The following is a 68784-nucleotide window of genomic DNA, read 5'->3' on the forward strand; positions in this document are numbered from 1 at the left end:
ATGCTCCTCCGATTCGGAGTGAGTGACAGGAGTAGTCTTTTGGGTCCAGTCCTATGCTCTTGGCCGCGTTCTTGATGATGTTGGACACCTGAGTCTTCTTGATTGTTTCTCTCTGTGAAATAGAGGTAAGATATGGACCCAGGATCACATTCTCTGAACGCCAACTTGTCCTCACTCGTAAGCAATCCTGTGCTGCCAACACCGGGCACAAAAGTTGATCGTTCGAGTGATAGTGTATAACGGAAACGCCCTGAGCGACTTAAATAGTATTTCCACGGAGTGGGCGTTCGCGGCGTCGGCTCCGACCTGTTTACCTTGCTTGTCCCTTTCGATGACGTTGTGTGCCTTGACGCAATGAATCCTGTCCATCCCGGGTGATCTGTCGATGGTCACTGGACCCCAAAGCTCTGAGCATCTATCTAGGAAGAAGAAGCTCAAGATGATTGATCCCCAGAGAAGCCGTCCACGCGGGTCCAAAGGGCCTAGGATCTCCCGCATCTTGAGCAACATCGATGTAGTAACTGGCTGTTTCTGGTCCACCTGACTGTTCGTACGTTTGCACCCTTGAGCAATAAGCTCAAATTCCGGATCATGGTAATCAAGCTTGGCGCTCCGAACTTCCTGTGTGCGAATGCCACCGCTGTCATTTTTTCGTCGAATGTCTGGTAATTATTTCCTGTCCTTGCTTTGTTGTGTCCCTCTGAGGCACAGAGTCCAGCAAAACGTCCGACCATCCTTGCTTGATGTGCCGTGGGCAATTCATCGATCCACACGGGGAATCCAAAGTCGTCGCAGAACGACTCCCAGAGCTTGAAATTCCTGCTGTAACGGCCAAGTGTTCCTTCCGCCACGGATGCTCGTTTGAGCTGCTGGGTTCTCTCTTCGATTCGTTGGCGTCGCTTTGTGTCTGCGTCACATCACGCTGGTCAGTCTTAGTATGAACATCACAGTTCGATGTCCGCTCCATGCTCCTTCTGAAGTTGTGTGTCGTAAGATACAAACGATGCCGAGCCTGGCTCAAAGCGCACTGACGTAGCTCCTCCTGTCCAATTGCCGATGGACAATTCATCTTGTCAACGATCCGGGTAATCCATCGGCAGTCGCTGTGTATCGCAATGCTCTACCAGGCATGACGAACCTTCAGCGCTGGTCCCCACAGGTGTGTTACTCTCGCGAGGGCTATGCCAACAGCGTCGCCAGCTTCGAGCTGGTCGCTATGAGCAAGCACTAGCCGCTTTCCGAAAGTCGTGCTGGTCACCACGATGCTATGTTGATGTGCTTGCGCCAGCCATATATCGTTAACGTCGTCGTTGTAGTTGAGTAGCCGTAAGGGGATGCCTGCAAACTCGCGCTCGAAGGTCAGGTGTTTCCACCAAACCAAGTCCTTCTGAAGGAACTCCGTCATTGGGACACCTTCCCGGTGTCGTTTACGACAACGGTTCTGAGCCGCTACCAGTCGCTGTATGAATGGCTTTGTAGCTGGGGTGAAGCGGATCACGTGACGTAGAACTCCCACCAGACGGTCCAGTTGTTTTAGAGTGATAAACGTCTTGGTCATCTTCGATCACCCTAGCAACTTATCGATCTTCCTCTGAGGAATAGTAATGGTTTCGTTTGGAATGTTCCTGTCGATGCCCAGTGCGTGGAATACACACAACCAGGTCGTAAACTTGCCTTCGTGCCAGCCTTCACAACCGAATATGAGTTTAACCTCGTCACGTAATCGTTTCTCAGCCTTCTGAAGGCGATCGTCGATGTCGACCTCGATCAAGACAATGTCGTCCACCCATTGGAATATCCAAAAGGGTTTTTCGTATCCTTGAACCCTGGAAGAACCCGTTCTTTGGTAGTGTCGGACCGCCTTTCCGAAGACAGCGGCAACAAATTGGTGACGATGTCCAACCGAACACGGCCATGCCGGAAACAATGCCATGGGTAGAGCGGGGTAGCCCCCCCCCCCAAAAGCTGATGCATGACGAGCATGAACTGGTACATGATGGAAGGCATCAGCGATATCCGCAACCGTGGCATAGATGGCACATCTGGGTGTCGGCGACGGAGGTCACAAATACGAAGCGCGATTGAGACAAATGGGTCCCAAGTTGCATCTGGAGAAGCTGACGAATCGGTGTGGTCATTGAAGGAGCGGCCTAAGGGGGCGGATACTTCGTGGATGATCCGACCGTCCACGTGAAGGGGTTTGTCCTTCTTTGGTACTAGGGCAAAGGAGCTTGAGTGAAACCCAGGGTTAGTTTGGAGCATATCTAGAGACGCAATGAGGCAACGGCCTTTGTAGTAATCCGCAAGCAGTTTGTCGATCACGATGGATGCACCGGTTACTGCGCCAATGTAATTGTCCGGTACTGGGCAAACACCCCGGCGACCAACTGGGTCGATCCGTGGGGGGATCACGCCATGCTCAGCGATGTCACACAGGGGTGGGAGCTGGGGGTACGAGGCTAGCTGGGCCCGGTATAACCACGGTCTCAAAGCTTTGTTTGGTCGGCCATCATCGGCGGTCTGGGCGCAGAAAATTTCGAGCGTCCCTGCTATGCCAAGCTCTGGGACGGCAATAAGGGCGTCCAGGATGCTCGCATCCACCACTGGTACAGACAGCGGACCTGATCTGGCCGCGAGAAAGGCAACGTCGGTCGGGAAAGACACGTCAGGGCGTGCAGCCACCGCTTTGAGGCGCAGGAAGACGTCCTCTGGGACGCAGCGCAAAGCACCATCAACCATGCAAGGACGTGTGGCCCTTGTGGCAGACTCCGACGGAAGGTCACGCGCAGACGTGCTGACCCGAGCGGGATTTGGTCGGCTAGAAACAGGTGGATGACCCGGTAGGCTGGGTAAAGGTGGAGCAAAGCGCTTCTTGATAAGATGTGCCACAGTGGCGAACTCCTGGAAAACCAGTGACTAGGTGGCGACGGCATGAGCATGCAAATCAGCGACTGCTGGCTGGGTCGGAGGTATGAACGGTAATGAAAGTGCCGAACGGTTAGCAGGGGGATAACATGGAGGACACGACCACATATCACCACGAAGGACCTGGTCCGTAGCAGGTGGTACGATATCCATGGTCCAGTTGCACAGAGCATCCGCCGCGCCGTTGTGTCCCCGACGCACGTGTCTCAAATAAATGAGAAGCATGCCCGCCCCCAAGGATCGAATAGATGCAACCCATGGTCAAAGACGAGACGACGGGCAGGAGTACAAGCCCAGGGCCTGATGAACGATGAGACTCGAGCCGCCAAACACGTGAAATATTCCGATGGGGAAAGTAGACTTGAGCCATTGTAGACAGGCTAGAAGACCCTGGGCCTCCATGACATTGTTCGTTTGAGCCTCAGCGAACGCTCGCGCTTCTCACTGAAGAAGGCGAGACGACGTCGACCAAATGCACCACGCGTAGGCACTGCGACCCGAGGACCTCCATCGAAGGCGGCAACGAAGACTGGCCCCGCAAATCCGGTCCTTTGCATCGCGTTGGCATGATAATGGTTCGGAGCGGTGGTCGCAAAGGTCAAGGCGTGAGACGCATGTGGAGACGATAAGCACGCATACGACACCGCGTCAGACACTGGTGGCATTATGGCCTGTACACCAGGCGCAAGTCCCGATGGATACGCAGACGACGCATTGACAGACACTGATGGCGTCGCAGCTTGTGCGCCAGGCGCAAGAAGTGCCGATGGACACGCATACGACGCAGTGTCAGACACTGATGTCATTGCAGCTTGTGCGCCAGGCGCAAGAAGAGCCGATCGACACGCATACGACGCAGTGTCATACACCGATGGCATCGCAGGCTGTGCACCAGGTGCAAGAAGTGTCGATGGATACGTAGACGACGCAGTGTCAGACACCGATGGCATCGCAGCTTGTGCTTCATCCGTAAGAAGCTCCGACGGACATGCATATGACGCAGTGCTGGACATTGATGGCGAGGGTGCGTAGGGCGCATCGTTAACGTCTGACGCAGAGGATAACACGGAAGGTAAATCAAACACCATAGTCGTATTAGTACGGAAAATACGTTGTGATGTCTGGCATCCTTCCCAGCCCCTTCACTCGCGCTGTGGATGACCTTCTTTGAGAGCTCCATCGTGGGATGTAACCCACTGAAGAACGTCCGGCGGAAGCTGGCGGAGCACATGGGCATGGCGGCAATGCGGGAACGAGCAGTCCGATGCTGCCTGGAAACGGACACACACCTGTGTGCCATAAGCCTGTGAGATCTGTGCTCGCGTTGCCGGCGGGATCACTGTAGACTCGGTGGTGCTCCTGGCGCCTTGGGTCCGGGAATTTCCTGCGCGACGACGCCGTTGCTGATCAGTTCCAGCACGTTGAGTGTCGGAACGAGACGGACCTGGTCCTTCGAAGACGGAGCGAAAAACAGCGTTGTGAAGCACCTGGTGCACGTATCGCTGATGCTCAGGAGAGTCACGACTGAGTACTCTGAGTGCACGAGTGTTCAAGTCGCGACAGTCCACACCGGTAAAGGTATCCGTGAGAAGTTTACTAAGCACTACCTGGTAAAAGTTGCACCACGCGTGCACAACTTGCGCCCGGGGCATCACATCATGAGCAGCATCGCCGTGAACGGTACAGAATACCGCCGCCAGATCGACTGGATACCACAGCGTTGCCGTGGAGGACATGCTGGAGTTTATCCGCCCGGCGAATCTGAAGGGGAGGTCCAGGTTCGGCGCCACCCCATTGCGAGTCATCATGAACGACGATGCGGTCCTGCTGGAACGTCTCAGAGTCATCTGAGGATAGGAAGTGGTCGATGGGTCGATTGCCAAAATTAACAGCGAACAGCATCTTGGTAGTGACTTTCGACACTCGGTATCGGCTGCGAAAACGCTCGCGTTGGAGCATGGAGCCGACCTGGTCGTGCATCGACATGTCAAGAAACCGGTAGAACTCATCCGTACCTTGGGAGGACTGGTCGAAACGAGGCCCAACGCGTGCAATGTTATGCACTGTAGCTTCATTCTCCGATGGACGAAAGAGGCTGTTACCAGCTGGTCGATGTCCCAGGGGCGAGCGGCCGCGAGAACGTGAGCGACGAGCGCGTGGTCGTGAGCGAGAGCACCGACCTCTCAGAGAGAACGGAGAGTGCCGACGCCGGACACGATCGTGGGGAGAACGGCTCCGAGACCACCGCCGAGCAACAGGAGGCGACCGGGAGCGAGAGCGGGAACGAACACGCCTGACGTGCCTATGGGAGCGAGGAGGCGAACGGGAACGGGAGCGATTCCGGTGAAAGGAACGTGAACGTGGGCGGTTACGGACAGGAGCCACGTTAGACTGACCATACGCCACCAGCTCGTCGTGGTTAGTAAAAAAATCTTCTGGCAGCCAGGCTGCGTCTTCGTGGAGCAGTGTGCCTGATGCTCTGAGCTTGGGCGCGCTGGAGCTTGAGCTCTGGCGTGTCAAACGGTGAATGGCCGGGAGAATTCTTCGCTCTCTTCCGGTTCGGAAACTCACGGTTCAGACCGGCTCCGCTCGTACTTAACCGAGCACTATCCCACACCGGAAATTTTCGTATATTTCAAAGGCTGAAATGAATAAATGACCAATTATGATTGGTGCTACCTAATTGCAAAACTGCTAGAAAAACAATGTGTACAAGACTAAAATATACTCTTAAATTAGCATGGTTTTGGCTCATTGAGTTTTCGCACGTACGCTAACGTGCTAAGATTCATTTCATTTGAGGCCGTGCTTGGAAAAAAAATGGCTAGTGAGCTAAAGCCAGAGAGTCGGACTGCTGAGAAGCTCGTAGAGTACTTGTGGCGTTCGTTGCAGGTGACCCACGTGGCCACCGCCTCGGTTTGACAGACCTCGACAGCATCGGGTGTGGTTTTGTGTGTACAGTTAGCAGGTTCCGGTGAGATCCCGAGCCATTCTCTGAGCTTTGCATGGAAGCCTTTCATAATGGAATCAAATTCTAAAAGGTTAACACCAGCCCAAAATTGGTGACATTATTAGTCCAGCAGCGCACAAATCGCTGCTTGTTTTAGTCACCGATTGGAGTGTATTTGCTCTGCAGCGCACAAATCGCTGCTTGTTTTAGTCACCGATTGGAGTGTACGTAGTATTTGCTGTAATGGAGCACAGCAGATCAAAATTAAATATACCTTTCAAAATGAGAACACAGCAAAATTCCTTACAAAAAGTAGGGATATTATAGAAGAAACGAAACAAGAGTTTAATTTTAGCAGATAAAAGATAATTTTCGATAATCTGAGCCACTGCCCAAGAAGCTCTCCTCTTTCATAGAGCTAACCTTGCTGGTTGTCCAACCGAAACATTCTTTACATGTGATGGATGCCTGTACGATAGCTTGCAATTCTTGCCGACAAGGTGCCTACAAGAATTGTAGCGGTTAAGCAATCCCAAGGTAACCTGATACGGTGACGTTGCTGGTTGTCCAACCCAAAATGATCTTCACATATGATGGATGCCATACTTATTTGTCCGCTTACTTGCAGTTCTTGCCGACAAGGTGCCTACAAGAATTGTAGCGGTTAAGCAATCCCTAGGTTACATGTATTAAAGTCAGTACCCGGAACTGAACATGTACGGTCACTGTACAATGGTGACGAGTTTACAAAGTAAAATGTTGATGCATGCTGCTCTATTACTGTATTAGAGTACGCCCCCCCCCTCCCTTCAATGATTGAATTTCAAAATGATGCAAGACCTCATTACGGAATTCACCACCATCTACCCACACCTCAAGAGGCAACAACCCAAACATCATGGCTTCTGCCAACAACTCCAAGTCTAACCGCATGACCTACCGCTTCCTCGGCAATTCCGGCCTGCTCGTCTCCAAACTCTCACTGGGCAGCTGGATGGACGTCAGCGACAAGTACACACCAGAGACCTGGTACGAAATGATGAAGCTGGCCTTCGAAAACGGCATCAATTTCTTCGACAACGCTGAGTTGTATGGCGAAGGCCTCGCCGAGAAGAATATGGGAGCTGCTATCAAGAAGGGTATCGCGGAAGGAACCTGGAGTCGTGAGGACCTCGTCATCACCACCAAGATCTTCTGGGGAGCCAAAGACTTCATGGCGAAACGAGGCCCCAATGAGATGGGCTTGAGCCGCAAGCACATCGTCGAGGGCACGAAGGCTTCTCTTAAGAGGTTGGAGCTGGAGTATGTTGATGTCATCTTTTGCCACCGACCCGATCGCTACACGCCTATCGAGGAAACTGTCCGAGCGATGAATTTCGTCATCAACCAAGGTTGGGCCTTCTATTGGGGTACCAGCCAATGGAGCGCTGCTGAGATCATTGAAGCGTGCGAGATTGCCGACCGCCTTGGTCTGGTCCGTCCCATCGTGGAGCAGACCATTTATAGTATCTTGGATCGCAACAAAGTGGAGTTCGAGTATGTCGACCTGTACAAGAAGTACAAGCTCGGTCTCACGACCTGGTCGCCTCTTGCATATGAAATTCTGACAGGCAAGCACAGCTCTGGTCCGACCGAGGGCTCCCGTATGGATACTCTGTTATTCAAGTGGGCCACCCCGGATTTCGCGGAGCGCGTGGCCAAGGCGGATGTAGTGGGTGGCGGCTTGAAAGCCCAACCACGACCACAGTATACAGTCGAGAGTGACGAGCAAGCTTGGACAACCAGCATGTGGTTGCAGTCAGCCACCAGCGTGCCAGGTTGTTGCAGTTTACAACTGCAAGTTGCAGCTCGTCATCTCAAGCTGGTGAAGGTTCTAGTTAGGGAGTCCTTGCTAGAGGCTGGGCTATCACTGGGACGCTGGTGATAGCTATGTAGAGCTTTGGATTGCATGCATGTTTCTATTTCACTTTACATTTTACCAAGACACAAGCAATACAATCGGCTATACTTTAAGGAAGTGCCAGCTTCCTTCGACCGTCTTGTATTCACTACTGCGACCTACTACAAAGAATTCTTTAGCAGTGCTAAGGTCAAGATGACGATATCGACAAGGAGTACTTCGACGACACCAGGGACTTCAACAACGACGCAAAGTCCATCGGGTAACGACTCGTCTACGGTTCCGGTGGCACTGTTTATGCCGCTGGCTGCTCCCCAACTGAGGAGCACGTCTCATGCTGCTCTAATACAGTGGCGGAAACTTCGCCGCGAGTACGAAGACGAAGTAACGATGAGATGCAAGAACGACGCTGAAAAAATGGCTGAGGTGCTGGTCAGCGTCAAGAAGTCCTTCAATAAGCGACTTCTTGAAGTTTGGTGCGAATTTGACTGGGAGGTGGACATTGACACGGTTACCAACGAGTTCATTATCACCAAGGTGGACGAAATCATATCGTCCGTCAAAAACAATACCGTACCAGATGTTGCTACTCTGTTCAAAGAAAATGTAAAAATGGATTTGACAGAAAGCGATGTCAGGGAGCGGGTGATGCAGTTTTTTGCGAAGAGCCGCGAGTTCATCGAGGAACAGGGCTGGCAGGAGTTCTTCACAGGCAACGAGGGAAAGCGGTTAAAGTGCAAGCTGCTCGTCGAATCTCTCGAGCTCCGCAGTCTCCGCGAGGAGATTACTACTACCATCAAATACCAAGCAAGGATTGCCAAGGAGAGTGAAAAAGAGCTTTTTAAGCTCATCCTGAACAAGGCCTTTGAGCAAGACCGGGACTTCCAACGCCGAAAGCGCTCTCGTTCTTCAACTCAGTTTGAGCGAACAAAGAAAACCAACGGAACCAAATAGCATACCGAGCCAAGGGCGAAGTACCGTAGGGTTGAGCGTGGTGGTAAGAAGGCTGGTGGCGGTGACGCTAAGCATGGACAGCATAAAAACGGCAAAGGCACGGGTTCTAGTCCACCAACCGGAGGTTGCTTGCACTGCAAGGGTGATCACTGGCTGGTACACTGTCCGGATGCATCTGCAGACATGAAGAAAGAGCTACTGAAGAAGATGCACGACCGCCGTGATCGCAATAAGGCCCCGAAAAGGGCCGAAAGCGATGCCTGAAGGTTAAAGCGCATTAAGGATTGCCTTTTAAGACACGACAAAACAATTGTTGTTGAAGGAAGGTTGTCCATGTCCTACTGCGCTGACACCGGGGCGGAAAGGAGCATAATCAGTGCTCAAAAATTGCAAGAACTGGAGAAGTTGGGTGGTACTGTGAGAACGACTATACTACCTCGCCCGATTTTCTGTGAGACTGTTGGCAAGTTCCAGATTGTGACGAAACACTCTGTACTCTTGCATGTGATGCTTTATACTGCCGCTGGACCAGTAAGACCTGTGAAGCCCTATGAAGTGCTGGTGATTGAGTCTGACGAGGATGAATTCATTTTGGGTGAGGACATTTTGAAGGACCTTGGTATCAGTATAGACAGGCAGTTGGAGCAACTGGCGGAAAGGAGTGCGATGGACGATGACGATCCAATTCCTTTTGAAGATGATTTCCTGTTTGGAGTTGTTCCGGACGATGACGTTCGGCGAGCAGTGGAGAATATGATCGCGAAGGCCATCGATAATGGATTTCCGTTGGAGAAGGTGGACAGATTGCGGACGATTGTGTACATGTTCGATGTGTGGAGGTTAAAGCTGGGTCCAGATCCCCCTGCTAAGGTCCCTCCACGAGAACTACGCTTACGAAAGGGAGCAAAACCTTTCCGGTGTAAGCCGAGGCAATATCCGCCGCACCTTCGCAAATTCTTGCAGGAATTCAGCGACGAGCTAGTTAAACTTGGTTGGGTGTATGAAAACGCATCAAGTCGGTGGGCATGCCCGGCGCTGCCCGACAAGAAGCCAGGCAAGGACAAATACCGTCAAACCAGCGACTACCGGCCCGCCAATGCTGAAACCGAGCCAATCGCTGGCGTCATGCCTATTCTACAGGTTATTACTGAGCATGTTCGCGACATGAAGTACTTTGGACTTTTTGACTTTATAAAAGGCTTTTGGCAGTTGCCATTAGCCAAAGCATGTCAAGAAATCTTAAGCTACATGACTGATGCAAAAGTATTTACGCCAACCAGAGTTCCTCAAGGCTGTAGTGATGCAGCACTTCATTTTCAGATGACTATGGAGAAGTGTTTCGAGAAATTACTCCATAAGCACTTGCTTATCTGGATTGATGATCTCCTGCTTTATGCAGGCGACGTGGTTACTTATCTGGATAAATTAGAAGAGCTTTTCAGTTTGATGAATGAATTTGGCCTGAAGCTTAGTGCAGCGAAGTCAAGTCTCTTTCAGCGCTCTGTGAAGTGGTGCGGGAAGATAATTGACGGTGAAGGTGTACGACACGACCCGGAACGCATCGCTGCACTACGTGAGATGCCACTGCCCACCACCGCCGGAGAATTGCAACAATTTCTCTGTGCCTGTAACTGGATGAGAGATAGTCTGATTAACTATGCGGGCCATGTTAGAACTCTCCAGAAGCGGCTCGATGAAACTCTGAAAGGTGGAAAACGGACAAAACGAGCTGCAGCCCGGCTACCAGTGACCCTCAACGATGTGGAAAAAGCTGCTTTTGATCAAGTAAAGGACTGTTTGGCCTCTGCGGCTAAGTTGGCTCACCCCAGTGCCGATGGTCAGCTTTCAGTGTTCACTGACGCCTCGGACACGGCCTGGAGCGTGATTGTGACCGACGTGCATGATTGGGAGACCGAGAAACCTGTTAACGAACAGCGTCACCAACGCTTACACTGTCTAAGTGGGACTTTCTCGGGATCGCAAGCAAATTGGAGTGTGATCGAAAAAGAAGCATTTGCAATTGTGGCAGCTTGTGACAAGTTGCCGTACCTGCTTCTCCGACCTGCGGGATTTTGATTATACTGCGACCACAAGAATCTGATTCACGTTTTCGCCCCTGATGCTACGGTAAAAAAAACATATTCGAGGGAAACTATTGCGGTGGGCTATGAAGCTCGGTGAGTTCAGATACGAAATCCATCACATTGCTGGCGAAGATAACGGTTGGGCTGACATGGTTTCAAGGTGGGCTCGAATGCCAACTACGACTCGTGAAAAGAGAGTGAGTACTCGCCGGCAGCAACAGAACGAGCGTTTAATACTTCGGCCACTTGATGATACCGGTTTCGTGTGGCCTACCTTAGAGGCTATTGAGAGTGCACAACGGCGGTTTGGGACGACTGCAGAACGTACTGACCTCAACGACGATGCCGATGGCATCTGGCACAAGGATGAGAGACTATGGATACCAGTCAACGCTACTGATCTGCGTCGACGCTTGTGCATCATCGCACACTGCGGCCCGCAGGGTCACAGAGGTCGAGACGCAATGATGGCACATATCGGCCGACTCTTCCACGTACCGCAACTTCGTCAGTGTGTTGAGAGATTCTTGTCAAGCTGCCTCCTCTGCCATCACGTGAAGGGGGGGGAGGTAGTGCTGAGGCCCTGGAGTGAAACATACCGCTGCAATGAAAGAAACCAAGCGTTGCACTGGGATTTTCTGTATTTAGGGAAAGCTTATGGTGACAACAGTATCTATTGGTACTAAAAGATGACGCTAGTCACTATCGTGAACTCGTGAAGTGTGAAACCCCTACAAGTACGATTGCTGCTGATGCAATCATGGATTGGCACAGTAGATTTGGGATCCCTCACGACTGGATCAGCGACCAAGGTACACACTTCAAGAACGAAGTGATCTAGGAGCTGTGTACCAGACTAAAGTGCAAGCAGATTTTTCGCCTACTTACAGCCCATGGATCAACGGGTCAGTGGAACGAGTGAACAGAGATATTCTTCAAGTTTTACGAGCTCTCATCCTGGACTACAAGCTCAGCCATAGAGACTGGCCAAGATTAATACCTATCGTGCAAGCTAGCCTAAATCATACTGCCGTGCCGTCACTGGCAGGCAAGACGCCTGGTGAATTGCTTACCGGCTTGGAGCCCCCATCACCACTACAGGCGGTATACCTGGGACCAGAGGTGGATCCCAGTGTACAGCCAACTCGAACCTCAGCCGAGATCGATTCGAGCCTGAATGAACTAAGAGTTAGTATTCGGGAGATGCACAAGGCAGTTGAAGACGCCCGTCTCAAGCAGACTTTACTGAACAAGAAAAAGGAGCGAGGTGATAACATCATCAACTTCAACGTAGGTGACTATGTACTGCGTTTTCGTGTGGACGAGAAAGGCCAGATCAAACTGCTCGTTACATGGATCGGCCCCTACGCAGTTACTGCAGCTCTACCCTACGATGTGTTCAAGGTGAAGCACCTTGTATCAGGCTCGGAACTTGATGTGCACGCCTCGAGGCTCAAGTTTTTCGCCGATAAGGATTTGGAGGTGACCGAAGAGCTGTTGGAGCACGTGGCCGCTCAGGGCATCATCCTTCGTGTGCGTGAGCTACGTCGACACCGCTGGAACGACCGGAGCCGGTCCTACGAAATCCTAGTTGGGTGGCATGGGCTAGAGACAATAGAGGACTCGTGGGAGCCTCTAGTATCACTGCACAAGGACGTGAGTACGTTAGTGCAAGGATATGTTGCTACAGCCAAAGACTAAAAGCTTGAGCGCCACCTCAAAGCACTAGAAGCGCCAAAAAAGCGGCGCTTAAGCTTTACGTGTATACATGTATACCCCTCAGTATAACGACTATACTTTAACTGAATTGAGGTTTACCCTTGGTATTGTGGTTGTTTTGGTCATTTTCTGTTGGATTTGCATGGCAAGGAAGACTTCAGCTGCAATATGTTGAAGTTGGTCACATAAAGCAGACCGCGTGATTAGTCATATGATTAGTCACATGGTTATTCATGATGATTACCGAGCGGTAATTGGTCTGTAATAAAATGAGTACAAGCACAATTTGCCCGAGTGGTCAGGTTGGGCTTGAAAGGGGACTGTAGTGGGTGGCGGCTTGAAAGTCCGACCACGACCACACTATACAGTCGAGAGTGACGAGCAAGCTGGACAACCAGCATGTGGTTGCAGTCAGCCACCAGCGTGCCAGGTTGTTGCAGTTTACAACTGCAAGGTGCAGCTCGTCATCTCAAGCTGGTGAAGGTTCTAGTTAGGGAGTCCTTGCTAGAGGCTGGGCTATCACTGGGACGCTGGTGATAGCTATGTAGAGCTTTGGATTGCATGCATGTTTCTATTTCACTTTACATTTTACCAAGACACAAGCAATACAATCGGCTATACTTTAAGGAAGTGCCAGCTTCCTTCGACCGTCTTGTATTCACTACTGCGACCTACTACAGCGGACAAGCTCAAACCACTCGCTGAGAAGCTCGGTATCTCCATGGTGGAGCTGGCTCTTGCCTGGTGCGTCAGTAACGAGAACGTGTCGACTGTCATGATTGGCGCCAAGACCCCATCGCAGCTGGAGCAGAATCTTAAGGCTGTGGCGTTGGAGAAGATCACCCCTGAGGTGAAGGCGGAGATCGAAGCGCTAATTCCGTTTGTACCGGAACTGTCGACGCCAGACGAAGGTGATTTGAGACGTGCGGAGCTCCTGTAAGAAGGCTAGTTTGGCAACTTATTGGCGGATACCATGCCATTATAGCTTAGCCTTTTTCGACTAGCTCGTCATTGAACAGGTATTTCACTTAGCCTGAGATAGAACGACAAATAATATGGCAACAAGCTTGCATTGGCTGGTATTTTCCGGACACACGAGCAGCGTAGTACTCGCTTTACATTATTGATAAACACACAAAAATCCGGGTATGACGGTAAGTATCCAGTGGTAAAATTATTGAGTGAAAGGAAGCTAGAAAAAGTAAATTAAAAAAATGTTTTTACTTCCTAAAGCATTTTAAAAGATTAAAATGATTGTGAAAAAGCAAATGTTTCTAACCTTTTTAAAATACGCAGTATTTGCACCATTAAAAACATTCCTCCATGGAGCTGTACCAGGAAGATTCATCGGCGTACTGGAAGGGGCTATGGCACGGTATGCTGCTGCTGCTACCTGTGCTTACCTTTCTCTTTCGTAAGTGGAAGATGGCTGCTGAGCGATCGGCGGTGCAACAGCCAGTTCTCGGGTACGAATGTCATTATTGCATTGCTGTTTTGGGAGGCCGCGTTGCTTTGACTGATGTACTGTTTTATATATCTACAGGACGTACGTGCCTAAGCATTTGTGTGCATAAGGTTACATGCTCTGCGATGTCATAGTGATGTTTTTTTTGGTGCAGGTCCTTTATGAATGAGTTGTTTGCATTTGAGGTGGTTTTGGTCGCTGGTGCGGAGTTGAAAGCGGTGCGTGACCAGCTCAAGGCTGCTGAGGAGGCAACGCCGGTAAACGTCAAAAAGGTGCAGGCCCTCAAGGAGCGTGTGGTGGACGTCGCCACCGTGCTACAGAAGAAGCTGGAGACTATTACGCCGATCGTGTCATTCCTGCTGGAGCAGAGCGTGGGCGTTATCAAGGATCACCACGCCGAAAACGACTCCAAAAAGGACAAGTAGAAAGACTGTAGAGCTATCGTTCTACTAGTAAACTCATTCATGTTGCTACTGCTAGTAGTACCGGTATACTACGTTGTACATAACTATTAACTACTACCTCCGCTCGGAAAAAGATAACCATTTGTTTTTTTTTGCGCAGCGCTCCGCCTCGTGTTTATTAATTTGTGAGAGGCAGGCTAGCTAGCTTTATGACCGAGAGCTGACAGTGAGAAACTAACAAGGCACAGGCGTTCATGCTCCGCCGTGTAACTACAGATACAAAAACGGATCTAAGCATCGCCACATTCTGAAGGGGCGCTCAGTGGGGCTTCTGAAACTTTAGCGGTAGGCGGTGGGGGGCTGCTCGCTGCAAGAAGCAGCATGTACGCGTTAGCATTGGCGAGTGAGATAGCGTCACAAGGCAGTGACTTAGGGAGAGTGCCAGCTCGTACTTGCTTGTCCTCGTGCCGGAGGCGCGCAAACTTGTGCGTGGGTGCAAGTAGTGGACGGGTCTGTCTGAGCGCACGCCGTATGTAGCCTTCCTTGATCAGCTGCTGAACCAGGTAGTAGCTCATGTTCGACGCGCGCTGAAGCAGACGCTGGTTTTCGCGCTCATTGACAGGAACTGCGGCGATTCTCTCGCACAGCTCAGCTCGATCCACCTTCTTCTTACCACATGCGCTCTTCCTTGACTTGACCACGGCTGCTACTCGATCTCCCATCGAATTGATTCCACGCCTCCAAATTCGTTCGACAACTTGGCGGCCCACACGGAAGTACGCTGCAACCCGAACGATCTCTCCATGTTTGACCACTTCTCCCACGCTGCGAAGCAGCAAGGTCTCCCAGACGGCCTGGCGCTCACTGTCTGTGATCTCCCCCGCTAGCTTTCAAAATGAAAGCTGGGAGCGGGAGCCAGAAAGCGCGGGAGATTCGAAATCCAAAAAAGGATCGGCTTAGAGAGGGTATTTTGTTGGGTAGGCTGTAATATAATTCGAAATGGTTATCTTTTTCCGAGCGGAGGTAGTAGTACACTACATAGTAGTACTACATGTACTACTTCAAAGAATACTATAGAAGTCGCAATAGCTTTTTTTGTATTGAAGCCACTCAGGGTCGACACCTACGCACCGTAGCGTCGCCCCGACGCTCTCCCCAAGTCACTATCTCTACAAATCAAGAAGGTCGACACCGTCGCACCGTAGCGCTTCAGATCCACGCTTTCCTCCCTCGCTAAACCAAGTTACGCTTCTACAAATCGTCCTTTGAGCTTGTTCAAAGCAGAGGTCACTGTCGAGCAGATTTTAACCCGAAAAGTTTTACTTCTTGATAGCGGTCTTGGCCAGGAAGTCAGTGTGCTCCTGGTACGGCGAAGGGCCGAACGTGTGCTGCTCCCAGAGGTCCGGGGTCAGGTACGAGTAGGTGGCACGCAGAGCGTAGAAGGTAGCCTTGACGAAGTTACCCAGGGTACGCGTGTGGCCACGGGCCGAGGTGTAGCAGTCCTCAATACCGGCCATACCCAGAAGCTTCTTGGGCACGGGGGCGGCACACAGACCGGTACCACGGGGAGCCGGAATAAGACGCACGCGGACGGAACCACACTTGCCCGTCACCTTGTTGGGCACGGTGTGCGGGGCACCGACCATACGGCCCCAGTAGCCACGACGCACGGGCACCAGGGAGATCTTGGCAAGGATGATAGCGCCACGGATGGCAGTGGCAACTTCCTTAGCGCACTTGACACCAAGACCGATGTGGCCGTTGTTGTCGCCCACACCCACGAAGGCCTTGAAGCGCGTACGCTGACCGGCGGTGGTCTGCTTCTGCACGGGCATGATCTTCATGACCTCGTCCTTGAGCGAGGCCTCAAGGAAGTAGTTGACGATTTCGCACTCCTTGATGGGCAGCGAGAAGAGGTAGATCTCCTCAAGCGAGCCGATCTTGCCCTCCTTTACCAGACGTCCGAGCTTAGTGACAGGCACCCACTCCTTGGACTCCTCACGGCCACGGCCACGACCACGGCCGCGACCACGTCCACCGCGGCCACCACGGCCACGGCCAAATCCGCCACGTTCTCCAGCGGGGGCAGGTGCAGGTGCAGCGTCAGCCATTGTTCTTCAGTAAGTTCTCTGCTTCTTTGGGGCGAAATGAACGAATAGCTCCACAATTGCGACGGCTCCTTTGCGTGATTGCCTCTCCTCCAGTCACTACGGAAGGTAACGCGAAGGTTGCAAATGATTGTAAGGTAGCACGAACTAAAGTTGCTGTAAGGTCGCACGAGAGTTAAACCAACATTCCTTCCTTGGACAGATACCGTCATTTCCTTTGAAACTCTATTCTTCTTAGACGTCATAGAATATTTACGCGCTTGTTAGTGCTGAAGTGGCAAAATTACATCTGTAATCGCATAGCCTTGGATATATTGTTCTCACATGCTGTCCTTAAAGCTAAAACTTCTGGAAGGTTTCGCTCTGTACATGTTGACTGGGCAACAACGTGAGGCTCGCAAAGGGGGAAGCGCTTTAGTTTCGTTGACTCGAAGCAAACATGATGTTGTCTGCGACGTCGACGCAGCGCTTGCGCCGCGAGGCCGCCTCGGTGCGGCGTGATCCTCGCAATGCGCGGCATCTGCACTTGCTGCAGCAGGTTGGTCGCCATCTTCCCAACTCAGGCCAAGATTTGCCGATCTAAGTGAATTGTACTATTCTGTGGTATCTACAGCAACTGGGAAGCTCGCTGCAGCGCAACGGAATGCGCGGTGTGCTTCGTGGTGCCCAGCAGAACCCGGCGGTGATGCGTCATGTACTGCAGTCCACGCGTCCGCACACGTTCCGTACGTAGTAAAACCTTGCGCTAATAATATTGTAATTGCCTCTAAATCTTTTTATTTAATTTTTATCGTAGTGCGAAGGTCAAACGCGAATAAACCCTTGAGTTGGGCAACTTGGCTGCAGGAGAACATCCCTAAAGGTTTTGGTCGTTTCTATCCGAAGAACGGAGCTAGTGGTGCTGGCAAAGCCAGTGGGCCGCCCAAAACTGCCCCAAAAACAGGTGAAAAGGGGGCTGGAGACGTCAAGAAATTAAGTTCCAAGACAGCGGAGAAAAAAGCTGGAGGCAGCGGTGGTTCGGGAGGAAGTGGAGGCCCAAGTGGCAAGGACGGCATGGCATATCTGGTGCCACTGGCAGTAGCTGCCCTGTTCCTGTCGGACATGGCGTCGATCGACAAGCCCATGCAGGAAATTACGTACCAAGAGTTCCGTAACACTTTCTTGGAGTCAGGACGTGTGGAGAAGCTCGTGGTGGTCAATAAGAAATACGTCAAGGTGTTTCTAAATGACATGACTGGAGCTACACAGCCAGTGGGAGCGAGCTCGACGCACGGCTCTGCCAGTAACTTTTCGGACTGGCAGGAGCCTCACGGTAAGGTACAACACGAGCATGACTTTACAGAGTCAGATCGTCAACCTAGCGGTGGTCGAGGAGTGACTTTGCCTGGCTTGGGGTCACGTGGTGGCTCCACTGGACGCCCGATCAACAGTCCGACGTACTACTTTAACATTGGCAGTGTGGAGGGCTTTGAGCGTCAGATTGAGCACGCACAGCACCAGATGGGCATCCGTCCCCACGACTACATCCCCGTGCAGTACAGCAGCGAGATCAGCTTCACGTCGGAGCTGATGAAGTTCCTGCCGACTATGGTGTTGATTGGCTTCCTGCTCATGTCGATGCGTGGCATGGGCGGTGGTGCTGGTGGCGGTGGCGGCGGTATCGGCAACATCTTCAAGGTCGGCAAGAGTCCAGCCAAGAAGATCACCAAGGAGGACATCAAGATCTCGTTTAAGGACGTGGCTGGTGTGGATGAAGCCAAGAAGGAGATCATGGAGTTCGTGGACTTCCTACGTAACCAGAAGCGCTTCACGGATCTGGGAGCCAAGATCCCTAAGGGCGCTCTGCTTGTCGGCCCGCCTGGTACGGGTAAGACGCTGCTGGCTAAGGCTACGGCTGGCGAAGCGAGCGTGCCGTTCTTCAGTATCTCCGGCTCGGATTTCATCGAAATGTTCGTCGGTGTGGGTCCGTCTCGTGTGCGTGATCTGTTCAAGGAAGCTCGAGCCAACGCTCCGTGCATCGTCTTTATCGATGAGATCGACGCCGTCGCGCGTGCTCGAAGCAAAGGAAACTTCTCAGGTGGCAACGATGAGCGTGAGAACACACTGAACCAGCTGCTGGTCGAGATGGATGGCTTCAACTCGAGTGAGGGCGTTGTGGTGCTCGCTGGTACCAACCGCGCAGATATTCTAGACAAGGCCATCTTGCGTCCTGGTCGATTCGACCGACAGATCACTGTGGATGTCCCGGATATCAAGGGCCGTCGCGAGATCTTCAAGGTGCATCTGCAGGGCTTGACGCTGGATGGCAAGGTGGACGACTTCGCGCGTCGGATGGCTGCACTGACGCCTGGTTTTGCTGGTGCTGAGATCGCGAATATCTGTAACGAGGCCGCTATTGTGGCTGCACGACGAAATGGCACCAAGATCTCGTTCAAGGACTTCGAGCAGGCTACAGACCGTGTGATCGGCGGACTCGAGACGAACCGCATCATGTCTCCTGAGGAGAAGAAGACGGTGGCGTATCACGAGGCCGGACACGCTGTGGCTGGCTGGTTCTTGGAGCACGCTGACCCGTTGCTGAAGGTGACGATTGTGCCGCGGGGTAAAGGATCGCTTGGCTACGCCCAGTACCTCCCGAAGGAAGTGGCTCTACACAGTCGTGAGGCTCTGACGGACATGATGTGCATGGCTCTCGGTGGTCGTGCGTCGGAGTTCGTGAACTTCGATGGTCGTATCACAACCGGCGCGTCCGATGATCTGCGTCGTGTGACTCAGATCGCTTACTCGATGGTGCAGTTATACGGTATGAATGATCGTGTGGGACAGCTCTCGTTCCCTAGAGAGGAAGGAGGGTATCCGGACAAGCTATACAGTGACAAGACGTCCGAGGTCATGGACGAGGAAGTGCAGAAGATCGTACACAACGCGTACGAACGCACCAAGGAGTTGTTGATGGAGAGGCAGACGCAACTGCATGAACTGGCCGAGGAATTGCTGCAGAACGAGACCATCAACCACGGAGACATTGTGCGCGTGCTGGGTCCTCGTCCGTTTGGCGGCAACAAGACGTACACGGAGTTCGTGGAGGAGTCCTGGAAGGACGCTGATCAGTATGAAGCAGACAAGGCCAAGGCAGCACCCGAAGCTACACCCGAAGCGAAGGATAGTGACACGGAGTCCAGTGAGGATGAAGCTAAGGACGACAAGTAGCCAGCCAGCCGCCTCGACCATAAACGCAGTTTTCTCTGCAGAATAAACGACCAAGAGAGAACTCTGTTGTTGTACACGAATTGATTGCGTTGCTGTCCGCAAGCGCGGCGCCTATATACAGCCATATCCTTACACTAATGAAGGCGTAGTGCGTCCTTGAGCCTCATTTTGGGAAATTCTTATAAAAAAAGAGCACATGCAACGAACGGTCTTGAGTTTCTCCTCTTCTTCTCTTGATCACATGGAGTTGCGGTGCTGCAAGCTGTTTCGGAACGTGAAGGCGCGTTCAAGGTGAGACGAGAGGTTGAGGGTACGGATGACTTCCTTGAGCGGCATGCGCGTCACGTCGATGTCGTTGATGGCGCACAACACGCTGCCTTTCTTGACGAGACTTGAGTTCTCGATGGTACTCTTCCTACCGTCGTACTTACGGACAAATCCGTCCACTACGGGAGCGCCAGAGTCGTCGCGATCCACTTGCAGCACGAGTCCGCACGGTCCGGGCGGCACGATGATTGTGATGAGTGGGTTGGCGCGCTGCTTCCAGTCTTCCTCCGTGACGGACTCGTCGTCGTCGCTCTCTTCATCTGGGAATGCGTACGAGTTCCAGCCGCGCTGTTTCCTTTGCTTGGCTGCGTCCTCGTCGCTACCCGAGTCTCTGCTGCTCTCTGTGGTGGCCAAGCTGCCTAGTGCCAGGCGAGAACTCAGCAGATTAAATTTACTACGAGGACTGAGCGGTGGCTCCTGTAGTTTGGCCCGGAAGGCGTCGGCTAAGGCCCGAGCGTTACCGGCGTATGTGTCGTCGCCTCCTTCTTCACGTGCATCGTCTGACAACGCGTACGTCTCACCGCGACTCAGTAGCAGCGAACTGTGCTCTGGATGCTGGAGATGATGATATTTTGGCGGGAAGGCGCCGTATTTTCCCACGACGGCGGCTACGCGACCGGTTTTCAGACTTCCTAGTCGGTCGTAGCCTAAGCCATTGAGCCCCTGGTCTTCCGGGCCGCCGCACGAGCACAACGCTGCACCCATGACGAAGTCTCTTGTGAAGGATCTCGCTTCGTTTGTGGCGTGAGTCTGCTGAGTTGGCTGGGAATTTATCGCATTGCGAAGAGACGAGACGGGACCATCCATTCATGTGGGCCACATCAGGTGGCATAGCTGCTGCAATTTTAGAACGACAGTTTCGTCGGCGCCGGAATGTCTTTCTTCACTGTGTTCATCGATGGAGTTCAGGTCGAACATGTTCATGCCAGCGAGGAGGCGGCACAAGGCAGTAGATAAAGGTGTTTTGAGCTAGGCAACTTGTGTGTGTGTTGCTGATGTTGGTCTCGTCGGGTTGTCCGCATTAGTGGGCGGAACAATTCAGGAACAAGTCGCAAGCAAATGTGTGATTTGCGCAAGAAGGGACAAGTCTCGCTAAATAATTGCCCTGTGAATAATAATAGCGGCAAAGCTCAGAGTAATATTTAATCAGCTGTTGTATCTTATTTGCGTGTGAAGTTTTATATATCTTCAGGTCGTAGAAGAAATGCGCCAAAACGTTCTTCACCCAGGTCATTCTTATGGCTACACAACCCTTATCGCCACATTGGGAATGGGTGCGCCTCGGTGTTAAACACGATCTCGTCAAGTGACAGAATATCTTCATCCGAGAAGAGCAGGAAGAGATACTTGAGCGTCTCTGCGATGAAGAAGCTCTCCATTGGCCCTGACTTCGTTTTTGGCTGACCGTACCAAACATTCAGAGTGCTGCGGTAGCCTCCGGCTTCAACCTGTGGCAGAAAAAAATGTTAAGGGGGCAACTGCAATCGCTGAGAAGCCCAACTGGAAATTTTTCAGATCACTGACCTTGCTCTGCTTTTCAAATGCGTTCATAATGATACGGCCGTACTCTCTGTAGATTTCGTCGCCTGTGACTCGATACAAGATCATCAAACTCTCCACCGTCTCGGGTCGCAAGAGATTGTAGTCTTGCTGGGGGAGCGCAAATAGTTCTTCCTCGATGTCATTTGGGTCCACTTGAGTAATGAACTGAGTTATATCAGGAGCCAATTGTGACGCCGACTGGAGATACATCTGCATTCAACCTCTAATTAGGTAAAATAATAATATCGAGAAGAAAGAAAAAAAAAACTTGCCTGGACGCAGGTTTCTGTAAGTTCCTTGGCCAGCTCCAGATGTGAAGTCGGCATACCGTGATAGTATCCTAGCGCCAACATTCCTGGCACGAAGCAGGTCAAGTGCTCCATGGCAGGCTCCAGTTCTCCAGTAGCAAGTAATTTGCCGATAAATGCGAAGTTTGATGGATACGAGTAGCCAACCAACTCGACTTCTATCGCCGCCACAGCTGTGACGTACATATCTCGGAGCTTGTTGTCGTGCTTCCCACTGAGCAACCACTGTTTTAAGAGATACTCGTAGTGACTGTCGCCTAAAGCGCCTACAGAGACGACGGACCCTGGCTGTGGCCTAGCAAAACCTTGTTAGTATTAGTACAAAAACTTACTGCGATACTCACAAACACCTCACTTTAAACTCTTCCAATCCATATCCACAGGAATTAACCCGTTGGAATAGCGCGTCTCGACTAAGTTGGCCATCTAAATAATCCCACAAGACACGTCAATTACTTCTTCGTTATCACATTACTGTTATAGAAATTGCTTCATGGATTTACTTACAATGCTGTTGACGTGGTTCACGGGAAGCAGAAACGATTCGTCGTCGGTGGCACGTGCAAGGTACGCAAATTCCAGTTGGAAGCTTCCTGCCTCCGACAACTGCGGCTCTCCGTAGCTATATTGGTCCTACAGCCACTCACCAGTTAGAATTTAATAACTTTATCTCTTCTCATGAAAGCTCCAACTACCTCGAGATCGACAGCTTGACAAGGAACGGAATCTTCACAGGTAAATCCCTTCTGAAGAGCCCGTCCAAGGCTATCCGCAAGGCTTAAAAAGTATTTTTCTTCTGAGAGATAGTACGCTGACAGCAAGCCGCCCAGTGATCGAATCGTAATTTCAAAGAAGCTCACAGTGCTCTTTTGAAACATAATATCGCTTAAATTCGTCTTGATCCATGTACTTGCCTCGTCAAATTCCTCGTGCAACCCCATTATAAAGAGCGTATCAAGCGAATCCACCGCCGTGAGAGCCATATCGTGACCGTAAACAGTTCCACCTTCGAGCTTCGGCATGCTGAGATAGTCACTCCAGCCTGCAAACTTCCGGTAACCACGCCAAGCATGACGCGTCATGTTCACCACCTTCTGCTGATCTTCATTGAAGCTCTGGCTGCGTTTCTTGTAGAGCTCTCGTAGACTCATGTCCACTCTGTCGCGGCGTGCCCGAAAGAACTGGCGATATCCCCGCCTCTCAGTCATCGCAGGTAGGTAGATCAAGTGCGCATACGTCAGCAGAACGAGGCTCAAAACTGCCATAGCTGCCACCATCGACCATAGCAGCTTCTGCCTTGCTCCACGCTTTGTGGCAATTCCCAAGACATGCTTCATCGCCACGAAGCTAGATTAATAATGAAGATTTATGCTGGAAGGTCGCTGACAACTTGCAAAAATGAATCATCAGTATCATTTCAAATGATACCACGTTACACCTGCAGTAATATTTCTTCTATTTTTTTTGCTGAATTTTATAAGTAGGCGATGACCATCACTCTGACAGCTTCAACTTGCGGTTCTAATTCTAGTCGTACTATTTTCTACATCGTGCCATGCTCTTGTTCCTTCGGAAGCCCTTTATCCGATGACGTCTGTGCGTGAAGGACCAGTCGATGGTGCACCATCCGCACGTGTGCGTGATCTGCACCGCAAACTACTGGAGCGAGTGCTTCTCCGCAGCGACACGCAGAGCGTCAAGGACGTCTTCCGACGCTACGATCGGGAGCGAGCGGGGGTGCTAACGCTGCAGCAATTTCGAGCCCTACTACGTGATCACGATTTTCTGGACACTGATGCGGATTTGCTACTGCGTCATCTGGGCACTAAAGACCAGAGTGTGTCGTTCCATGCCTTCATGGGCGACACACAGCTCGGAACAGAGCAGAATTATCCGCCTAAAAACATTAACGCCAGCAATTCTCCCAAGAAGGTCCAGCAGCTCTCGCAATTGCCAGAACAGAAGAAGAATGCGAATAGAAAACCCAAAGGGACAGTGAGTAAGGCCGGTAAACAAGCTGTTGAACTAGTGCAGGACCCAATGGAAGCCATCCGCACTAAACTGCGTCAACGCGTCATGGGCCATAGTAAATCTATCCGAGAAGTATTCATGGAGTATGACACTGACGGTAGTGGGTTCCTCGACTACGAGGAGTTCGGTCGCTTCATGGCAAAGTACGAATTTGCACCTGAGGAGACACAAACCATCGTCGACTATCTCGATCGAGATCGCTCTGGGACAGTCGACTACGACGAATTCGCAGCAGGATTACTATTCTGCCGACCGCCTATACAGGTCCCTGTTGCCTCTGCACACGCCCAAGCGGCCTCGAAAGCAGATGATAAAGTGTCAGCGCAGAGGACGAAACCTCAAGTAGCATCAACTCAACCTGCGCGAACTACTAAAACATCAAAAGAGACAGGCTATCAGCAAGTACTGGATTCAATACGAAGTCGATTTGGTGAAACGCTGAAGAAATCGAAGCAACTACGCGATATTAGGGCAGAGTTTGGTCGGTATGACGTGGATGGTAACAATTGTCTGGATCACCAAGAGTTTGGAGCGCTTTTAGTTGGCCTCGGCGTCAAGTTAAAAGCGGCTGAACTTCGGGCGGTACTGCAGGAAATCGACCCTGACGAGGATGAAAGAATCGACTTCCAGACGATCACCAAGCTACTAAACGCTCAAGAAACACTACCAGCAAACACCAAACGTATAAACAAGGAACAGCAGCAGCATAAAGCGTCTGTAAAACCAGATGATGAGGCTCTCGTGACATTTAGAAAATTCGATCGTGATGGCAGCGGAAAGCTCGAGTATGAAGCGTTCCGACGCCTAATGCATGGTCACGGAGTAACAGACGACAGCGAGATTGACGCTATGATCGATCAAGTCGATGTAGACGGCAGCGGCTCTATCAGTTATACTGAATTTGTGCGAGTATTTCCTCACCGGATACAGCACTCTTCGAGAGATACTTTGAAAATGGGTAACGATATTAACGCTAAGTTCGAGCAAGTTGACCGCGACGGAAGCGGCCAACTTGGCTACGCGGACTTTCGAAGGTTAATGCAGCACTATGGCGTGAAGGATAATGCCGAAATCGACGCACTAATTGATGAGATCGATGCGGACGGAAGCGGGTTTATCAGTCTTCAAGCATTTACACACGCCTTTGACCGAAGGGTACAGCCTTCTCCGAAAAAAGACAGTGAGGTATTAGCCAATCTTAGGATATCTGACCGTGACGAAAGGGGAGAACGAAAGCACGACGGGATTCCACGTATAATGCACAAGTCCGGGGTAAGTGACAAGGATCCAAGTGGCACGTTGGCTGACGAAATCGATACACACGATCAAAATCTAAAGCCTACAGTGAGGAGCACTCGACAACACCTAGATTGTGTTTCTGAAGCTAAAAGCAGCGAGATACGATTAGAAAAGAAAGCGTCTCAAGCGGAGGATGAGCACAATACCAGGTCGAGACTAGTAGCGCTTCAGGAACAAGAACTGCAGTTCATGGAGCGCGTACTTCGCAGACATAATTCGATTGAGAATGGTTTCCGGCATTTTGATCGCGAAGGTCGAAACGAAATGGATTCTGAGCAATTCCGCGATTTCATGGGCCAGTACGGAATTACGGAGGAAGCCAGTATCTCGATGCTGCTCAAGCGGTTGGACGCTGATAATTCAGGTACCATTGATCTCCACGAGTTCTTGTCAGTGTTCAACGCCCAACGTCTCGCGCGTCATAAAGGAGGCACTACAAGACCTGCTGTCCGTGATGATAAATATCTGAATACTGCAGCAAAAAGCGTTGCACATGGTGATAAACGGCAAAATGGTGTCGCGAATAGCGATGGTCATCGTGTTGTTAGGCGAGGCGTCAAAGCTGAAGTTGCCAGTGTCTCGACCGGAGCACAGGATACTAAAAGTGGGAATAGTTCTGGAAATGGGAATAGAGCGGGGAATGCCGCTCGATTGCGAGAACTTGAAGAGAAATGGATTCGTGGAGCTCTGACTGGCCATGACTCATTGCGGCTAGCGTTTGCAAGTGTCGACCGTGACCAGGATGGTGAAATTAGTGGCGACGAGTTCCGTAGCCTCATGAATCTACACGGAATCTGCGATGAACAAGACGTTGCCTCGTTGATGAAGAAGCTAGATGTCGATGGAAATGGCTGCATCGGATACGAAGAATTCGAGAGCATTTTCCACGAGACTCGAGTGAGCAAATCCCCACAAATCTCGGTTGCCAAGCCAGCTGTCGCTGTCGCTCCAGTTGAGTCAAAGAATGCTCGAGGTGCACGCATGCGAGACCTGCAGATCAAGTGGATGAAGCGCGTATTGAGCTGTCACGATTCAATCGAGACTGCGTTTTACCAGTACGACGAGGACGGCAACGGTGAGCTGGATCACGACGAGTTTCGCCACTTTATGAAGAGATACGGTATCGTGAAAAACGACGATATCGAGACGTTAATCAAACGTCTCGATACCGACGGATCAGGGACGATCTCGTTTGAAGCGTTTTCTGTAATTTTCAATCCTCTGCGACTCAATCCAGCTCTACACTAAGGATCAGTGCGATGGCGGCTGCTGCGAACGAGGAAATCTTCGATCCAGAATAACTGGAATCCATTCTAGAGATCGAACGCGAGCTGGCGCAGCGTATGGCGCATCAAACTCGTGATCTGCGTCTTGCATTCCGCAAATTTGACACCAATGGCAACGGTCTGCTAGAATATAAGGAGTTCCGGAGCGTCTTGAAGTCGTATCGGCTGCCTGAAATGGAGATCCGCAAGGTCATTCGTCACCTGGATCGTGACGTATCAGGGTTCATCGACTATAAGGAATTCATCGCGGGGTTTGGTGCCCTCAAAGAAAGCGCAGCAGCTGCGCCTGTAACTCAGAAAAAGGTTGAGAAGCGTGTGTCGCCTGGAAAGGGTAAAGCGAAGACGAAGGTTCACGTTCGTCGCTCGCCCTCCAAACCGCAGCGCTTAAAGCCTGTGTCACCAGAAACGCTGAAGAAGACGATGCTCGAGAGGATACTCGCGATTCACGGGACTGTCCAAGGCGCGTTCCGTGAGTATGACCTCGACAAAGAAGGCAGTCTCAACGAGGCCCAATTCGGGAAATTGGTGCTGGATTGCGAGTTTTCGAGAGATGAAGCAGCTCTTCTTCTTGATATTTTTGATCAAGATCAGTCAGGAACAGTAGAGTACCAGGAATTCTTAGCCCAGCTCGTCGTGAAAGGAGTTCAATAGAGAAATACAGGCTTGAAGTCAAGTACAAGTCCAGTGGGGTAAGATCAACGATGTTCCATTCAAATTGCCCTTAGCTAAGGTTTGATGTGACGTTTTGTAAGTGACACTTCAACTTGGGACGGTTTTGATCTGGACACAGAAGATCCAATTGTTACGAAAGGTTGCATTGATACCCGCAGCCAGCAGTTGCGTAAAGGCGTTAGTGTATCCACGATGGAGACAGGGGATACACCTCGATGGCATCGCAAATGGCTTGCAATGCTAGGGATACTAGGATGGCTGTTCCTCTGTCGCTACCGAGTCATGGGCTACCTGCTCTCCAAAGCTGTCACATTCCAGTTATTAAAATCCCGTTCGCGCAATTCCAAGCCTGCCCCTGTTACAGTTCGAGTGGAACGAGTATCCCTCCAGCCATTATGTTTCTTCAATGTGGAGCTCAGTGGCAGTGGATCCACGTGCTGGCGTGTGATACTCACAAAAGTAGAAGTACAAAGCCACGTGAAGGAATTCTTCGAGTCGTTTGGACTCGTCAAAATTTGTGTTCTGGCGATAGATGAAATTATCGGAGATGTGGATAAAATTGACGACGAAGTGCTGCGAGATGCGTTTTTACCCAAAAAGACAAAAGCGGAGAACGCAGACACGCGACGTGAGTGCAAATCCAGTTGGCGCTTTTTGACTTTTTTTCAAACCTAACTTTGTGTCTTTTGTCTAGCCAAAATGAATCCAATCTGCTATCTGCGTTTTGTGGATCTCAAAGTGCAAAGTATCCGTCTTCGCATTAACTGTATGGGGACGACGACTAAGCTCTTGTGTCAAGGGCTATACGTTGGAATCACCGACGTCTTTGTCCAGCATGACATGCTGCAGCTGAAGGTGCAAACGAAGTCAATGATCGTCCAAAGCTCCAGTCAAAGTGAAGGTGAAGCGGTAAATAACGAGAGTGACGGAAGGGATGGGCTACGTATGGAAATCCCGGACACTAGTGCTGTTTTCGACCTGAATCTGCGGAACCAGCGCTTCCTTGGGTGTAAAATGACTGGGAGTCAAGAGCAGACAACCAATCTCGTCGTGGCGACAGCTTTCATGGAGCGTGTGCTTACGGCAAGAAATGATTTTTTTCGAAAGGAAAAAATTGTTGTCGGTGACACAAAATCGAGTCATTCGGGGGATTCCTCTAGGGTAGCGACGCCATCGGAGGTCGAACTCGACTGCTTTAGCCTCAGCATTACAATCGTGAACGAAGTGGAATCGGGTGGCTTTGTCCCTATACAATTTTGCGCTGATGTCCGAAAGCTAAAGTGCATAAAGCAGATCAAAGATGTGGCTGAAGATGAAGTATCGGACACTCCAGGAGTGCGAGTGCAAGTACACGCTTTATTTCAGAACGCGCGTGTCCACAACTTGGCTTCAAATAAAAAAATGGCATCGGTGTGTTCCATCGAAGTTCGAGCAAATCAAACAGCACGACACCGTGGAGTTCTCGCTGGAGCGTTCGACAAGGTTGAGATTTTCTTAAGCCATCGCTCCGAGAAGATATTCCGCTCGTTGATAGCTGCCCAAGGACGTGTGGAAAAACTTCAGATCGAAGCGAGAAGGATGCTAGAGCCAAATTTGATCGCCAGCGCTAGGAAAGACCGCATTCATTGGAATGTAGAAATTGAAGTTACGTCGTGGATGATGTCATTTAAGGCCTTTGCTAAGGACGGTGGGACAGACGACTTGACGGCGTATGGAATGGCTACATCGGTTCAAACCCCACTAGCTCCCGTCCTGGGGGAAAATGGCTCGTCGTTTATCAAGCGCTCCGTCGTGATTCAACACACTTCTGTTGACGTGACACCGAATGGAAACAATCCACACTCAGCGGTGTTTGGAGGCGCTGAGCTGAGTCTAAGTACTTCACTGAATCCACCCGAAAAGACCAAAACAATTGGGATGTCTGTCAAATTTGAGTTCGTCTCGATCAATGGGTTACTGTCGGATAATAGTGGCAAAGCGAGTCGATTTCCCGCGATATATTTACACGACGTCAGAGTCGATCGCCGAGAAAAAGTATCAACTGACGTCTCGGAAGTGGATCTGGATATTCATATGGAGAACGCAGACGTCAAGTGGCACTACCGTCAACATCAGACCTTCCTCCTTGAATGGGCTGCGACTAAAAACATAATCGATCAGCTGGATTTGTTACTGTCGAGTTCGTCAAAGAAAACTTGGACACCAACCGATCAGGTAGTACCGAAGATATTAAGTACGAACGTTTACTCGAAAGACACCGCGATAGACGTGATCGACATCCCTGGGGTAGCTCTATTGACCACGTTCTGCTTAGTAGAGACCAAGGTGAATCACCGTTCAACGCAGTTATCTGTTACCACGGCAGTTAACTCGACAAACGCGAGTGTACGATGGGGAGAGAGTCCGTCACGAATTAACTTAACCAACGTAACATTCCAGAACCGAAGTAGTCTAGGAAGACAAAGATACCTGACCAAGGTCCCGACTCAAAGTGACATCCGGTGTGCTTCATTGGAAGCGCATCTTCGTCCTCAAAGTCGAATGTTACTTTTGTTCCTGCGTCTCGATCAACTCGTGAGTGGACCATCCAAGACTGATATTGAGAAGCGTTCTTCTGTTCAGGGAATTTCTTTCGTTTGTGGAAAACTTACAATCGAGTTGCAGTCGAAAGATGAGATTGCTAGCGTTGAATTCACTACACTTGGCGTCAAAATGACTCGATGCACTCCACGAGAGATAACCGAGACCATGACGCGAGTGGTGCAGTGCTTGAGGAAGGAAGAGCTTGCTGGACGAGCTTTCACACAAGTGGCACACCAAGTTATGGTCCTCGAAGGAGCAGCTTCTGCTAGTGCCATTACGGCTGCGATTCCGTTGAAAAACCTGGTTGAGTTGCAGCACACAGAGCTGCATTTTGCGATTACAGACGTGGAGTGGAGTCGACTGTTAAACTGGGAAAACGACGCTGTTGTGCCACGTACCACAAGTTTTGACTTGAGTATGTTGACAGAGAGAATTCAGTTGGCGATGGAGAGGAAATTGTTTGAGAATCTGCTCCACTTGATGCCCATTCTTCAAGAAGCTTTCGATACCAAAGAGACGGAAACTAGTGCAAGTAGTCAAGCGGTGGCGGAGCAGCCAAGCTTTCGTCTACGCTTTGTGGGAAACCTCGATATAGCGTTCCAAAATGCCGAGCTAACATGTCCTTATGGTGACAAGGAACAGATCGGAAGTAAAGTTACGCGAGTTCTTCTCGGTGAAGTGGCGTTCAACTTGCGTCAGTTCCAAGTCATAGGGTTCAAATGTTCCCCTCTGCGTGTCATGCTTGAAGACGCAGACTTCATCGAACGCAGCGACACGAGGATTCGTAGCGGTGACGACTCGTTGCAGCTCCTTTTCGTTCCCCAAGTTAGCGTCAACACATTTGTCCACTGGCACCACGGGATCCAACACTCTGGTCAGCTCCAGTTCGCCTTGTCTTTGGAAATCGCTCTCGGACACACGCACTCGTACGATCAGCCCACTCACGTTCCTATTGTGGACGAAGCTCTGGTGTCTTTGAATTGGGATTGTGTGGTCCCGTGGCTCATCTACATGATAACGGACGACAATGGCGAGTACCCCGTTGAAAAGCCCACTAAGGAGACTTCAAATGATGCCAAACACGTACAGTGCGTAGGCGTGCAATGGGATTTATCCGTCAACTCGATCCAGTTCGCTTGGTGGGATACCGCGACGCAGGACATTGGGATGCTGGTCGTCGCCAATGAGTTTCTAACGCATGGCTTACTACGGATGGACAGCTCGGAGTTCGACGATAGGGCATCGGAATGGAAGCTCTGGGAAGCGACGGTATACCTCCATTTGTTCCGAGGATATCTGCTCCATGTCGAGGACGATTTTGTCGCCGGTGAGAAGAGTATCCCTGAGATTCTCCCTTTTGGAGCGGAACTGGCTTCGAACTTCTCGTTAGAAACGGTTGGAACCAGTTATCGCAACTCGTACACACCGGACGATGACGAAGACTGGGAAGCTCTGGATGAAGAAGTGACGCACATGTTCGCTCCGTCAAGCGCCAATATCTTCGAGAAGATGCACGACGAGTTTGTTCCCATAGACTACGAGTTCGGCATCTCGACTCGTCCAAAACCTGGACGACAAGACACGACGGTACGCCTCTCTTTGCTCCATGTCCCGAGCGCATCAGCAGCGCTGTCTCCGCCGAAGTCGCCTCGATCAGCGAAGAACTGGACGCAGAACATTAAAAGCAAATTATCGCGCCTTAATCGCCGATCTGCGTCGATGGACAATCTCTTCCTCAAAGACGGCTCTTGTCCGATCCAAGTTGACGCCATGCGGCTCCTGTGGACGCTTCAAACTCGAGACAGCGTGTTCTACATGGTCTCGACGACGATCGACAGTCTCCGACTGCTCTGGGATGCTCGACGGAATGCTGGGAAGGAAAACGTCGACCGAAATGCTGCCGAACCGAGCTCGCTGTCGCCTTCCAAGCGAGCAAAGCGAAGTAGTTTTCGACCTCCCTCCGTCGTGTCCGATGCCAACGCGAGTGACGCCATCGTGAGGAGTTCAAGATTCGTAAGTCGGCGAGGAAGCACTAGAGATACACTACTCGACTTGCTGCAACAAGGGAAGCTCGGTATGGCCCAGGAAGACCGCGAGTCGTCGTCCAGATCGATTGACGAAGAGACAGAGTCCACTCGTGAGAGTCTTGGTGAAGACCCGAGTGACTATGGCGCTCCGAGCACTGCAATAGCCATGAAAGCGTACACTGTGGACATCCACGACGTGCAGATCAATGTTCGCGAAGAAAACACACGTAGTAATGTGCTGTTGGCATCCAAGCACATCCACTTTGAGATCGGCACGGATGCGAGTGATACCAACACGATTGCGAACGTAACATTCGACAATGTTACTGCACACGTGGCCCCAATCGACGTGGATATTACTGCTGGCGTGTTGTGGTACTCGCACTCGAACACCGGTTCGGGCTCAGCCTTGTTGAAGCAGATAATGGAGGAATGCTCACTCACCAGCTCGTACACGCACACGCAGAGCACGGGCGCCACCAGCACCGAAGTGGATCTGTCGTTCTTGCAGCTCTCCACTGACAGACATCAGTTCTACCAGCTCATGAACGTGATTCGCCATGTGTTGCTAGCGCCCCCGTCAGTAGCCAGACGACCCAAACGCACCTTCACTCCAAGAACATACTCGACCGAGTCCCCGCGACTGGAGACCAGCGATATCGCGGTGTTCACTCCGCCAACCACGACCAACACACTGGCAGCATCGACGTCTGCCAAGAAACTCCACGTGTTGCTGGAAGAAGAGCTGCGGAACCGAGAGATCCGTACGAGAGGGACGTCGTCGCGCATCAAAGCGACAGCTCTCAAGGCCATCTCGTCCAAAGTCGTGGGGATGCAATGGAAACTGCGGCTAAGTCCCGAGATTACTGGCGCTGACCACGAGTTCGTCGGCATCCGCATCACCGGGTTTACAGGCTGCCATACGTACTTCACCAACCACTGTACGAAGCTCACGTTGAACCTCCAATGGCTGGAGATAAATAACTTGCATCCAGGTCCGTCGTCCGCTGCTTTCGAGGACTCGACTGCAGTGTTGAAAGCGAAACTTCTGGTCGATAAACGGCTCGAGAGCAGCACTACAGGTAACCAGAAGGGGATGCTCGTGGTTCGTGCGGAGAGCGGCCCCATCGTCCGTGTGCACGGCCAGAAGCTGCGTGTCCTGGAAGTTCTGGAGGTCAGTATGTTCCCCGAAGTGTCCAACATGATTGTCATCCAGCTCGCAGCCGATTTCTACGAGCTTATCTACAAATTCTTCTTCGAGAACATCTCGCCAACGCCGCAGAACTCGGAGCAAGTGTTTCTAGGTCGGAAATCGACCTTCGGGCCCGTGTTGCCCACAGTATCGGGCAGTGCTCCGTCGCTGGGTCCGAAAGGAGGCAGCTCTCCCTTCATGAAGTCGCGGGTGTCGCAAACTTCGCCCTCGCCACAGAGCTCGCTGCTCCCGCTACGCAAGAGCAACTCGGCGAACAGTATGCTGGCGGAATCCACCAATACCGGTGGGCCCAACTCGCCGAATTCCGTCTTCAGCACCGAAGAAATTCCCGATGACAGCGACTCGACCGCCACGGACGACTGCGAGTTGTTTTACGTCAAATACGTGCGCGTGGGGAACGTCCGTCTGCGCATCAACTGCAACGGCTTCTTCGTCAACTTGAGCCACTTCGACTTGGATCTCCCGCCGTATCTGTGTCAGAGCAAACTCTGCACGAGTAAGAAGCTGCTCCAGAAGTTCGAGTCACATCTGAAATGGTACATCACAAAGGAGAGCGCGTCGTCCGGACTCTCGCAATTCAAGAACAAAATCCTCAAATGGACACCGTCGTCGTCGTCTGCAGATGGCAAGAAAGACAAAAGTAAGAAGCAAGAGGAAGACACGGCAGCGGCGAACGCGCAGGTCTTGTTCGGGCCGTACTCCGGGACGTCAACATAATGCCAACTTGCTGTATTTTCTGACTGCCATGTCGTCGTACCAATGCGACGAAATACAGCCGCGAGCACTGAAATTCTTACAAAATGCACTCGATGCACTCTTTAATGCGGCGGAGGAAGTTGAAAGCACCTGTGTCGCGAGGCTAGCAGGTAGAACATACACGTCCGATTCAGCGCATACCCCGACGCATAGCTTCTAATTAAAATACCTCAGTGAAGCCGCTGTCTTTGCGTGTCTGCATGACTTCGATAAACTCCTTGGTGGACAAATGTCCGTCACCTAATCGTCATGCCAGACGCTTATCAGTTTAATCTTAGAAAAAAGTCAAGGACCAATACTCACCGTCAAGGTCGAAGAGTGCGAAGAGAATGTCGATCTGTAGAGCAGTAACCGGCTTGGTGTTCTTGCTTGCACGCACTGCCGCTCTCGTGGCCCGCTGGAATTGCTCTACATTGGATCAAATGGTGAGGATGCTGACCAAACACCCACATACAAACAGCGGGAGTGTCGAAACTTACCTTTGTCCACTCCGTGAGCTTGCATGACGAGATCCATCGCCACCTTGAGCTCGTCCAGATGTTCGAGGAACACGTTGAAATCCATGAACTCTTGCTCCGTGATGTGGCCCTGCATTCAGCAGCAGTAGTTAGATCAGGCTTGAGCATGCATGTCCTTATGAACTCGACAGTGTAACGAACGCTTAGATGCTGCAGCTTGTCCACACGCTCAACCCACTGCTCGATGTGACGCTGTAAAACATTCTCCACAGTTAGTGTTGCAGTCAATCTCAGCGTCTCGGTGGTAAACTACATCCAACCTGGTCGACGTGCGAGACCAAGAACATGCCGAACTCTCGAGGTGACAGCGTCCTGTCTCCGTCAACATCATACTGCTCGAAGTAATCCGTCGTCAAGGAGAAACATCGAAATAGATATTGTAATATAAACCCCCATCAAGCAGCAGACAACGTAAGGTGGAAAGGATATCTGAATGCGCATGATCTCCTGCTTCAGCTCCCGACGGAATGCACAGAAGTCGTCGTAGGACAGGGACCTCGTGGCCAGCTCCCCGAACAAGTGCTTGAAGATCGGCACATCGTCGTCATGCAGTGATCGATCCTGACGACCCGCGGGCGTACGCAACCGCATCAGCTCCATGATCTAAAAAACAGCGAAAAAAATAAATTACCGAGTTTCTTTGCACGTTGTATAATATAGCACCGTCCCACCTGTTTAAATTCCCGGTGATCCAGCTCGCCATTGTCGTCTGCATCGAACATCTTGAACGCCAATTCGAATTGTCGCTCGGGAACTAGGCAAAAAAAATGTAAAAAAAACAAAATTCTGAAAAATAAAATAAATAACTTACTGGCAAGGAGCGTTCTGAAGAACATGTACTCTGGGTAATTGATGAGGCCATCTCCGTCCGCGTCCACCAAGTCGAAGAAAGTTTTGGGGCGTTGTGGGCCTCCGTGCATGACCACGAACTGGTCGAACTCTGCGTTGGTCACTTGTAAGGCCTTGAGCGTCTTCGTGTGCGTCTCGAAGTCCACGTGCTGCTCTTCCCTGAACGCCAATAGCTCTTCAATGTCTTTTTTGGACACATTCGCATTGTCAATTAGGAGTTTCTGCACACGTCGCAGATACTCGTCCGCCACGTCCTTAGAGATCTTGTCGCTGCTTGCTTTGGCATTGAATTTCGGGTTCTTGGAGGCGATGGGGGCTCCGTGACGGTAAGTGTAGGGCGTCACGGCTCGAGCCAGATCGTCTCTGGTCATGAAGTACTCTTTCTCGATCTCCACGCTTGAAAAATACTCGAAAACGCGCTCTGGGGAGCTGAATTTACGCAAGCGGTTCTCATAGTTGCCCACGGTCCGCTCTGTGAAGGTTGGTTTGTCGAATTGGGCAGACTCTAAGCGTGTGGGAGGGGTAGAGGACACGACGGAGACGCTACTGGCAACTGCTAATGCCGCCGCCGCTGGCGACGAGCGTAGAGAGCGAAGCAACAAGCGCGACATGGCACGAGGGGGTGCACTTGCTTCAAGACAATTGATCGACTAATCGCAGATTATTGTGATTGTAAAATAAAGTGCAATGCAAATTTTAAATTTACAACTCTGTAGTACAGTACATAAGTAGTATACTGTGTCGGAACCACCAGATTTTTTCCTACATGTACATGTACCAGCAATAATTAATACTACGTAGTACTACGCTCTGCAATATAGTACTATAGTACTACGTTCTTAGTAGTAGTTTCAAAACATGAGGTACTACACAACCTGTCTTAGATTGATATTTTACTGTTGTACTACTTCTTGTAGAGCACGGTATTACTTCGTACCACGTAATAATATGAGAAACATAAAAATGCTGATGAAATGTCATCGTGTTTTATGGTGAGCTGAGCTCTTAAGGTATGGTCTGCTAAATAAGTTTGCTATGGGTGGTGCACTTCTTTCTCGGCGCGAAAAATATCATTTCGAGGCGATACCAGGATAGGGCCCTTGTGGGTACTGGATCAGTTGACACACTGAGCACTTCAGTCAACATCCATGTCCACCGGCTCGTCGTTATCTTCTGGGAGCTCTTCGAATCGCACAAAGTGCTCGTCCTCGCTCTCCGAGGCGTCGGTTTCTGTTTGCTTGTCGTCTTCCACGAGCTCGACTCGCGGGGAACGAGCCGAGGGCATTGACTGGTACGGATTAAACACAACCATGGCGCGACAAGAAGCGTCACCTGGGATCTCAATGGGCCGCTCGGCAGCCATGTAGTCGTCGTGTCGCATTGTCTTCCACGGGAAATCTGCCTCTGCTGCTGGTGCTGAGAACACTAGCGGTCTCTTTTTGCCAGCTTCGGGGGCTGCTGGGACGATAGCCCTGTTGGTCCGCCAGGTGGTTCGTGGGGTCGAGGCCTCCTCGTCAGTCATATCCGAGTCCACTTCCTTCTTGGGCGAGTCCGTAGGTGACGAGACCCGCATCCGTTTAAAACCGTCCATTACCGCACTGCGTTCGTGTCGCCGCCACGGGTATTGTTGCGCATCTTCATCGGTGTCGCTGTCTTGGTCGCGGGACCGCTTCAAAGGGGTGCCCATGATGCCGCGGGCGCGTCCAAAGCTGCGTTGGCGCAAAGCGTTTTGACTGCGCTCGAAGAGATAACCGGCCTGGCTGTTGAGGCCGCACACGCCTCCGCTGTTGAAGGATCGCATTGTGTCGTGGGTTCTGCTTCTTGGTCGCACGTAGACAATTGAATTGTGGCAGCCACTCCCGCCAGCCAGTAAACTTTGTTCCTTTTTGTTTCAAGCGTCGTTGTATTGGTAGCAGCACATCAAAAGGAGGGGCGACGTGACTTTTATTGTGATAAGTACAGCATGAAGCGGTATAATCAGAATGGTAATCTCTCCTCCTGTCTCGAAAAGTGGCGTTTTTCTGCGAGTGTCTCGAATTCTTCTCGAACAATCGAACTATTTCTAAACGGACAGGAGAGCTCTCTTGTAGAGAGACTCTCGAATCGAACCTCCTCGAAAAGCTTCAATCATGGCGCAACCTCTTGCAGCTCCAGCGTCCGCTCTGGCGCCGTGGCGCGAGCGTCTCGTGGCCTCTAAAGTGTTCATGCGCTATGACTACGCGTGGTACGTGTCTTCTCTCGCTAATCACGCAACTTGCAATACAGTTACACCAATCTAACCTATTTAAAACTTACAGGAAAGAGGCCGAGCTCCAGCGGGCTGAACACCGAATCACCGGTATCGCCTGCCGGCTTTTGTACCTCCACGCCTCGTGGGTGGAGACGTACAACCACACAACATCATCCAGTTCCTCTCATCCACGTACTAAGGTTTACATCGAGGACAATGGTTTCCCAGAGTTCCAGGAGCGAGTATCGAAAGCCTGTGAGCTCATGGGCTACGACATTGTGTCCGATTCATTGACTGCACACTTGGTGTTTCTATACGTGGCTCCTCCCGGCGAGCGACGCAGTGACGACAGTCAATACAAGACCTTTCAGGCGGTAGTGGAGCACTCAAAGGCTCTTCCGGACAACGAGAAGCCCATGTTCTGCGTCTTACTGGGGGACGCTGATTTCTTACCCCTCCCTAAGACGGAGGAGGATGAGAACCTGCGCAGTCTTAGTGACTTTGCCATCTCCCAGGAGTTCGCTCCTATTGCTAGCGAGGCGGACTATGGGTCGGTGGCTCAGTTCGCTGTAGAGTTTGTCCCTGCTAGCCACGAGAGTTTGAGCAACGAGTTTAAAGAGGACAAGACGAGGAAACTGGACTCGTTGATGAGCAGGTTTGGGTGTGTTGGCCAGAACCTCATGCATCATACCGAGAAGTGGGACTTCTATGCCCCCTGTGAGAGCGTCTTTTGCCATGGCGAAGACGATCCGAACGGAGTGACCCACCCTAGCGAAGAGGACACGATGTTTTGGTTCAAAGAGACTAAGGGTAAGACGTGCGACCAATGCCATGCTCCAAGTGACAAGTTGTCGAAGTGTGCGCGGTGTCGGGATGCAGTATACTGCTCGCGGGATTGCCAGAAGGAGGCCTGGAAGTTGCATAAACGACTGTGTGGAAAGACCACCGAGGAAATTACTGCATCCGATGATGAAGTGAAAAAATAATAGAAATAAAACACGCCTTACTACGATAGTGCATTTCGGTATCAACGGTACGTCGAAGTAGCGTTCATCAAGAGCCGCTTCTTACCCACAGTCGGCCTCGTTTTCCTGACATTCAAATTGAAACTAAACGCAACTGCTCGAATCCGAACGTTTGTCGACACTTGCGTTGAGCAAAACGCTGGTAACCAGCGGCTGGTTCCACGCCATTCAAACGGAATGACTTTTCAGTTACTGGAAAGATGAAATCGTCAATCACATTAAAAGGAACTGCAAAACAGACCTCCACTTTGTGCAGCCAGATCGTCGATGACGTTGTAGTGAAACGAGACAACAAGTCCTTAAAATCGTCGATCTTTAACGAATATTTTTTTGCAGCACGCCCCACCAGAACAAAGCGAGCGAACATTTTCATGGAAAACCCTGCCTTTCCTGACCTCGATATCCGCATTATTCAGCTCCAATAACTCAACAAATACAGCGTCGTAGCCACCTTGACTCCATCTAGTGGGGACCAGCCATTTCTTGGACAGACTTAGACAAACAAAATCTTTTGGATCGACACGCAGCACCTATTTTGCTGTCCATACCTCGTCCTCGCAAAGTTTCTCATTTTGGATGTTATAGCAGTGAACGCCTCCATTGGCAAGCGAAGAGTAGAACGACATCTCAAATAGATAGCCATCCATTATAGAGTTCTTCGCAAGAACCTTCATAAGGGCTTGTAGTTTGTTCGGGGCAATACGCAGCGCAATTTCTCTTGCCGCGAACGAACTTACGATACAAGGTACTAATAGTGACGAAGCATTCCGGCTGTCCGGATACCGAGAAAATAAATTGTGTATCACAGCAGCTGAATTGATCGAACTGGTCCATCAAGACATTGGACGATGCCAGAGGTCCCTGAGCGCAACAACTTCATCGCGAGCTCAGCACCGACGTCAAACATCATTCTCGCATTTCCGCCGGCAATAAAAAACTTCTCATCTACATTTTGTCACTTTGATTTTACCTGTCGCCATTTTGAAGTTGAAAAGGTGTAGCACTTCCATCCGCTTGTTTAATGAAATCGATCTTTCAGCAGTGAACATCGTCTTCACAAGCTTAAAGAATTCGTCGTTTTTCATTGCCTCTCCATAGTCGCTCAGCGTCCATGATGATAACCTAAATAATTGTTCATCTATATGTAGTACACCCCGCTCCGAGATATCCAGAATAGTTGGCTTTGCGGATGGAGAATTTCTCCATACAGGGATGCCGAAAGATAAATTGGTGCTGCAATTATTGCAATAAGAAAGCACCAATTATCTATTGGAGGCTTTCTAAAGAGGAATTCATATTATTTATTTTTGCTTCGTTGTAGCACCAATAATCTATTGGGCGGTGTTCAACATTCTTTAGTACTTGTGCCCTCGCTGTGTACCAATTTTGCTGCACCAATAATCTATTTTCTGAGTTGAGGAAGCTCAATAATCTATTTTGGTCTTGCCAGTTCTCTTACCCAGTTAATTATTTTCTGCTTTGATTAGCAATAGATAAAAATGCAATATTCGGCATCCCTGTGGAGAAACGGCCATGCTATCCAAACTGGTCATCTCGGTGGGCGGGATGGAATTATAGCGCTCGGGACGCCAATCCTCCCCAAGCGATACCATCGAGCAAACAATCACGACACGCCGGTACTTTGGGTTCTGGAGGCGCCAAAACGCGCAGGATTCCAAGGTAATATCGGGAATCTCCTTCTTTACGGTACCCATCGAGAAATACAACAGTATAATCACCAGGGAACCCGAAAATGCAATACTTAGATTAATACATCGATGTGAGCTGAGCAAAATCAATAATTCAATTATTTGCATTACTCCGGCCCATGCTCGAGCGTACCTTGTCCACCGCACTCATGTCCCACAAGTCACGATTGTAGTTCAGAAACATTACGTCTCGGAGACATTCGCTTTCGTAGATCAGACAGCATCAGCTTAGCGAATGAAGCGCTCACACTTGTTAGACTTTGGCGGGATGTACGCGACGTCGACGTAGTGCGCAATTGCGTTTCTTGAGCGCCACTCTCACAATAGAACACTCCTCGGCGGCTCTTGAAGACGACCGTTCGAGATCAGGCGACCTAAATTGTGACGGGGTCACACAGCACCTTGCGCAAGAGGAAGTTATCTTCCGAGAGTATACAAACTCTCAGTGAACGGCAGTTCACAGGTCCCCTCTTTTATTAAAGAGAGCGAAGTGACCCAAATAAGGTAGATTGTAAACTGAGTATATTTATAGGTAGATTAAGTTTGGGTTTAATACAAACTGTTAATTACCTATAGAAATGCAATGTCATTTAACCAATGGTTGGCTTTGAACGACCTTGGTACCTTGTACCAAATATCTCGGAGTATGACGTGTCATACTCCTGAAGTGTGAAGTGTTACACTTCATGCAACCAGGGTACACTTAGGGCTACGTACCCCGCTACATCCTCCCCCACTTAGGTTCGGTTTACCGACCAATCTGAATGAAGAGGTGTTCATCACAAACTCTCATTCTCAAAGTCGAAAACCATCGACTTGGCCGCGCGAGCGCGGCGGAGGCTCACTTCACAGTTAGAGCCTCGAGCAGCAACCTGTGCGCTCTTCGTCTAGGTCTCCACTTCGACCGTAAGCATGCCTCGTGGCACTACTAAGAGCGGTGCTAGGACACGCTCCAAGGCTGCAGCCGGTAAGGCGCAGGCCAAGAGCACTAAGCCTCACGGCAAAGGCTCTGCACTCAAGGAGGCTACTCAGGTGGCCTCCGAGGCGATCGGTTCCTCGGGTGACGCGGCTGCGGACAAGCGCGCAAGCAGGCGCCGCAGTCCGTCGCCCTCGTCTTCAGACAGCCGTCCGAACCCTCGGTTCGTAGAACGCGAGTTCAACTCGGGCAGTGAAGACGATGCCGAGTCCGAGAGCACTCAGGATGCTCCTGCGGGCTCTGTGGGAGGACATAGCCCAGTGCCCAGTGAGCACAAAGAAGGCAGCGTGCAGTCGCCCGCTAGTGATCACGGTGATCACCGTCCCAGGACCTCTGTGCGCTCTGAGAGTCCGGCCGTTAAGGCTAAGGGCGCTCCCAAAGCCGGTGGCGATGAGGAAGAGAATCCTCGCAAACGTCTCTCGCTTGCCGAGGGTCTTGCGCGCGCTAAGGCCTCTAAAGCCGAAGGCGCCAAGCCCTCAAAGAAGCGTACCGCCTCTAAGTCTCCACTCCGCGAGGAGAAGGAGACTCGACGCTCCTATCAGAGTCTATTCGGCTCCTCGGATGAAGAGGAGGAGAAGGAGGAAGAAGAGGAGGAGGAGGGTGCTATCGTTGAGCCCCGGGAGGTCTCGAATGACCTCGACCAGCAGCAGAAGGAATTCCAAGCTGCCCAGCGTGTGCGTGGGGGTTCGGTGGCGGCACCCGTCAGCCAGGGAGCTGCCATCAACTCAAGAGGGTATTGGCCTCCCGAGGAGAGCTCTGGGGCTGACCTCTTCTTAGAGCTTCTCGTCGCTCCTCGTGGCCTTGTGGGCGGCCACACTTCTAGGGGCATCTATGAACGAGCCCTTGTTCAGAAAGAACAGTTGTTCGTCGACAACTTGGAGGCTGCTCGGTGTGTGCTTCTCGCGCAACACCGCATTCCCCTTAAGGACTTCACGACTTGTCGTAAGAAGCCCGAGACCCGGGGTGGTCTCTATCCTGTTTGGGGATACCCCTGGATTATGCCCGAGAACTGTCCCACGTGGAGTTCTTGTGAGGACATGTTCTGGGCGTGGGTGGAGACTCTCAAGTACTCGCCCACGGAGTTATGGGAACTCCATGAAGATCAGCAGCTGTCCCACATCCTGGACCAGCGTGATCTTCGTGTGAGGTTTGCCCACTTGATCAGCAAGCGTATGCTGCTAAGGGACATCCTGAAGCGCGCGGCTTCTAGCGCTCACGATGAGCGCGGGTACGGTATGTATTCATCGACCGTACCCCGTTCGGGCAAGAAGCCCCGGACTGCTTATGAAGCTGCCGCCGCTTCTGTTCCCAGATTGCGACAGCCTTCGGGCAGTCAATCAGGAGCCGTTCAATCGGCTCCCACGAGTTCTCGGAGTGAGCATAACCCCTCCACTTCACGAGGAGCTGTCGCTTGCCGCGACACCGTTGCTCCTAGAGGATCCGCTCTACGTGGAAGTGGGCTTCTCCATTCCGGTCAAGCAGGGGCGGAGGTGCCCTCGTACGAGTACGAGTACTCGGCGCCTCCCGAGAGCCACTCTCGTCCGAGTGCTCCGACTGCGGGTCCGACACAGGGCCCTGAGGTTGACCGCCTCTGTCAACGTGTCCTCGTGCTTGAGATTGCACTTGGCCTTGGGACTGGCGGTAATGCTGCCGCCCAGGCCGGGAATCAGGGCGAGCTCGCTCGTCTTGCGGGCCGCCTGGACCTGGTGGAGCGAGAGGTCGCGAGCCTGCACCTGCGGGTGGATCGCCGGGCCTCTTCGTCCGATCTGGACGAGGCCTTTCGCATGATCCGACGGATCGAGGCTTTGTTGCCACGTCTGGAGCCGTCTGCGGCACACTCCCAGACGTACGCGTATGGTGCGTACCCGGCGTACTCAGCGTACTCGGCGTATGGCGCCGGGGTCCGTTCGTATGGAGCCCCTCCGGCGTACGGTCTTGACCGCAGCCTTGCCGTCCCGACCGAGACTTGGGTGCCTGCTCCGACGCCCTCGTCGACGACTGTGACCGGCCCTCGCTTCGAGGAGCTGGGTCAAGGGGGATCTGCGAGTCAGCAACCCCCTGCGGGTCAAAGTACCGCTTAAGACGTCCGACATAGAACGTCGGGTGCGTCGTCATTGACTTTGGAAGGTCGATGGTGTACGACGCACCATGTCTGGCCAGGACTGCAAAAGGTCCGATGAAGCGGTGCTTCAGTTTGTTGCTGCCGACAGAGCTAACAGTGTCTAGAGGTAGGTTCCTCGTGTCTAGCAACACTAAGTCACCAACCTCAAATATACTTCAGTTTCCTCTTCCTTGTTTGTCTGAGTACTCCTTTTGTTTATCTTGGGCCGCTGCCATGGCATCGCGGACCCTGCTGACAGTGTTCAGCTTGGTATCCATAAAGAATTCTACCTGTTTCCGCAGCGAAACTGGCCTCACATCCGAGACCTGGGAGGAAAGGGCTTTCCGAGCCTCTCCCCCACTTAGAATAGAGGAGTCAGTGTCTCCTCAAAGAGTGAGAGGCACTCTGGGGTGGCGGAAGCCGTTCAAGTAGAACGGCGTGAACCCCGTGGACGCGTGCACCGCGTTGCTGAGCGCAAACTCAACAACCGGAAGCTGCGACGACCACGTACGTGGCGCTGCCGCGCACACACTGCGCAGAGTGTCCTCGATCACTCGATTGACGCGCTCTGTTTGGCCGTCTGTCTGCGGATGATCCGCAGTGGACATCTGCAGACGAGTTCCCAGTAAAGGGAACAGCGTTTTCCAAAACGCAACAGTGAACCGCGGGTCTCGGTCCGAGACAATCGTCTCCGGGAGACCGTGATAGCGGGACACGCCATCGACGAGCAACCTTGCGGTTTGTTCGCCCGTTACAGTGACGGGAACTGGAGCAAGATGTACCATCTTGCTCAGCCGACACACGAACACCAAAATTCCGGTGTTGCCGTGTCCGTCGGCGGGAAGCCCAAAGATGAAGTCAAGACTCATCGACTTCCAACAATCAGCCGGTACGGGCAGGCTCTGTAGTGGAGCCGAAGAGTGCCCTGCGGGTTTAACCCGCTGACATGTTTCGCATGTCTTGACGTACCGGGCGACCCACTTGTACATGTGGGTCCACCAGAAGGACTGAGAGACCGACAGAAAGGTCTTCTCGCGGCCCAAGTGGCCGCTGGAGGGCGCGTCATGCGCCTCCGCGAGGATGTCGAGCTTCAGATCCTCGTCGTTGGGTACGCCCACCCGTGGAGGATCAGTGGGCTCCACCCGATAATAGAGGAGGCCCTCCTTCAACTCATATCGGTGGAGCCGTGAGCGCTGTCGCGACGAGAGCCAGTCGGACTTCGCGCTCGTTCCGGCCTTAAGGAACTTGACGATAGGCGCGACAGCCTCATCGTCCCGATACGCCATGCGTATCCGATCATATAGATCCGTTGTCACCCGCGTGATGTGGGCCAACTCATAGTCGGGACGCCGAGAAAGGGCGTCCGCAAGCACGTTGAGCTTGCCCGTCTTGTATTCGACGCGGAAGTTGTATTCCGCGAAGAAGGACAGCCACCTCGCCATCCTTTGGGAGAGGTGAGGCGAGTTAGTCGCCGTTCTCAAGGACGCGTGGTCTGTGTAGATCGCAAAGGGCCTAGAGCCCAGAAGGTGAACACGGAACTTCACAAGGGTATATTTCATTGCCAGGAGCTCCTTGTCATGGACAGGGTAGTTCCGCTCGGCGGCTTTGAGCTGCCGGGACTGGAACGAGATGACTCGTTCCTGTCCAGCCGTGTCGTCCTGCAGCAATGCACACCCGATGGCGTAATCGGAGGCATCGCAGACGACGCTAAACGGCTTCGTCTCGTCCGGCAGAGCCAGGACAGGGGCCACTTGGAGACTGGCCTTGATACTGTCAAAAGCATCCTGGCGCTCTTGGTCCCAGCGCCAGTCGACGTCCTTCTGAAGGAGGCCCGACAAGGGCTTAGCAAAGCCCGCGTACCCTGCGCTGTACTTGTGAAGGTAGTTGGCCAAGCCCAACCACTTTCGAAGATCCTTCTATGATCGGGGCGCTGGCCATGCTGCTATGGCCTTAACATTGTCTGGGTCAGCCCGAACGCCCACGTTGCTGACGAAGCAACCGAGAACTTTAATCTCTGGTGACGCGAAAACGCACTTGTCGATGTTGGTGTACAGCTTGTTCGCTCGCATCACGTCCAACACTCGACGGAGGTGTCCTAGATGCACCTCCATGGCCGTCTTGCCTCCCTCGGCACGGCTATGGACGAATATGTCGTCGAAGTACGTCTGTACGAAGGTACGCAAAGGGCGGAACAATTGCGTCACCAGGCGATTGAACGTCGCCGAGGCGTTAGCATGCCCTGCGGCATGACGAGCCACTCCCAAAGCATGCCGCTTAGAGTGCTTACCGCGGTGAGCGGGATGTCACTCTCTCGCATCAGGATTTGGTAGTATCCGAATACCAAATCCAGCGCACTGTACAGTACACTCCCGGCCATGTTGTTCAACAACACATCCTTTCGTGGAATCGGTGTTTGGGCCGGCACCGTTGCGTTGTTCAGCTTGTTATAAGCGTGAACCAGACGCCACTTTCCGTTCGGCTTCCGAACGCAGAAAGTCGGCGTCGAGTGCGGGGATTTCGATTCCCGCACCATGCCTGCCTTCGCTTTCGCGGCGAAGAAGGCATCAATGACCTCGCACTGTTCGCGCGGGAGAGGCCATTGCCTCGTGACACAATACTTTGTGCCGGGCACGAGATCAATCTCGTGCCGTACGCCTCGATCCGGTGGGAGTTGGGTCGGTGGGTGTTTGTTCACCACGTCCGCATACTCCGTCACCAAAGGATACACCTGATCCTTAAGGTTCTTGAGAATCTCAAAACCCAAGCGCGCCTGACGCTGCTTGTTCATGTCTTCCAGGACGTTCTCGTCCAAGACAGAGGAGGAGTTCAGCTCCTCCTGGGTGGTCTCAGGTCTCATGAGTACCATCTCAGCAATCTCTCCAGCCTTGAGGTTGGCCAGGAAAGACTCAGCCGTCATTTCCTCGAGGTTCAGTATCTCCGCAACCTCTGGCAACGGTTCCACGTGGACACCAGATGCCTTGACGGGTAAACCTGTCTCGCCATCGAAGATGTGATAACACTCTTCCACCGGCCTTGTCGGAGGAGCCCGGGCCCTGGACTCCGAGTCGCTTGAAGCGACGTCGATCGGAACGAAGTTCGGATCCGACTTGAGGCGGCGGCGGTGTCTTTGCCGACGGCGTCTGTGACGGGGAGCTTTGCTGCCTACGTCTAGGGATGTCGTCGCTACGACATCCGGGGCACTCGTGGCCTCGTGTGATACTGTTGTACCCACACAAACAGCGTGTTCAACGCCTTCCTCTTCAGTTAAGGTCTGGGCGACCGCGTGTGGCACTGTGTTACCCACACAGGAAGCGTGTTCAACGCCTTCCTCTTCAGTTAAGGTCTGGGCGACCGCGTGTGGCACTGTGTTACCCACACAGGAAGCGTATCCGACGTCTTCCTCTTCAGTTAAGGTCTGGGCGACCGTGAGTGAAACTCTGTTACCCACTCTGAACACGCTGTTCTCAGTGTTCATGACAGCTGCAGCTGTCTGCGGAACTAAGTTACCCGCCTGTGGACCTAAGTTACCCACTTGGCCGACGCCTCTTCTGGGCGCGGCCACCATCAAAACATCCTTGGAGTCGTCATATACGTCGACGACTCCCAAGCATCTTCAGGATGCTTTGGTACCCTGGCAGCCCTCGCGGGCGCCCCGGGTCCTGACAGAGGTGGGAACATGACTCACCAATGCTCTGTCGGGCTGCGCAGGGCGGCTGGCACCAATTGCCTTGCCTCGCCAGTCGATCCAGGGCTCGTGCTTCTCAAGCCAGGGCATGCCCAGGATCATATCATATGGATCCATATCGAGAACAGTGAACTGTTCGAGGCTGTCAAAGTCTTCAAACTTGACAGCCAGATCCAGTTGGACGTTGGGGACAGTGACGACCTTCCCGTCGGCCAGTCGCACTGACACCGTCCCATTGCCCTTGCTTTCTCTCAAAGCTTCGCACAGCTTGTTGCTGTTACGAGCAACCGTCTGGCGGCGTGCGAAATTCTTCGACGCCCCAGAGTCAATCAAGATTCTAAAGGGATGATCGTATCCCCGTACACATCCGTGTACTACGAGCAACCCGCCGCTGCTCTTCGCCGATTCGAGAGTGCGAAAACTCTCAGGGGCTAAGTCCCCGTGGTACGCGCCACCCGCGCACCCATCACGAAGACTTAGTTCTTCCCCAGTAGGGCGCCCCGCCCCTACTGGTTCCCTGCGTTCCCCTGTCCCCGGGATCCTGGCTTTTGCCAGCGACCCTTGAGGACGGGCTTGGGGAAGGACCGTCTGCGGAGTCTTTCCGCGGGGTAGTCGCGCTTGAAGTGGTCCATCTTCCCACAGCCGAAGCAGCGGATGTCACGCTGTTCGGCGGACCCGAGTTCCATGGGAACTGGTCCGTTGAGGCTTGCTCGACCGGGAAATGACAAGGAGCTCCCAGGCCACGCTGAGGCCGGCGTACGCGCCTGGCGATGGCTGTACTCTTCTTGAAGAGCCACTTGAATCGCCTCTTCAAGGGTGCTTGACTGCACCTGGAATAGCTGAGTGCGCGCGGGGCCCACTCGAAGGCCGTCCATGAACACAGTCATCTTGATGTGTTCGTTGAGTGGGTTTCCCACTAGGGACGCCGTGAGCTCCCGTATCTCTTGCACATACTCGTGCAGTTCGCGTCTTCCTTGTTTACACGCGAGGAAGCGCGAACGCTGGCGGTACTCGTAGTTCGCCGGGAGGAACGCGGCTCGGAGCTGTTCGCACAGCTGAGCCCAGGATGTGAAACATCCAGGGGATGTCGCTTCCCGAGTGTACACCCAACTCTTAGCACGACCGCTAAGGTTGGAGAGTGCAAAAGCAACACGCAGTTGCTCGGTCGAGATCAGAGCCGCGTCCATCGCGAGCTCTACTTCTCGGACCCAGAAGTGAAGGTTCTCGCCTTCCTTCCCTTCATACGGCTTTACCTTCAGCCGTATTGGCTTCGGGTGAGGCGGATTTGCTTCCGCCGCCGGAGCCTGCAGGTTCTTCCGCACATGCGCGATGAGGCCCTGCTCGTACGCGTCGAATGCATTGACGCGCTCGAGCTGCTCAGCCGGTGTTGACACCACCAGGCTCTGCAGGGCCTCCATCCCGAAGATGCCTACCATCTTCCGAACCGACTCGAACTGAGAGTCGTTCAAATGGGAGAAGTCGTTCCTATCCATGGCAACGAACTTCGGAGAGGTTCAGGTAGTCTACCCGCGGTGGCGTGGATTGACTACTAGTGCTACCAAGTGTGACGGGGTCACACAGCACCTTGCGCAAGAGGAAGTTATCTTCCGAGAGTATACAAACTCTCAGTGAACGGCAGTTCACAGGTCCCCTCTTTTATTAAAGAGAGCGAAGTGACCCAAATAAGGTAGATTGTAAACTGAGTATATTTATAGGTAGATTAAGTTTGGGTTTAATACAAACTGTTAGTTACCTATAGAAATGCAATGTCATTTAACCAATGGTTGGCTTTGAACGACCTTGGTACCTTGTACCAAATATCTCGGAGTATGACGTGTCATACTCCTGAAGTGTGAAGTGTCACACTTCATGTAACCAGGGTACACTTAGGGCTACGTACCCCGTTACATAAATTCAGCGCAGGCTAATTTTTTCCGCGACGTTTAGCGCGCCCCACACTGTAACTTGACTAGACCTTGCTCTAAATTAGGGTTGTTCACTAAAGTTGCCGTTGTTGACCGCCATAAATTAATAATTAAATTAAAAAAATAGGATTAATTTTTATGCATATAATTTATTTTGGGTTCCCTGATAATCACTCAACGACTCCAAGGCGGCTTCCAATTGCTTTGCCTTTATGGTACACGTTTTCTTCTTATCCTTTCCGCAAAACAGGATGCAAAACCACGGCGATCCGAACATTTTTGAGCAGTGAACCCACAGTACATTCCGCGTTTCCTTACGCTGCGAGTTTGGTAGATTGTCGGCAACTCGCTTCAGAGAGCAGGCAAATGCAAACGCTGCACATGATTTCCCTGCTCCAGGTGGACCAACAATCCACAACACTGTGTACGATAGCACTATAGCAGTCCAAAGTGTCTCTTATTGTTGTCGAACCTCGTGCCGCTAAAACAACACTAGCCCATTATCCGGAACATGAAGTCCACTGCCATCAGCATACACTCTCGGAATCCGAATAGCGGAATTCCTCGTGTCAAAGCAAAGAGTAGGGCACGGTGCACGAACCTTCGTCCACCACGGGGGCAGAATCATGTTTTGGAAACGTGGGGCACTCCATATATCAATAAGAAGCGTGGCTTGGGCGAAACACAAAGTGCCGCCCCTACAGTTCTTGTGTCGTATTTGAAAGACTTAAAATGACTTATTATATCCGAGTCAATTCTCGACTACTTCCTATTGGCTATAATACTAACCACTCAGATTCTTGATACACTCTCCCTGAGAGCTTACTTGTGTCACAAGTGGCTTTCCGGTTCGGTTGTTTGGGACTAGCGCCAGAGTACTATGGTTTTCACGGAAGCTTCGGCTTCTAGCAGCGCCTGGTATGGAAGGCGTAGGTCCCGCTGATAGACTTCCGCTATTCATCGCCATGGTCCAGCAGGCTGCCTCAGAGAAGGCGTCGGTGCCGCCGCTCCAAGGAAGAGTGGCGGCAGATCCCGACTTCGGCCTTGTGCCTGATCTCATCGCGGCGGCTGATTTTCTGAGTCCTCCCGCTACGTCTCCTTCCTCGGCTCCCGCAGTGCTCGCGCATCGTGATCTTGGGGGATTACTCTCGCAGAGCTCTCGGAGTTTCTTCCTGCTGGTTCGGAGCCCCCGCTCGAGCTCGACACTCCGTGGGTACCGCCAACACCACTATCTACTGTTATTGTGGCCGAGTTCGCGTCATTCGATGCTCTGCTGGCTTCCCTGCCGACGTCGCCTGTGGTTTCTTCGTCGCCTGCTGCTCCAGCTGCACCTGTACCGCTTCCTCTGCCGCTTCTAGCTGCGCCGCCATCACTTTCTGCTCCAAGTCCAGTGGCGTATTATTGTGCGGCTTCGCCCGCCGCGGGGCTTATAGATGCTGGCGCCGCAGATGACAGGAAAGACTGGGAGCAGGACGACGATACGGAGCCGTCACCGCTACCAATTGGATCCGTGCGTCGACGACGATCGTCGAGCGTCCTCCCTTACCAACACCGCCTGCGCACCATCCTTCGACTCGCTGGTGGAATCACTACGACCCGGAGGCGCCTGTCGATACGGAGGTAGTGTACGCTGTCCGCAAGCTTATCGATCATCAAGGTGAACCGCCACACGTCGCCTATCTAGTCGAGTGGAGCTGCCGGCCTTGTCAGCTGAGCTGGGAGCGGCCGGCAAACTTAAAGCACTTGTACTATGCATGAGCCAAGTGAACAAGTGGAAGGCTGCTAATTCGGACCTCTCCTTCAACTCCTTCTACGGGTAGTACTTCCGCGGTGCAGGGGAGTCGGACGACCACCGCTGCTTCTTGCATGTATTATAAGAAGTTTGTTACGGTCTTGGTCGTCCCGGATTGTCCAACACCGGTCTATGGGAGCGATTCTACCAGCAACAAGGCAAGACCTTCGACGACGGTGTCGTGGCTCGAGACACCAACTCCTTCTTCAACTTCATCCGTGCTGAAAAGGTTCTTCTCGAATACGTGGAGCTGTTCAAGGTGTACCAGAATGTATCGATGCCGTCGGCTGCTCTCATGGAGAAATCGGCTCGAAGTCTGCCCTCTGGATATTACATCGTCTACGCGGCTGATGGCCTCGTGAAGCACTGCTTCACCTCGATTGTCCGCGGTCCAAGCGATCCGGCTATTATTTACAACGGTTACCGTGAATCGGACAACCCGCCGATTCTCTTGGAGCCGCTGACCATATTGGGCTAGATCACGAAGATGTACGCGATGTACAGCATCGCATTGCCTTTCAAGCGTTCGTGCAAATGGAAAAATAAAAAGACTAGAAAGACTCCGAAACTCAGCCGCAAATAGCGAGATCATGAGGTCAATACATGCTGGCCTCGAGCCCCTTTGTTGATTCCATGTTCTTCGGCTACGTTTGATACGGCGCTGCTCTTCAAGACTAGCGACCAATTCTGGTACTTGTCCAAGGTTTTTGATAGGCACCCACGTAGGCTTCTCTTCAACCACCCATTCCACAAGGAATTCGCTACGTCGCTTTCGAGTTCGCTTGCCTAGCAAACGTCGTACAAGCTGGTCACCAGTGCCATCCGCGAGAATGACATCGTTTGGTCGCGAGAGCCGGGTGGGATCCTTGTACGGTTTAAAAGAACCAGTGTTAAAACTGGATGCCAGTCTGAATGTTGATATCGTACGCGTGGTTATGATTTTTTTTCACGACAGTATACGGACCCATTCATTTTAAATCAAACTTGGTAGAGTTCGGAAGTCCGGTGTATCTGGGATCCAGGTGTTTCGTACTCAGATACACTCGATCTCCAACGTCAAAACTTGTTCCGTTCGATTCCGGTCGTAGATATCGCGCATCCTCTCCCGTGCTTCTGATAGATTTTCCCGATTGAAGTAGAATCGCGACTTGGCGTTCGTGAAAATGCGATTCATTCCGATTCTTTGGAATATTTTCGAGCTGCTCCGCAGCAAGCTGAAGGGTTTTTAACGGAATGTTTCTATGATCCGCTTTGAATGGTGCAAGTTTCGTGCTCGGGTTGACAGTGAGTTGATCACAAACTCAGCGCTGGCCAGATGGGCATACCAATTGTCCTGCAAAGGTCCAACGAATCAGTGAAGATACTCTTCCATACTTCGATATGCGCTTTGTTTGACCATCTCCTTGGACTCGATGCGCAGCCGGCATACTAAGCTTTGTTCCGATCGACTTGAAGACGTGTTGTCAAAACGAGGACACGAATTTTTGATTCCGATCGGACACAATGTTTGTTGGCATGTGAAGTTTTCTGATGTGATTCAGAAGAGTTGAGCTACACGTTTCGACGTCAATGTCTTCGTAGTTGGCACGAAGTGGCACCGCTCCGTGAGTCTAGCAACGACAACCCGGATGGAATCTACTTCATTCTTGGTCCTTGGTAGATCGTGATGAAGTCCATTGAAATCGATCTCCATCGCTCGTCGGGTATGGCGAGGGGTTCAGGCAAGCCTGGAGGTTAAGTCAAGCGCGGCTTGTTCCATCTGCATGGCTCGCAGTCGCAAGACCGGTGGGTATAGCGAAGGCTTCTCCAGCATAAAGTCGTCTTAGGTAAATAAAATGAGTCAACGAAATTGCTAATGCCCCCTTGACCAACATAAAAGCTGTACTGTGTATCGGAAAGGCCGTATTTTGCAGCATTGCCCACGTCCAGCTGCTGCAGGTACAGAGCAACACCTACGAATTGTTTTATAATGGCCAATGGTGTAAAATCCAAATAACGGTTTCAATTGATTGCATGTTGTAGAGTCGACGTAGATTGCACAGATACCTATAGATACACGGCTGTGCCTGCCTCTCTATCTTCGTCGTCACCTTCACTGTTATTGGCGTTGCCGCCGTCTTCGTTCACACTACCGTCGTCCTCCTCCTGCAAATTCCTCCTTCGCGTCTTACCTGGACGCGATGCAGGTGGACGCTCGCGCGTCCTGTGCGCCAGCAGAAGCGCTGGGGGAATCTAGTTCCCATACTTCCACTCGGTGTGCCAGATGGGAAAGCAGGTATCCCTTCCATCTCTTCCAACATTGCATAAGTATATCCTGTAACACCATCCACGTTAGATTGCTAGCTAGACGTCTAGCTCGCGCTGCACGCACCGGTTTTCATTGGAGCATTCTGGACGATAATACTTAGTGAACTTCCTGGGACGGATCTTATAGAGGGCGCACATCTTGCATGACCGTTGGCGCCGCTTCACACCCTTCTCGTCTTCAACAGTGTCCGGATTCTCTTCGAGACGGTGATCTCCGTCAACAACAGGGTCACTTTCCGCTCGTGAAGTCGCTCCTTCCCTTGCTGGTGATGGTGCCGTCCGCTCACGCGCATTTGTTGCTTCCTGTTTGACACATTGTAGCAACATTAGTAACAATGTAAGCTGCGTGTTCGTTCTGCTTATGTAGACAAGGTAGTCAACACAAGCTTTTCCCTCGATGACTCTAAAGGTCTCGGCGGAATCGATCGCCAGCAACAGCTCCACCAGCTCTTCGAAAAAGCAAAGTGCTTCGGCGGCCTCTTGCCGCTCACCTTTCTGTGGTAGCGATACATGATGAAAGCGTTTACGAAGGACATGTCGAATAGCCCCAGGAGCAAAGTCCGGTAGTATTTGCGCGACTTGTACGACAACTGCACACTGTAGCGCTGCATCCAGACTAGAGTAAGTAATGCTGCCTAAAGACAACATAAGCACATGATCCAAAAGCAATTGTGACACGCCGAAGCTTGCCACGAAACATTGAACACCCACATCATGCAAAACGCCATTTTCGCGCATGCAGCGACGAATACCTTCGCCCTTCAACGATGAGGCTTGTCCTTGTTGAACTGTCGTGTAGGCTTGTATCGAGAACGCGACGGAAGCGTGGCCTCGTCAAAGCTGATCACTGGCGGTAGTTTGTATCCACGCGCAAATGTACGTTGTAGCACGTTCACAACAGGTCGTATTTTCCACATCCAGTCTTGGCGGGCTTGAGGCGACTTGTTGTTTGAAAAATGTAAGTGCCTTATAATGTGGAAGAAAGCGGTGCTTAGCCATGAACTACCCAAAACGGTTGGAAGGCAGTGCGCCCACCTGCCTCGTTGACCAATGTGTTGCAATACCTTTCCGAATTGGCACCAACATCCTCGTGATGAGGAGGGTCATGACGCGTAGAATCTCGTGTGGTATGATATCAGAGGCATTTGCCAAGCGACGACGGATCTCTTCAAGCTCTTCAACTTCGCCTCCACGTCGTCGCTGTTGCATCCGAACTTCTCGCGCTCGTGCAGGTGCCGCCTGCTCCCGATATCGGCTACTTTCTACAGCCATCTGAGACCACAGCTTCGGTGGCATAAAATAGAACAGGAGAGCAAGTGGAATTTCGGCAACGCTGAGAACACTCTCACTTGGACCGAATTCACCATAAAAAGATCATTGTAGGTCGGGTCAGATCCAAATTTCTCGGATCTACACACACAAATACAATATACAATAGTTATGTTAGCTCTTATGTTGAGCGAAGGGAAAACATTTCGTTCATATGTTATATGAACAACATAACTTACCATATTCCCATCCACTGTGCCGCATTTCCTTCATGAGATCGTTGTCCTTCGCAACTGACGCCCAAATTGAGTCGGGGAGCTCTTCGTGCACCATCTCGTCCTCTTTGTCACTGAGATCGCTGAGATCCCAGTCTCCGTTCCACGGCTCGTCGTCTGCGTCCCCTTCCTCTTCCGGTTCTTTCTGTACTTCAGTGGCCTCGTCTGAATTGAGACCAGTACACCTATCTGCTCCACCTTCCATTAAATTTGGATCGGCATCCACGACACATCCTCGAATCGCGTAGGCAGCGCCTCCGTCCGTCGCGCTTTTTTTACTGGCAGGTCCCTGCTCACAATATCTGTAGACGCTCTTGTGTTGGTGATAAGCTGAATATTACTATTCATGTGCGTCCTTATGCTGATCGATGCCAACATAACTCATCTCGTTGTCGCTGTCGCCGTCACTGTCGCTGTCATCCTACAGGATAGCATGGCGCCGCTTTCTTGACGCATGTTCGCTGGCAAGTGGCGACCTGGTCCTGACTGGATGAGGAGCGTCCTCAGTACTTGTCATTGGCCTCACTGGAGTCGCGGCCTCCGTAGTTTCAGCATAGTCGACGATGTCATCAACTACTGCAGCAACCGCGGCGTGGTGAGCACGATCTTCTGACAAATGGGACGCCATCTGCGCTGATGGTGCTGTCTCCATGGCGTCAAAAGCTTCTCCAGAGGCTCTTGCCTTCTCTTCGGCATCTCCCGTACACTCCTGATCACCACCAGAGGGACCACGGTCCGGTGATGATCCTTTGTTCTGGGGCTACCTCCATGGCTGCCTTCTTTCTGGTTTTTTTCTTCTGATGACCATCATCCTTCGCACTCGTCTTTCTATCTGCCCGCCGATTTCGTCGCATGTGCCTCTCACTCAGCCGCTGCTCAAGGCATCGTCGCCACTCTTCTTTTGTGAGGGTATACATCGCTTATGCTGTACCCTACAGCACAAGGGAACTAACGGTTTTTTAACCCTGGGCTGCAAGCTGGCTGTACGGCGCTTGATGGCGCTTGAAGGCCACGAAAATGGCTTGTACATCAGGACCCTTCTTGTACGCTTTCTTGATACCGTAGCTAGATCGGAGTTCATAGTAATTTCGCTGATCGCCAAGCTTAGAGACGTATCATCGAGGCTGGTCACACTCAAGTCGTGAAAGAACTTTGTCTCCGGTTGAAGTTCAGGTCTCCGGCTTAACGCGTCGACTATGCCGTTCTTCGCACCCGGAAGATACATGAACGTCGGCTGATACTCCGCGATGATGTCGTACCAGCGTGCAAGTCGACGATCAGCCATCGTCTGCTTGAAGAGACCTTCTAGACTCCTGTCATCGGTCTCAACGATTGGAGGTTTGTCCAGGCAGTAGATACAACAAGCCGACAGTGCATGGACGATTGCTAAGAGCTCTTGCTGCAGCTTTGAGTAGCTGAGCTCCGCCGATTTCATCTTCCTGCTGGTATACGCAATTGGACGCTCGACACCATCGACCGATCTGAACAGTACACCGACGACCACAAATTTTCTGGCGTCCGTACGAAGGCGCATGAGCTGGCTGAAGTCAGGCATATGCAGCACGGATGGGCAGCACAGCCATCGCTTTAACTCCTTAAAGTTATTTAGCTGCTCGTAATTGAAGTGGATCTTCCCGTTACGCTTATCTTTCTTTTGAGGAGAGTGAATATGGTAGCCGTCAGCGACGCATACTCCGAACAGAAGCGCTGAACGTAGCCAATTAGTCCGAGAAAGCTGTGAAGCTCTTCTTGGGTCCGTGGTACTGGCCAATTCTTCATCGTCTACACTTTGTCTGGGTCCAAACATACACCACTGTGTCTAACGAAGTAACCAAGACACGGGATCGCCTCCGCACAGAAGACACACTTTGACAGCTTCACGTCAGCTTGTTGTCGCGCAATATACTAAGGGTCTTGCGCAGCGCTTCCAAGTGATCTTCGATGCTTCGCTTCTTCGTGGACCTATAGATGTCGTCGAAAACGATTTCGTATTCTCTAATCCTCGAAAGAGCTTCGACGTCAGCCGATGCATCGTCGCCGGCGCGTAACAGACTCCCATGGATGAGACAAGGTATTCCCATTATCCGTTCGGCGCCTGGAACGCGGTGAACATAATGTCTTCCTCACGCATACGCTTTCGATAGTACGCCGACATCATGTCCATCGTGGAGAACCCGTACATCCCCGACATAGCACCCAATATGTATTCTTTTAGGGTCATCGGAATACTTTGGCGAGCTCTGTTTGAGTTCAGATACTGGTAGTCATGCAAGATTCGCCAACCAACCGGTTCCCGCACGCAGAATGTAGATGCAGCATGTGGGCCTATACAGGGCCGAATCAGCTTCTTCTTCACCATGGTTTCAACCCAACGTACGATTTCACGTTGCTGCTCTGGAGACTGCCGCCATTTCTGTCGATACATCGATGTTTGCATTCTTCACATCATGGTGCTTGATATCTCGTCTCTGGTAGTCCCTCCGGGAGTTCAGGACGGAACACGTTGTTCTTGTACCTCAAGAAAAGGTTGAAAGCTGGGGTTTTCCCGAAACGTTTCTCATTCTGTCTTTAGATATCGTTGTGCTTTCGCACTGGTTACGTTGTCGGGTTGGTGGCGCCGTTGAAGTGAGCGTGCTACTTGCTTGATAATCTCGTTCGTCAGCACCAGCATGAAGTCTGGTTCTTTTGCTGGCTTGGTCTTGATTCTCAGGAACTTTCGACGTTTCTTGCAGGTGATGTACTTCGTCTGCACACCACTCTCGTCTACGACACCCATCGTGAACATCTTCTCCATGACGCTGTCCTTTCAACGGGTGCTGTTGCTATCCTGAGCTTCTCTACTAGTACCCTCCCGATGATTTCTCACCATCTTTTGCTGCCGAACCCTTGCCGGCTGGCGCGGCTTCTCGTTGTTCGCGAACAGCACTTGGGGGTTCTTCCTGCGCTTGGTCAAGAGCAGGTCTGGCCAGCTTCACATCCGTTTCCAGCGCGGCCCCTCGACAGGGATGAGGTCTTTTCGCTGAAAGGCCTCGACAGATCTCCGAATCCCGGAAGCAATCTCCGGTCCGCCTTTCTCGATCGGCCAGTAGGCCTCGCCTGTTCGTTCCGGTCTTCATTAGAGTTCCTTCAATTCGCCAACGTCTCCAATTGATCTGCGTATGCATGTCCTCGAAGAACGGGATTCCAAGGCTGCAGTCGAATTCGGAGGGGATCTCATACACGACAGCGATACACGCGTACGTCTTCTGTAATCCAGACACCGTGACATCAAGATGTAGAATTTCCAGCTCCGCCTCGATGATCTGGTAGCATCGAAGCTGAATGCGGATGTTCTTATCGTCGAGCTTCGCTGTCTGCAGCTGATGCTGCTCGACCCAACGTTTCGACACGTAGATTGTGGTAGCTCCAGCAGCATACGCTGAGTGGACGAACTTCGACCGCACATTGATCTCTTCTGTTACCGAGAACAACGAGAACTTTCACACAGAACATTAAGGCTGATATTCGCGATCTCATGTGCTCCAGCTACATTCTTGGCCACATCAGGACCCTCACTCACTGACATGGTTGCTCGTTTCCTTGCTGATCATGTTGGTTCTTCCAGGCAAAGCCGTTGGCCTTGATATGGTCAGGCTTCATACAGAAATGGCAGGTACGGCTCTCGGTGCGCTTGGCATCCGACTTCGGCTTGAATCGACCTCTTCCTATAAATATATTTCCCTTGGCGGGTCTGTCCTGGCCGGACGGCTGGTTGCCCGAGTTACTCCTCTTGTCTTCGCAGGATTGACGCTCTCGCACATCGTCCACGAAGTGCCCCCGAGTTGAATATTTAGAAATGCAATTTCGACGAGCAATTGTATTATTTTAGATGTCCCCATCAGACTTTTGGCAATTAAAATTGCATTTTAATATTGCAATTTCTGTATTCCTGAAAAACGTAATGGAATTCAGAATTCTCAGAGACATCTAGAACATCGTGAATTTGAGTTTTAAGAAGGGACGATGGTGGAGCTTTTGTTATTTTGCTGGGTCGTTGGCCAGGAAGAAAGCGGGTTCAATGTAGCTATCAGGGCTGGCAACAAGGTGACTGAGCTTACGAAGGCGATTAAAACAAAAAGCGGTGGAGCAAAAGCGGCTCCTTGGCCGACATTGCAGCTCTTCCTGGCAAAACATGACGGTGTTTGGTTAAATTGGTCAAGCGTTGCTAGTGTGACGCGTGATGAGTTTGTACTTTTGCACAGCTTCGAGGGAATAAACCCAATACTGTTTATTAACAGCTCCGATCACTTTGGCGAGCGTGAGCCGGGGGAAGGGCAAGTTAATGTGTTGGTAGTGGCCTATAGCGAAAATCTGTAGTCAGTATTATAGCCAATAGGAATTGGTCAAGAATTGACTAGGATGTAGTATGATATATTAAGTCAATTAAATTGGACACAACTAATGTACTGTGGAAGCTTCTAAAAACTTCCATCCGCCTGTGGGGGCGGCACTTTGTGTTCCGCACGTCCCCCCCCCCTCTCTCAAGCAACGCTTCTTGTTTATAAAATGGTAGAACTTGTTGGCGAAGAGGGCTGGTAATCTCTTGAAACTGGGCATGTTTAACATGCTGGCGAGCTCGTGTATACACGTAATATAGCAGCAATTCTTTGCAGATGATTGGTGGCTCAAATCCACAGCGCGTCCTAGCTTCACGTATCCGTACCAGTCGTATTTCGTGTCACAATGTTGCCAAATGCTAAATTTTGTAAACCTCGTTTCACTGCCTACATAAAATGTGTCACCTCCTTAACTATGGAGTACCGTACTTACAATTGAACCGACATCATGACATCTTACTCCTCCGTAAGGTAATATGGCGCGCTTGTATCGTTTGTTCGACTTGCCGGCATCAGCAAGCTCACTTCGCGCTTCTTATCGGGCTTTGTTCGCTCTCAATTTCGCAGCCCTCACGCTCTCTTTATGTAGTAAGTGCTTGGTTCTATCGGGCTGATGCTCAATTTTGTCATGTAGGCTCAGTTTTCATGACAGGCACGTTTATCAGCAGAAGCAGGCATCTTGTTGGCAGCTTTTTTTAGCCTTGGCAGCAGCTGCAAGCATCATCTCGTAGTTTAGCAGCTCGCCGCCAGAAAAGTCGTAGTCCACCCATTCTCCACCCGCGAACCGGGAGCTACGACTGAGCGCGACAGTAGATTGAACACGTTAAGCGCGTCCAGATCTAACCCCTTCAGACCGGACGATATTTTGGACCATCAAAGCTGTATATACTGTGGATAATATGTGAAGCGTTTATACCGTCGTTGATTATATGGATGAGGAACGATGGGGAACGAATGGTGGGTGTTATAAAAAGTGCGCAGCCCCGTATATGATGTTTCATGAGCAGTATATATTCATCGTACATAAGCTGCATTAGGTGTTTGTAAAAGGTCCATGCACACTGATTGCACTACTTTGTACACAAGTTTCTTACAAAATAGGCATCTCCTCTACTCTCGATCGCACGCAAAGAGATCAAAGGAAAGCCAATACTAAAACCTAGTTCTAGAATTTGAAAAAACGAAGCAATCAATTGATCAGTTCTTGTTACGTGTTTAAAAAAGTAGCGTCAAATATAAAAGCATGGTCGCCCTACGTGAGCAACCAGCTTCTGTAATCGACTATTGTCTTCGGTCACAGCGTTCACTTGCTGGAAGCCTCCGAGGACGCGCGGCAATTCTTTGCTGGGAACTGGCGCAACCGTATCTTGGCCTGTAGGTGTTCTGGAATCGCCGCGCCATTCGCGTACGTGATGTGCCATATTCCTGGCATGTCCTCACTTAACCATCGTGTTGTCTCTTGAGCTTCATGCACAGATACACGCGTCGCTCGTCAAAGCATGCATCGCAGTAGTAAGTGATCGTCCTGTCTCGTTTTTTTTCTTGTGCTGCAGTGCGCACACCTTGCAGTTTCGCTGCACGCGCTTCGACTATCCGAAATGATTTCTCCATTCATCGACCGGCTGTGCAAAATGTTTCGCAGTGCTGCATTCTCGTTAAAGGCGTCAGTACTTGCTGCATACGCAGCACCTAAAGAAGCGTCGGCTGAAGCTGACGACAGCTGTGTATCTGTAGCAAGGGTTATACAGATTAGCTAAGCTATATATACACCACAGAGTAATTGAGCTTTACCTGCACCAAATGATTTTCCTTCGTTCATCTTTCAGCTGGATGAGCTCGAGATGCAGCTTCCGTATGTACTGGACGTGCGTCAACGGTCGTGTCGTCTTGTCAGCGTGATCGAAACGGTGTACAATATAGCCATTCACGATGGCAAGATCTACCAGTCTCAAAAACAAGGCTTTATAGTACTTGCGGAAAGTTAAGGCGCGCTGCAGTGATTACGTCTAGAGGCGGGGTTGGCCGTGTACATCGTCGCGACAACTTTTGCCTACGCTCGATATATGCATCCACCCGAGCCTCCAACTATTCATGCTCTTAGCATTCCAACAACGTTCCGTGGATCTGCTTGGATAGTAAATACTGCACCAGCTAATTTGCCAACCGTGAGAGCCACTAATAGGTTTCGTCTGCCATGCTTAAAATGACAGACGCCGTGGTCCTTTGAAATGTGATTTTGGTAAATTTGTGTTTGGATCGCTGATTATTTGAAAAATGTTTTTTTCAATAAAAAAATTAAACTTTTGTACTGACGGTGCCAAAACGGACGCCAAATGCGATCAGGCAGGTTGTCTTACGCTTAGCAAGATCGATTACTTTGTGCTTCGATTTTTTGTGGTTCCAAAGGGGCCCTTAAACTTAAACCCTCAATTAGTTTTTCTTGTACAAGTATGGCACCATCCTCACGCTCGCCTGGGTTGATAAGGGGTCGACGGTATTTTATTTAAAAACTAGAAAGTCATTTTGCGCACAGCCCCCCAAAAAGCATATGCAAATATACAGGCTGATTCACCATTTTAATTTCATTCTTCAAATTTAGCTGCTGGTGAGTACGCTGGCACCGTTGCAGACAAGATAAACACCGCTATGGCCGCCCTATCATACGCCTTATCTCTACGCTATGTTCTAATTGTGTCAGCCATATCAGATAACCACGACGAGAGGTGTAAGACACGAGCGCTCGTGTAGCAATGGAAGGGCTTTGAAGAAGAGCAAAAAACAACACTGGCTCTGCTACATAATCTTGATGTATCTGATAGTTGAGTTTGATTTATTAAGCTACTGTACTTAAAAAAATAGTTAAATTATTTGGAGAGTTTAAAACTCAAGCAATGATTTTCTACCAACTTTTTGTCAGCTGAGACTAAATATGGTCTGACTGGCAGAAAATCCACCTTTCAAATACCTTGTGGTAAAATATTGGCCAATCCAGGCGGAGGGTACACAAATTTCCGACCTACCGACTGAAGAGCACTTTCCTACAAAATATTGGTGTACCGTGTGAGCCAAATAAAAAAGGGCCGCCACTCTTTGAGCACAGTTTCAAGGATTTTAGGTCATGTTAAGATAGATATGACACTATTGTAGGACCTAGACACCCGCTACTTGTGTTAACAACTGCAGTTTTCTTTCTTATGATAGGCGGGCATAAAAAGTCACTTTAGGATCCTGCTCCTATTCGGACAAAACATGAATTTCTATGAACTGGCATTCAAAATTTCAATGTAGAAATCTCGTACTTAAGAGAAACAATGCCTGAAACAAGAGAGCACTGTGTGGGGCTGTCGCTGCTGCTATTTTTAACCGGGCCGCGGATCAGCCGCCACAAAGAGGACGTTCTAATGGGCCATTGGACTGCACGACGGCGGAGTCGTTTTATGAGAGATTTCAAGAAGAATTGACCGCTCACGCTCAGCGGCGCGGCGGGTGATCAAGACAGAAAGAAATCCAAACAGCAATGACTGTGGAAAACTACCGAAGGTAGGAAGGCGGTTGGTGCTATCGGACAATTGAGAAGTGCGGCAAATTGCTCGGGTAGCTGCAACGGGCGACTAATAAACATCTGAGCTCACGATCAAACTCAACGTTAAAAGCCTCCGTACGCACAATTCAATGACTGCAGATGGGCATCGGCCCCCCTGGATTACACTAAGATGAACAGGGCACTACCGTTGACGCCAGCACACAAGGGTGCACGTTTACGTGGGCAGAGGAACGCATTATAAATCCTGATAAGCTTGCTACCTGCAGCGTCTTTATACAATTACGGTTACTTATACATTGTCGTGTTACAAAGGAGTTTGAAGAAATAATATTATTTCTGACAAAAATATTTTAATCTCGATGATCCCGATGGCTACAAATACTACTGATATGATTTACGCCAGCCAACGCAGTCATACGTTCGACAACAGAGCGGTGAGACAGTGTGACGATTTGATGTGCACTAAAGGTGAGAGCAAGCTCGCTATTTTGCGAGGTCGCTAATACTCGAGTGACTATATCTACACTCTTTCTGAGTATATGTTGCCGTTTGCCCATACTAACTACAGAATTGACTACATATTCCAACAATACAATGCTTCGATCAACACTTCTCGTGAGACAAAGCATTTCTTGCAGGAGATGCAACTCAGCGCCACGGTGTGACCTGCCCGTTCACCGAACTGCAACCCAATCGAAAACGTTTGGTCACCAATCGCGGCTACCCGGGTACGGCAGTGCGACAGCGTTGAGCAGCTACAGTTGTTTTGAGCGACACTCAGTCTTTCCATAATTCATTTAAGGCCACGCAACACCATTGATAATTGGTAGCGCTAAAGTTTACTAGTAGACCACGATCGTCATCAGAGGCTAGGTTACCAGGCGAGATAGCGGGCATTAGACAGCGTAGGCCCGCATACATAATACTTTATGTAGTAGATTAAACAATTATGATGCTTTTTAACTTTATCTGACAGCGCATATTTGTGGAGCCAAACCTTTGATTCATGTTCTGATGGCTTTGCTCGTGGGCGATTGCGGTGGGCGGCGAGACAGCCCCTTTTTAGATGTAGATCAAGCGCTAATCTCCACACACGATACTTGTGACGGGGTCACACAGCACCTTGCGCTAGAGGAAGTTATCTTCCGAGAGTATACAAACTCTCAGTGAACGGCAGTTCACAGGTCCCCTCTTTAATTAAAGAGAGCGAAGTGACCTAAATAAGGTAGATTGTAAACTGAGTATATTTATAGGTAGGTTAAGTTTGTGGTTAATACAAACTATCAGTTACCTATAGAAATGCAATGTCATTTAACCAATGGTTGGTTTTGAATGACCTTGGTACCTTGTACCAAATATCCCGGAGTATGACATGTCATACTCCTGAAGTGTGAAGTGTCACACTTCATGTAACCAGGGTACACTTAGTGCTACGTACCCCGTTACATCCTCCCCCACTTAGGTTCGGTTTACCGACCAATCAGAATGAAGAGATGTTCGTCACAAACTCTCATTCTCAAAGTCGAAAACCATCGACTCGGCCGCGCGAGCGCGGCGGAGGCTCACTTTACAGTTAGAGCCTCGAGCAGCAACCTGTGCGCTCTTCGTCAAGGTCTCCACTTCGACCGTTAACATGCCTCGTGGCACTGCTAAGAGCGGTGCTAAGACACGCTCCAAGGCTGCAGCCGGTAAGGCGCAGGCCAAGAGCACTAAGCCTCACGGCAAAGGCTCTGCACTTAAGGAGGCTACTCAGGTGGACTCCGAGGCTATCGGATCCTCGGGTGACGCGGCTGCGGACAAGCGCGCAAGCAGGCGCCGCAGTCCGTCGCCCTCGTCTTCAGACAATCGTCCGAACCCTCGGTTCGTAGAACGTGAGTTCAACTCGGGCAGTGAGGACGATGCCGAGTCCAAGAGCACTCATGATGCTCCTGCGGGCTCTGTGGGAGGGCACAGCCCAGTGCCCAGTGAGCACAAAGAAGACAGCGTGCAGTCGTCCGCTAGTGATCACGGTGATCACAGTCCCAGGACCTCTGTGCGCTCTGAGAGTCCGGCCGTTAAGGCTAAGGGCACTCCCAAAGCCGGTGGCGATGAGGAAGGGAGTCCTCGCAAACGTCTCTCGCTTGCCGAGGGTCTTGCGCGCGCTAAGGCCTCTAAAGCCGAAGGCGCCAAGCCCTCAAAGAAGCGTACCGCCTCTAAGTCTCCACTCCGCGAGGAGAAGGAGACTCGACGCTCCTATCAGAGTCTCTTCGGCTCCTCGGATGAGGAGGAGGAGAAGGAGGAAGAAGAGGAAGAGGAGGGTGCCATTGTTGAGCCCCGGGAGGTCTCGAATGACCTCGACCAGCAGCAGGAGGATTTCCAAGCTGCCCAGCGTGTGCGTGGGGGTTCGGTGGCGGCACCCGTCAGCCAGGGAGCTGCCATCAACTCAAGAGGGTATTGGCCTCCCGAGGAGAGCTCTGGGGCTGACCTCTTCGTAGAGGTTCTCGTCGCTCCTCGTGGCCTTGTGGGCGGCCACACTTCTAGGGGCATCTATGAACGAGCCCTTGTTCAGAAAGAACAGTTGTTCGTCGACAACGTGGAGGCTGCTCGGTGTGTGCTTCTCGCGCCACACCGCATTCCCCTTAAGGACTTCACGACTTGTCGTAAGAAGCCCGAGACCCGGGGTGGTCTCTATCCTGTTTGGGGATACCCCTGGGTTATGCCCGAGAACTGTCCCACATGGAGTTCTTGTGAGGACATGTTCTGGGCGTGGGTGGAGACTCTCAAGTACTCGCCCACGGAGTTATGGGAACTCCATGAAGATCAGCAGCTGTCCCACATCCTGGACCAGCGTGATCTTCGTGTGAGGTTTGCCCACTTGATCAGCAAGCGTATGCTGCCAAGGGACATCCTGAAGCGCGCGGCTTCTAGCGCTCACGATGAGCGCGGGTACGGTATGTATTCATCATCCGTACCCCGTTCGGGCAAGAAGCCCCGGACTACTTATGAAGCTGCCGCCGCTTCTGTTCCCAGATTGCGACAGCCTTCGGGCAGTCAATCAGGAGCCGTTCAATCGGCTCCCACGAGTTCTCGGAGTGGGCATAACCCCTCCACTTCACGAGGAGCTGTCGCTTCCCGCGACACCGTTGCTCCTGGAGGATCCGCTCCACGTGGAAGTGGACTTCTCCATTCCGGTCAAGCAGGGGCGGAGGTGCCCTCGTACGAGTACGAGTACTCGGCGCCTCCCGAGAGCCACTCTCGTTCGAGTGCTCCGACTGCGGGTCCGACACGGGACCCTGAGGTTGACCGCCTCCGTCAACGTCTCCTCGTGCTTGAGATTGCACTTGGCCTTGGGACTGGCGGTAATGCTGCCGCCCAGGCCGGGAATCAGGGCGAGCTCGCTCGTCTTGCGGGTCGCCTGGACCTGGTGGAGCGAGAGGTCGCGAGCCTGCACCTGCGGGTGGACCGCCGGGCCTCTTCGTCCGATCTGGACGAGGCCTTTCGCATGATCCGACGGATCGAGGCTTTGTTGCCACGTCCGGAGCCGCCTGCGGCACACTCCCAGACGTACGCGTATGGTGCGTACCCGGCGTACTCAGCGTACTCGGCGTATGGCGCCGGGGTCCGTTCGTATGGAGCCCCTCCGGCGTACGGTCTTGACCGCAGCCTTGCCGTCCCGACCGAGGCTTGGGTGCCTGCTCCGACGCCCTCGTCGACGACTGTGACCGGCCCTCGCTTCGAGGAGCTGGGTCAATGGGGGTCTGCGAGTCAGCAACCTCCTGCGGGTCAAAGTACCGCTTAAGACGTCCGACATAGAACGTCGGGTGCGTCGTCATTGACTTTGGAAGGTCGATGGTGTACGACGCACCATGTCTGGCCAGGACTGCAAAAGGTCCGATGAAGCGGTGCTTCAGCTTGTTGCTGCCGACAGAGCTAACAGTGTCTAGAGGTAGGTTCCTCGTGTCTAGTAACACTAAGTCACCAATCTCAAATATACTTAAGTTTCCTCTTCCTTGTTTGTCCGAGTACTCCTTTTGTTTATCTTGGGCCGCTGCCATGGCATCGCGGACCCTGCTGACAATGTTCAGCTTGGTATCCATAAAGGATTCCACCTGTTTCCGCGGCGAAACTGGCCTCACATCCGAGACCTGGGAGGAAAGGGCTTTCCGAGCCTCTCCCCCACTTAGAATAGAGGAGTCAGTGTTTCCTCGAAGAGTGAGAGGCACTCTGGGGTGGCGGAAGCCGTTCAAGTAGAACGGCGTGAACCCCGTGGACGCGTGCACCGCGTTGTTGAGCGCAAACTCAACAACTGGAAGCTGCGTCGACCACGTACGTGGCGCTGCCGCGCACACACTGCGCAGAGTGTCCTCGAGCACTCGATTGACGCGCTCTGTTTGGCCGTCTGTCTGCGGATGATCCGCAGTGGACATCTGCAGACGAGTTCCCAGTAAAGGGAACAGCGTTTTCCAAAACGCAGCAGTGAACCGCGGGTCTCGGTCCGAGACAATCGTCTCCGGGAGACCGTGATAGCGGAACACGCCATCGACGAACAACCTTGCGGTTTGTTCGCCCGTCACAGTGACGGGAACTGGAGCAAGATGTACCATCTTGCTCAGCCGACACACGAACACCAAAATTCCGGTGTTGCCGTGTCCGTCGGCGGGAAGCCCAAAGATGAAGTCAAGACTCATCGACTTCCAACAATCAGCCGGTACGGGCAGGCTCTGTAGTGGAGCCGAAGAGTGCCCTGCGGGTTTAACCCGCTGACATGTTTCACATGTCTTGACGTACCGGGCGACCCACTTGTACATGTGGGTCCACCAGAAGGACTGAGAGACCGACAGTAAGGTCTTCTCGCGGCCCAAGTGGCCGCTGGAGGGCGCGTCATGCGCCTCCGCGAGGATGTCGAACTTCAGATCCTCGTCGTTGGGTACAACCACCCGTGGAGGATCAGTGGGCTCTACCCGATAATAGAGGAGGCCCTCCTTCAACTCATATCGGTGGAGCCGTGAGCGCTGTCGCGACGAGAGCCAGTCGGACTTCGCGCTCGTTCCGGCCTTAAGGAACTTGACGATAGGCGCGACAGCCTCATCGTCCCGATACGCCATGCGTATCCGATCATATAGATCCGTTGTCACCCGCGTGATGTGGGCCAACTCATAGTCGGGACGCCTAGAGAGGGCGTCCGCAAGCACGTTGAGCTTGCCCGGCTTGTACTCGACGCGGAAGTTATATTCCGCGAAGAAGGACAGCCACCTCGCCATCCGTTGGGAGAGGTGAGGCGAGTTAGTCGCCGTCCTCAAGGACGCGTGGTCTGTGTAGATCACAAAGGGCGTAGAGCCCAGAAGGTGAACACGGAACTTCACAAGGGCATATTTCATTGCCAGGAGCTCCTTGTCATGGACAGGGTAGTTCCGCTCGGCGGCTTTGAGCTGCCTGGACTGGAATGAGATGACTCGTTCCTGTCCAGCCGTGTCGTCCTGCAGCAATGCACACCCGATGGCGTAATCGGAGGCATCGCAGACGACGCTAAACGGCTTCGTCTCGTCCGGCAGAGCCAGGACAGGGGCTTCTTGGAGACTGGCCTTGATGCTGTCAAAAGCATCCTGGTGCTCTTGCTCCCAGCGCCAGTCGACGTCCTTCTGAAGGAGGCTCGACAAAGGCTTAGCGAAGCCCGCGTACCCAGCGCTGTACTTGTGAAGGTAGTTGGCCAAACCCAACCACTTTTGAAGATCCTTCTGGGATCGGGGCGTCGGCCATGCTGCTATGGCCTTGACCTTGTCTGGGTCAGCCCGAACGCCCACGTTGCTTACGAAGCAACCGAGAACTTTGATCTCTGGTGACGCGAAAACGCACTTGTCGATGTTGGCGTAGAGCTTGTTCGCTCGCATCACGTCCAACACTCGACGGAGGTGTCCTAGATGCACCTCCATGGCCGTCTTGCCTCCCTCGGCACGGCTATGGACGAAAATGTCGTCGAAGTACGTCTGTACGAAGGTACGCAAAGGGCGGAACAATTGCGTCACCAGGCGATTGAACGTCGCCGGGGCGTTAGACAAGCCCTGCGGCATGACGAGCCACTCCCAAAGCATGCCGCTTGGAGTGCTTACCGCGGTGAGCGGGATGTCACTCTCTCGCATCAGGATTTGGTAGTATCCGTCTACCAAATCCAGCGCACTGTACAGTACGCTCCCGGCCATGTTGTTCAACAACACATCCTTTCGTGGGATCGGTGTTTGGGCCGGCACCGTTGCGTTGTTCAGCTTGTTATAAGCGTGAACCAGACGCCACTTTCCGTTCGGCTTACGAACGCAGAAAGTCGGCGTCGAGTGCGGGGATTTCGACTCCCGCACCATGCCTGCCTTCGCTTTCGCGGCGAAGAAGGCATCAATGACCTCGCACTGTTCGCGCGGGAGAGGCCATTGCCTCGTGACACAATACTTTGTGCCGGGCACGAGATCAAT

General features: G+C 51.7%; 14 protein-coding genes across 14 annotated transcripts; 9 read left to right on the forward strand and 5 right to left on the reverse strand.

The window, feature by feature from the left end:
• Positions 1-6773: 6773 nt before the first annotated feature.
• PITG_10144 (voltage-gated potassium channel subunit beta-2) lies at positions 6774-7799 on the forward strand (the record flags this gene model as incomplete). The annotated part of the gene is made up of 1 exon (XM_002902624.1): positions 6774-7799. The coding sequence occupies one exon, from the start codon at positions 6774-6776 to the stop codon at positions 7797-7799; it is 1026 nt and encodes a 341-aa protein (XP_002902670.1).
• Positions 7800-13855: 6056 nt separating this feature from the next.
• PITG_10145 (uncharacterized protein) lies at positions 13856-14422 on the forward strand (the record flags this gene model as incomplete). Its single annotated transcript, XM_002902625.1, has 2 exons — positions 13856-13998; positions 14152-14422. 2 exons carry the CDS (start codon positions 13856-13858, stop codon positions 14420-14422), a joined length of 414 nt encoding a protein of 137 aa, XP_002902671.1.
• Positions 14423-15369: 947 nt separating this feature from the next.
• PITG_10146 (40S ribosomal protein S2) lies at positions 15370-16591 on the reverse strand (the record flags this gene model as incomplete). The annotated part of the gene is made up of 1 exon (XM_002902626.1): positions 15370-16591. The coding sequence occupies one exon, from the start codon at positions 16510-16512 to the stop codon at positions 15721-15723; it is 792 nt and encodes a 263-aa protein (XP_002902672.1).
• A 357-nt stretch (positions 16592-16948) lies between these two features.
• Positions 16949-19719, forward strand: PITG_10147 (cell division protease ftsH; the record flags this gene model as incomplete). The annotated part of the gene is made up of 3 exons (XM_002902627.1): positions 16949-17047; positions 17123-17234; positions 17306-19719. The coding sequence occupies 3 exons, from the start codon at positions 16949-16951 to the stop codon at positions 19717-19719; spliced, it is 2625 nt and encodes an 874-aa protein (XP_002902673.1).
• A 182-nt stretch (positions 19720-19901) lies between these two features.
• Positions 19902-20781, reverse strand: PITG_10148 (uncharacterized protein; the record flags this gene model as incomplete). The annotated part of the gene is made up of 1 exon (XM_002902628.1): positions 19902-20781. One exon carries the CDS (start codon positions 20749-20751, stop codon positions 19957-19959), a length of 795 nt encoding a protein of 264 aa, XP_002902674.1.
• A 518-nt stretch (positions 20782-21299) lies between these two features.
• PITG_10149 (mannosyl-oligosaccharide 1,2-alpha-mannosidase, putative) lies at positions 21300-23173 on the reverse strand (the record flags this gene model as incomplete). Its single annotated transcript, XM_002902629.1, has 6 exons — positions 21300-21494; positions 21571-21798; positions 21867-22191; positions 22252-22322; positions 22404-22529; positions 22604-23173. The coding sequence occupies 6 exons, from the start codon at positions 23171-23173 to the stop codon at positions 21300-21302; spliced, it is 1515 nt and encodes a 504-aa protein (XP_002902675.1).
• Positions 23174-23483: 310 nt separating this feature from the next.
• On the forward strand, positions 23484-27163 carry PITG_10150 (uncharacterized protein; the record flags this gene model as incomplete). Its single annotated transcript, XM_002902630.1, has 7 exons — positions 23484-24191; positions 24327-24836; positions 24912-25271; positions 25326-25677; positions 25861-26123; positions 26190-26432; positions 26546-27163. 7 exons carry the CDS (start codon positions 23484-23486, stop codon positions 27161-27163), a joined length of 3054 nt encoding a protein of 1017 aa, XP_002902676.1.
• Positions 27164-27376: 213 nt separating this feature from the next.
• On the forward strand, positions 27377-33724 carry PITG_10151 (uncharacterized protein; the record flags this gene model as incomplete). The annotated part of the gene is made up of 6 exons (XM_002902631.1): positions 27377-27827; positions 27879-28258; positions 28364-28450; positions 28550-31683; positions 31777-33196; positions 33248-33724. 6 exons carry the CDS (start codon positions 27377-27379, stop codon positions 33722-33724), a joined length of 5949 nt encoding a protein of 1982 aa, XP_002902677.1.
• A 76-nt stretch (positions 33725-33800) lies between these two features.
• Positions 33801-35721, reverse strand: PITG_10152 (calcium-binding atopy-related autoantigen-like protein; the record flags this gene model as incomplete). The annotated part of the gene is made up of 9 exons (XM_002902632.1): positions 33801-33866; positions 33933-34003; positions 34067-34171; positions 34243-34351; positions 34423-34473; positions 34542-34616; positions 34693-34884; positions 34953-35035; positions 35093-35721. 9 exons carry the CDS (start codon positions 35499-35501, stop codon positions 33801-33803), a joined length of 1161 nt encoding a protein of 386 aa, XP_002902678.1.
• Positions 35722-36094: 373 nt separating this feature from the next.
• PITG_10153 (uncharacterized protein) lies at positions 36095-36962 on the reverse strand (the record flags this gene model as incomplete). The annotated part of the gene is made up of 1 exon (XM_002902633.1): positions 36095-36962. The coding sequence occupies one exon, from the start codon at positions 36929-36931 to the stop codon at positions 36266-36268; it is 666 nt and encodes a 221-aa protein (XP_002902679.1).
• Positions 36963-37206: 244 nt separating this feature from the next.
• PITG_10154 (uncharacterized protein) lies at positions 37207-38364 on the forward strand (the record flags this gene model as incomplete). Its single annotated transcript, XM_002902634.1, has 2 exons — positions 37207-37354; positions 37428-38364. The coding sequence occupies 2 exons, from the start codon at positions 37260-37262 to the stop codon at positions 38344-38346; spliced, it is 1014 nt and encodes a 337-aa protein (XP_002902680.1).
• Positions 38365-49701: 11337 nt separating this feature from the next.
• On the forward strand, positions 49702-50601 carry PITG_10155 (uncharacterized protein; the record flags this gene model as incomplete). The annotated part of the gene is made up of 3 exons (XM_002902635.1): positions 49702-49959; positions 50237-50406; positions 50466-50601. 3 exons carry the CDS (start codon positions 49702-49704, stop codon positions 50599-50601), a joined length of 564 nt encoding a protein of 187 aa, XP_002902681.1.
• Positions 50602-50850: 249 nt separating this feature from the next.
• PITG_10156 (uncharacterized protein) lies at positions 50851-51051 on the forward strand (the record flags this gene model as incomplete). The annotated part of the gene is made up of 1 exon (XM_002902636.1): positions 50851-51051. The coding sequence occupies one exon, from the start codon at positions 50851-50853 to the stop codon at positions 51049-51051; it is 201 nt and encodes a 66-aa protein (XP_002902682.1).
• A 7375-nt stretch (positions 51052-58426) lies between these two features.
• Positions 58427-58780, forward strand: PITG_22906 (Crinkler (CRN) family protein; the record flags this gene model as incomplete). Its single annotated transcript, XM_002902637.1, has 1 exon — positions 58427-58780. The coding sequence occupies one exon, from the start codon at positions 58427-58429 to the stop codon at positions 58778-58780; it is 354 nt and encodes a 117-aa protein (XP_002902683.1).
• Between the last annotated feature and the right edge of the window lie 10004 nt (positions 58781-68784).

The sequence above is a fragment of the Phytophthora infestans genome, genomic scaffold (assembly GCF_000142945.1).
Source record: "Phytophthora infestans T30-4 supercont1.17 genomic scaffold, whole genome shotgun sequence".
Classification (NCBI taxonomy): domain Eukaryota; phylum Oomycota; class Peronosporomycetes; order Peronosporales; family Peronosporaceae; genus Phytophthora; species Phytophthora infestans.